Source organism: Salvelinus namaycush, chromosome 32, assembly GCF_016432855.1.
Source record: "Salvelinus namaycush isolate Seneca chromosome 32, SaNama_1.0, whole genome shotgun sequence".
In the NCBI taxonomy this organism is placed as follows: domain Eukaryota; kingdom Metazoa; phylum Chordata; class Actinopteri; order Salmoniformes; family Salmonidae; genus Salvelinus; species Salvelinus namaycush.
In genome coordinates, this window is record NC_052338.1 from 21,486,487 (window position 1) to 21,558,575 (window position 72,089).

Here is a 72,089-nt window from a genome sequence, read left to right on the forward strand (position 1 = left end):
TGGTTGTTTGGTGCATATTTTCAGATCCATCCATGAACTTCCAGCTGTCACAGCTATGAGAGATGAGGAAGTATACGACAAATGGCGTCTTAAACAAGTTCTGACGCAGTTCAGAAAGCCCCCAAAGCCTGAATGTCTTGCAGGCCTAAGTGAGATCCAGCTTATTGTGTTATTATAATTTTTTCCCTTTGAATTCCATTGTGGTTGTATGTTTTCTGTTGCCACACCATGTAATGTTTTCCTAAAAAATGTGTTGCATAAATGATTGGCCTAGACTTCATTTATCATTTGAGATGCACGGACAAAAAATCCTTCTTCCCTGCGATGAAAAAAGTATGTTATCTTCAATAAGCAAACTCTTTTCCTGGGGGACTTTCAGACTTCATCAGTGGCGCCTTATTGTTGAACTTCCATTCTCTTGGTTTTGAAGATAAAATAAAGGCTGTCTGATGCTGTGTGATGTGGTTTCGTCCAAGAGAAAAACAATCCTTTATTTTTTAAGTAAATCCCATATTCCCAAATGAGTTGATAATTACAAACAGGATTGACGGGATCTGTGGCTTGTGCAGGGCTGAACAATATGGTCGCTTTGTTGGAGGACATGTTTTATGAGCTTGAAAGGGGAAAATAATTAGAAATCCTTATGACAGTTCTTGAGAGAAAGGGAGAGAAAGGAAGAGAAAAAAAGACAACTCGCAGCTTGACTTTTGACACTGAAGTGCTTTTGACACTGGGCTTGTGTGTGTGTATGCGTGCACGCACATGAGTGAGTGTGTGTGGGGGGGGGGGGGGGGGGGGGGGGGGTAGTGAAGGAAAAACATTACTTCACCCACTACTTCAGTCATTCCATTGTGTACAGTACCTGTGCGTGTGTTTGCATTTGTGCGCATAGCGACTCTCCTCACAAGAAGTTCACAGACTAATCCATTGTTGGCTACACTCACCATTTTCTTTAGACACTCTGTCATTGTAAATGAATTTGGTTCAGACTGGGTGCATAAAAACAATGCTTTTTCAGTCTGTCAATACCTCAGGAATAATGCCATTTTAATAAGACTAACAAAATTATATTCTAGCCTTGTACTTTCCTTTCTGCTGGGGCAGCAATAAACTAAGAATGCCTGTTTTTCATTGCATAGATTTTATGTAGGATGAACTTAACACTGTTGGGAGGTGTGGGAAGAGTTGGAAAAGTTCAAGGCGCAGTTTGTGCACTTGGGGCCAATTCCGATTTAGGAATTTACGCCTTTCCTACACTCGCCTTTCCTACGCACTTCTCAGTATTTGGTATTCAGACTTACCTTATTCGGTTGGTCAGCAGTTGTGGCTACCTTGCAGGCTCTGAATAAGTTTCATTCAACTGCTGAAAACCCTCCCACTTGCTGGCCAGCAGATTTTCTCATGGAGTTTTCATTCAATAGGGTTTCCAGTACATTTATCTTAAGCCATCCATTTAAATACGGTGTGCCTTTAATTACAATTTTGTATAATTAAAGGTCGAGAGAACAGGTTCAGAAAATAGGGATCAATGAAAGAAGGCCATCTATGCATCTTCATCTCAGTTTCAGCACCAAAATTACTCTGATAGTGTAGATTATTTTGGCACATTTTAGGGTTAGGAAAGTACAGTATGTATGAATCATAAATATATTGATTAAAAAAATACTGTGGTATGATTCATCCTGAAAGTTGTCATATTCAAGTTCAATCCATGAAATATTGGATGGTGGAAAAAAGTGTACAACAGGGGTTGAACAATAATCCTATAAATCTACCCTAATCCTCACTAATCATGGAACTGTATGACAACAGTCCAGTCATGTGAACCTCGCACCAGGCTCCAGGTTTAACCTGGTACACGTGGTCTGAGTGTGGTGTCAGGAAAATAACCTCACACTCAACATCAACAAAACAAAGGAGATGATCGTGGACTTCAGGAAACAGCAGAGGGAGCACCCCCCTAATCCACATCGACGGGACAGTAGTGGAGAAGTTTGAAAGTTTTAAGTTCCTCGGCGTACACATCACGGACAAACTGAAATGGTCCACCCACACAGACAGTGTGGTGAAGAAGGCGCAACAGCGCCTCTGCAACCTCAGGAGGCTGAAGACATTTGTCTTGTCACCTAAAACACTCACAAACGTTTACAGATGCACAATCGAGAGCATCCTGTCGGCCTGTATTACCGCCTGGTACGGCAACTGCTCCGCCCACAACCGTAAGGCTCTCCAGAGGGTAGTGAGGTCTGCACAACGCATCACCGGGGGCAAACTACCTGCCTTCCAGGACACCTACAGCACCCGATGTCACAGGAAGGCCATAAAGATCATCAAGGACAACAACCACCCGAGCCACTGCCTGTTCACCCCGCTATTATCCAGAAGGCGAGGTCAGTACAGGTGCATCAAAGCTGGGACCGAGAGACTGAAAAACAGCTTCTATCTCAAGGCCATCAGACTGTTAAAACAGCCATCACTAACATTGAGTGGCTGCTGCCAACATACTGACTCAAATCTCCAGCCACTTAATAATTAAAAATTGGATGTAATAAATGTATCACTAGTCACTTTTAACAATGCCGCTTTATATAATGTTTACATACCCTAATTACTCATCTCATATGTATATACTGTACTCTATACCATCTACTGCCTCTTGCCTATGCCGTTCGGCCATCACTCATCCATATATTTATATGTACATATTCTTATTCATTCCTTTACACTTGTGTGTATAAGGTAGTTGTTGTGAAATTGTTAGATTACTTGTTAGATATTACTGCATGGTCGGAACTAGAAGCACACGCATTTCGCTACACTCGCATTAACATCTGCTAACCGTGTGTCTGTGACCAATAAAATTGGATTTGATTTGATAATGATTCAAATGGGCTACATGTCCCAAATTATTGCACAACGTCAGCGTAATATGATCCACTAATGCTAGCGACCCTCAGGAACAACTTACACGGACGTGATAGAGGAAAGAAAGGTAAACGAAATGGAATGATTCAAAAGGTAAGCTACAAATTGAAGAAAGCTAACACTAAAGTGACAGTTATAAATGTATGTGGGTATTAGTGATGGTTGCTCCTGATAGTGGCTGATATTTAACATGATACAAACTGTAAAATAAAACAAAGAAAAACCTTGGCATAGGCTATAATTAAAACATTCTAAAGCACATGCGTCAACTCAGCAGGCTCAGCCCTAAAGAAGTCTATATCTTGGGTGTCCAAATGTCATCCACGCAAATTATGAGGGCACACAATTAAAATTTGGAAGAACGGCACAGCTATTTATAGCATATTTCACTATGGAAAAGGGGCCGCAATACGTTTGATGTTGATATGATTTTCAGTTTGCTTCTATACGGCTGGTTTCACATTCATCTCCAGAGATCACAAGGAAAAATCTTCTAAAACAATTTCTATGTGTATTTCCAATCCCCTTCTCCAAACGGGTTACTCATTTACCTAGCTCTTATCAATAGCTCATAAACCATTTAGAAATGACAGTGCATGGAGAACGCTGTTATTTCTATCGGAAAAAATAAAGTAGATGCTTTTTCCACTTGGAAAAGGCAGGTTTGCTCGACCTTATTCATGGTTTCCTTGGGCGTAAAGTTGATGGAATTATGAAGGAATGAAGTCAAGGTCAGAATACGGCGTATCTGTAGACACACCTCCGCCACAGCCTTTATTTCTTAGATCTCCACCCTGAATGAATAGCGGGTGAATTGCATGCTATTCTCGTGCTTATGTTCAAGGTCAGAATTCCGAAAGAGAGAAAAGTTCATAAAAAGGGAATTATGTTCCATTTACTCACGCTCAACTCGGGTCGGAATCGGGGTCTTGAGGAATAGTGTAGTATACATTGGAAGCTGAAATGGCAATGTAAATAACTTGTTCAGATTTCGAGTTATTTGTATTTGAACAAGTTTCTCCCTTAGTCTTGACTATCATCATGGTTCCTCTCTGTTCATATTTATGAGCAGAGTACCAAAATAAACGTTTTAACATGGACATGATGCCTTATTAAATGTGTGACGTGACTCCATAATGGCTAAATTTAAAATACTGTTTAACAAGATGGGAAAGCAGTGCATTAATATTAATGGCTTATTATCATTGTATGCACGGATGGTAGTAGAATAGATCAAAAGCTCACTATCAGAATATGTTTGTAATTTATTTATTTTTCTATTATTTTTGAGTTGCAGCCCACAGGTGAATATGATATTACATGAATTTGTATATTGTACCTGTAACCACCCTCCCATGATTTCTTTCTCTCAAAATAAATACAAATTTGGTATGTTTGTACTCCTATGAGAGGTCAAAACTGTCTCAAACATTTTCCTTGGTACTACAAATGAGCAAAGCACGTCAAAAGGAGAAAATGGGGAGACTTAAAAAACTGTAGGCCTTCAAGCTAGAACTCCAACATATTTTCGTGTGACATTTAAAAGACAACAGCCAAATTTTGCGCATGGACATTACACTTTAAGGGGCCTGGGATGGGAGGGTGCCCTTTAATTGTCATTATGTGTTTTAGCCAATTTGTGGGAGGTATGAAGATGACCCTAGCTCACTGGAGAACCATTTGCTCCCAATCTGATGGGAGACGCTGCAGGTAAAATGAGGTCAGCGCTGGAAATGAAAAAAAAAAATATATATATATATATATATACTCTGTCCAAATGTCAGAGTATAGCATCTCTAGAAGGCCAAAGGCCCAATGTGAAGGTGTAGTTTAAATAATGCATCCACTGTATAGGGGTGAACATGTTGTGTATGTGTTGTGTTGCACCCATTGATATCCAGTGAGGGAAAGGTTGTCATGGTAACCTTTACCATTCACTGATATTCTTCACTGTAATCTATGGTTTTCATTTTCTTCGGTTTACATTTTTTCCCCTGAAAATCTCTTGCTAGACATTATGGTCAGGCAGGCATTTCAGATAGTTTGAGGTTTACTGAATTGTTGGATGGACATTTCCGAAGTCTCCAAGAAAGTTGTTGTTCTTGTTATTTTGACTCACCATTTCCCAAAGCCACTGGAACGAGATGAATAACTTCATCATTTCACAACCACACAGCCTATGCTGTATCGCAGGGCTATTCAACTATATTCTTACCCGGGCCAGATGTAAAAAGGTTAATTGCATTTTCCACATGCTATTATTCTTAGGAAGAACTGTATATAAAAAGCAACACACACACCAATAAAGTACTTTTCTTCAAGTGAAATGTTGCTAAAAGTAATAAGGAAAGAAGTGGAGGGCGAAGTTCAGCCAATTTTTTATCATCATTGAAAATACGCAATGCTCGCTCACCATTTTTAAAAACCTTCTTAAAAGTAAGTTGGTCATTTTTAAATCATCATAAAACTTAGCATCTCAACAAATAACACAAAGATATGTCAAATCAGGTAATGCCAAATTCCAGTCTGAAGGATGTATGCTTTGAATTAATTTCCCTCAGTCATTAGGTGAATTTTTGGTCACACTCCCTTCTAACAAGTATTTGTGAGAATCAGATAGGGGGAAAAATGCAGTAGCCTAGTGGTTAGAGTGTTGGGCCGGTAATCGACAGGTTGCTGGATCAAATCCCCGAACTGAAAAGGTAAAAATCTGTCGTTCTGCCCCTGAACAAAGCAGTACACCCACAATTCCTTGGTAGGCTGTCACTGTAAATAAGAATATTTTCTTAACTTACTTGCCTAGTTAAATACAGGTTAAAAAAAAAGTTACAAATAAATTTTGTAGCTTAAACCATTCAAAAGCTAGAGCCAAATGTATATGAAGAAAAGACTATTATTACATTTTGGAGAATTCCTAATACTGAACACTATTAACTTTTCTCTGTTTCATCATTCTACCGTGTTAATTCAGGTATGTAATGTGCAAAAGTGCAATACGACTCACAAAATATTGAGATAACATGGTTAACTACATAGTCCATGAGTTTGCTGATGTTTGAAGGCAATTGAAGGGAGTATGAGTTTTAACCGAGTGAAAAACGTTTTGGTATATTCCCCATTATATGTCATGGATTTTTGCTAGGTTGCTAATGATTCATATGTAAGAAAAGGGAATAAGATGGTGTCTGAATTTTGTGTACTTTTTCAACAATGTTTTTAGCACCAATTTGGTTTATTTTCTATAAACAAATGTTAGGTTTGATTCAGGTAATATATGTAAATAATGCAATGTGATGATAGAATGTGTTGAAAATGTTTGTATTTGTTAGAAAATAGCATTTAACAGTTCCCTAGCTTTATGCTAACCGCTAGCTCTAGGCTATTAGGTTTAAGCTATTGTTAGCTCACATGTTGATGGTTTAGAATGTACTGGTTGTAGCACTGTTTAGCACAGGCCTCCAGTCATTTGTAGCTTTATGGAAATTGACACTGCTAGTACAATGAGCTCTTTATAATGTAATTCACCTTTTTATGCACAATTTGATGGTTTTACATGCCAAATCTTTTTTTGTTGCTAAATGCTAAATACTACTGATTGAATAGCCTCAGGTTATATGCACTATTCATTTTAATATTAGTGAAAGGTAATAGGTGAATGTGTATTAATGTAGATGTATGGAGATGTATGGAGATAGCTTTTTAAACTTGAGTCCTTTATTTTTTATATTCAATATGGAATATGAAAATACTTAATACTACCATGCAGTTGTAATGTATAATTGATTTTGGCAACAAAATAAAACTCTTGGAGAATGCCAAACATGCTGACCACACCACTCGCATCGCATGCGCAAAATAAATGCATGTTATTCAATCATTGGACCCACACTGCTCGCGTGCGCCACCTAGCGTCGGCGTGGCCAGGCGCTAAAATAGAAGATGCTTCTATTTGTGACGCTCAAAGCGCTACAAGTCTGGACTTTCCCATCTCCTCATTGGTTTTTAAGAGCATACACCCACGTGGGTGATTGAAAGATTAACTGAGGTCCTCACTCCAGTTGGTTGTAGAAATACACCGTAAAGTTGGTTGCCAACCTTCATATAAAGTCCAAAGAAGAAAATGAAGCCTGAAGGAAGGAGGAGAGATGATGAGAAACGAATTCGGTTTACCGTTTTATCTGTGAATAAATTGTTGGAGTAGTGGACCTTGTGCATTTCAGGTAAAATAACAACCCAATGTTTATATCCCAGGACAAATTAGCTAGCAACAGCACGTGTGCACGTGTATGCACACGCGCGTCCGGTTTGGTCAGCATGTAATACTGAACACTACTAACGTTTCTCCATCACATCATTCACCCTGTTAATTCAGGTCTATTATCTGCTGGCCACGTCTCAGTCCGAGACGTGTAACACATCCTACTATTACAACTTTCAGGAGTAAGTTGAAAGCCGGACTGAGTTCCCATAGGGGGCGCGCCCCACAGTTTGGGAGCCACTGCTATAGACAACAACCATAGTGCTTGACATTTTTGGCAGATCTTTTAGTAAGGATTTTGGCAGATCTTTTAGTAAGGTTCAGAATGTATCAAAGGGCCAGTGTAAATGAATAAATAGACCGGATCTGGCCTGCCAGTTGACTGTCCCTGCTGTATCCTATAGTGATGCTGTTGGCCTTACAAGCCTCCTGAAGCACAGTCAGGTGGAAGTCTGAAGGAATGAGCTGGCATTTTGAGTGACTATCACATATCTCACTCTACGGCAGTGTCATAAATGAGAATGGGCTTCTCTGCCAAGGCCTATTGCTTCTGATTCATGAAAAATGCAATACTTGATCTCATGATGACTATCACTGAACACATATTGAATTTGTGTTTGGATTCAATTTATAGTTTTCTACCAGATGTGAATATCCTAACTCGTTTTGAGAATGGATGACAGTAATGAATGCTTGGTACAAGGTCACACTATCAACACATGCCATCAATCATAAAAACTGGTGACTCAGTTGACTGCTCAATGACAGAGCTGCCAACTCTCAAGCATTGGCCGTGAGACACACGCATTTGACCCTCTTCTCACATTCTCACGGCACATGCCTTATATCTCATGCATTGAAATCTACTGCTTTTATTTTTCTAATTAGTCCATTAGCGCGTTAAATTTTCAACTGTGCTCCAAGTCGTTTTGAAATCAGAGCATCTGCACGTGCAATTTAACATCACGAGAAGAAGCTCTATCCTTGTCCTGTCTGAACAGCGGCACATTGAAACATATGATTGGTCTAGTAATGTGAGGGATCAATGGGATTGGATGCATGTTTAAAGAAACGCCCCTCAAGATTAGAGTGCAGCAGAATGGAGAGAGAGAACGTTCTCCGCTGAGTTGATAAAACTGTAAAAAGAGCAGCATGGTAGCACTGTTTTATGTAAAATGCTGTCAACAAAATTAGGTTGCTGTTACACCTGTCCATGCACCTATTGCAGAATGCAGCCTTTAAAAAAAAAATATTTAACCTTTATTTAACTAGGCAACCTCCAGCCTTTTGACAGCATGTACTAAAGACAATTTAATCCACACTTGCATTAGTCCCCTCGTTTGGTGATTGGCTGTGACAACAAAAAATACAAGTTTTGACATTTTAGTATTGTGCACATGCTAGACAGAGATGGTAGGGTGACATACAACTCATAAATACATAATATGTTTTCTATGTAGAGTCAGATGATGGCAAGGATATTCAACTATCAAGCATAAACCACCTGAATATTGATATTTAATAGATTTTTATTGAAGGTTGGGTGATTTTGAGAAATTAATTGTTATCACAAGAACATTTTCAAACACCCAGCACTTGTAGATCAGGGGTGGCCAACCTTCCTGGAGAACAAGCAGGATTTTCTTCCAGCCCTATTATAAAGAGATATTTCACCCAAATTGCAAAAGGTTTGTGTCCTTACCTTGAAATCAGGACAAGGAGATTTTTGTTACCTTCTGCCATCAACCATCAATATTACAAAATGTCCTGTGCAGAGTCTTGGTGTAGCTGTAACACTCCCCGGCACATGTTGCATACAGGTTTCCACCTGAGAACAGGGATCAATCCCACCTTCCTACTGTTTCTAGCACTTGTCTGTCTCCCTCCCTCCTTTAATTACTTTCTGAATTAAGTGTCAAACCACCTAAAAATATCTTTAAAAATATTAGCATACTTAACATTTAATCCCCTCCAAATCTCAAAGTACCAAATGTCAAATTTCGAGTGTTTATTTAATGTTCAAAGCATCCTGAATACACCTGGCCTGTGTATTTATTTATTTGTATTTTCCACCATGGTCATAGGCCTCTGCCAGGTCAAAATATGTAGAATTGCAGGAAATTAGCTTTAAAACAGTACACTTTTCCCAGTACCCCTTCTAGGGATTGTGCCAGGTTGGTAATGAAATTCACATAGCAAATCTCACTCCAAGCTTTTTTCAAAAGTTGCCAGCCCTGCAATTATATCATGGCAGAGAGATCTAAGGCATGACTCTCGCTCTCTCTCTCTCTCTCTCTCTCTCTCTCTCTCTCTCTCTCTCTCTCTCTCTCTCTCATTCTCTATCCCTTTCTTTCTCCCTACCACTCCTACCTCTTTGGCCTTTTTCATTCTAATTCACCACCAGGCCTGTTTCGGGGTAACGCCGCCTGTCACACAGCGTCACGATCAGGCAGGAAGCTGATTGATGCTCCCTGCGGTCCGCCATGACACAACTAATCTGTGCCTGAGACTCTGTAAGGATCCCCCTGAGAATTACTCTGGACCACCACCACTGTCTACCCCTCACCAACCTGGTCTGCTCCACTGCAGCAGGAGCCACTGTCAGGTAGTATACTGTATGTCATGGCCTAAATGAAGGCCCCATGGCTTCTGGTACTGCTCTCTTGTCTATAGAGTACTGTATATGAGCTGATGAAGCCATAATTGCTGGGCAACATTTTACAGACTTGTTTCCACCCTGGGCCGTGAATACATTCCCTCTGACAGTGTTTACTCTTTGTAAGTAAACAACACGGCTGTTGGTCTCCTCGTTTGCATAATGTTCATTTATCAGGAGTCTCTATGCGCTCTATGCGGTGGCAGTACCACTCAAAACCCCTGTGTCAAACAACATGACGCAATTATTCAGCTCAAGCCTCCATGGCTCCCGCTCGCTGACATGTTAGCATTTGTCTCCAAAATGCCAGGCCACGGATGTGACAACGGTGGACAGGCCGCTGTCGGCCACCGCCTGATGCCTTCCCCGGGTCTGACAGCGGTGATGTGCATGTGTCGCACCCAGCAGTCCCCACCTCGCCCTCGCCGAATCCCGCAGCGAGAGGCCGCATGTGAACTAGCCTTTGACAAATTGAAAGCCTACACCGACCAACCACCAACCTTCAGGTGGCAGATTTATTTTATTAAAGATATATGCTGGACTCAATTTGGTAAATGCCTTTCTGATGAGAGAGAGTGTCCGTGAGAGCAGTGATGGCCTGTGACAAGGAAGATGAGGGTTAATGTCAGTTAGGCTGTAGTGGCCTGCTGTGCACCAACCAAGGACCTTCTGTGAGAGTGGAACAGGACAAACTGCTGGGACAGCTGTGGGACACCTCCCAAACCTGTCGTACCTTTAGTATAAAATACTATTTTGTGCAGATTCACTGACAGCTAACAAATGACAAAATACTCTGTAATTAAAAGGGCAACACACTCCATAATCTACAGACTCCTCACTCTCCTTAATTAAAAGGGCAACACACTCCATAATCTACAGACTCCTCACACTCCTTAATTAAAAGGGCAACACACTCCATAATCTACAGACTCCTCACACTCCTTAATTAAAAGGGCAACACACTCCATAATTAAAAGGGCAACACACTCCATAATCGCTTTTGCTAGCCGTTATCTTAATTTGCTTTGGAGGATGTGTTGAAAATACTATGTAGGAGGAAGTTATATTCCCTATCCTTATTTTGAAAATGAATGCTAAAATGTACAACATAACAATTTAACATGAAAAGCAAGAGTTATTCATGCATCAGTCAAATTGCTAACCAACGTATCTGTAATGTTGTTTATTGTGAAAGGTAATAACAGCCTTATTACTAGGTAATAGTGCATTTATAAACAACATAAACCTACCTCAAACCCATCCAGTCAATACTTCCTCTGCCTACTGTGACTTTAACACACTTGCAACAGACAAGGATTCAGAGAATTGACGACACAAACATCCCATTTCGTCTGAAACTCATTTTAGAAATGTCTCCATTTGGTATTACAGCATTCTTCCTCGAGTTCCATTTAAACAGTTTCAGAAGTTACTTATTTCTAAAAGTCTCTCTCTTTCGACAGTTTTTTTGTTGTTACTTTCCACCTGGTGATTCGTTGTAGTGCTGGCTACACTGGCTGATGCTGAAGGTAGAGTAATGGTACTATAGAGAATCTCGCCAAGCAGGACTGTATTGCAGCCATAAACCTGCAGGGAAACGCACTTTTGTTATTGTTGTTATTGACATGTCAAAAGGGTGGAGAGGGTATAATACAATACATTCAGAACAACATGAGAAAAATAATGTGATGCTGAAGAAAACAACTTGGGCTTTTGTGGTTTTTAAACAGACACCCAATTTTTTACTAACAAAAAGAGATTGGTGGTATGATTGCTGTTCTGCTATTGATGTCATCAATGACACACAACAACCCAAACACAATCTTTTGAAGTGATCTTTCTTTCAAATAAAAAGCATGTGACCAGAGTGAATTGGGATCAGACAAACACACAGACACAGTCCTCCCTTCTCCCCAGGGAATATAAACACATGTACTGTATGGGCTGGTCTGACTCAGAGCATAGTTGGCCAAGCAGCATCTTTTTACCTCTGACTGTGCTGGGGATTGGCTACAGCCCTTCATTGGGGAGTTGATACAGCCCTTCACCTGGAGAGACCAGGATCATGATCCCCTGACTGCACTGGAGAGTGGGTACAACCTTTCACCTGGAGAGACCAGGATCATGATCCCCTGACTGCACTGGAGAGTGGGTACAACCTTTCACCTGGAGAGACCAGGATCATGATCCCCTGACTGCACTGGAGAGTGGGTACAACCTTTCACCTGGAGAGACCAGGATCATGATCCCCTGACTGCACTGGAGAGTGGGTACAACCTTTCACCTGGAGAGACCAGGATCATGATCCCCTGACTGCACTGGAGAGTGGGTACAACCTTTCACCTGGAGAGACCAGGATCATATTTAGTAAGACACAGCAGCAAAACTCTTTGCAAGAGAAAAATGTGTGTTCTTATTGGGAAAGTTTAGGTAGTACCCCTTATTTCAGGGAAGGGCAAAACCCTTAACCCTGACCCTAACCTAAACCCAATTCTAACCCTATTTCACTCTGTTTTATCCTTACTTAACAGGATCCATGGAGACATTGGCCAGTCAACAGGCCAGTTTGCAGAATATGGTCCTTGAGGCCTGACAGAATGGTGGTCTAAATTTGTGACATAATGGCAGTCTGAAGTCCTGACATAATGGTGGTCTAAATTTGTGACATAATGGCAGTCTGAAGTCCTGACATAATGGTGGTCTAACTTTGTGACATAATGGTGGTCTGAAGTCCTGACATAATGGTGGTCTAAATTTGTGACATAATGGCAGTCTAAAGTCCTGACATAATGGTGGTCTGAAGTCCTGACATAATGGTGGTCTAAATTTGTGACATAATGGCGGTCTGAAGTCCTGACAAAATGGCGGTCTGAATTTGTGACATAATGGTGGTCTGAAGTCCTGACATAATGGTGGTCTAAATTTGTGACATAATGGTGGTCTGAAGTCCTGACATAATGGTGGTCTAAATTTGTGACATAATGGTGATCTGAAGTCCTGACAAAATGGCAGTCTGAAGTCCTGACATAATGGTGGTCTAAATTTGTGACATAATGGCGGTCTAAATTTGTGACATAATGGTGGTCTGAAGTCCTGACATAATGGCAGTCTGAAGTCCTGACAAAATGGCAGTCTGAATTTGTGACATAATGGTGGTCTGAAGTCCTGACATAGTGGTGGTCTAAATTTGTGACATATTGGCGGTCTGAAGTCCTGACATAATGGTGGTCTAAATTTGTGACATATTGGCGGTCTGAAGTCCTGACATAATGGTGGTCTAAATTTGTGACATAATGGCGGTCTGAAGTCCTGACATAGTGGTGGTCTAAATTTGTGACATATTGGCGGTCTGAAGTCCTGACATAATGGTGGTCTAAATTTGTGACATAATGGTGGTCTGAAGTCCTGACATAATGGTGGTCTAAATTTGTGACATAATGGCGGTCTGAAGTCCTGACAAAATGTCGGTCTGAATTTGTGACATAATGGTGGTCTGAAGTCCTGACATAATGGTGGTCTGAAGTCCTGACATAATGGCGGTCTGAAGTCTTGACAAAATAGCAGTCTAAAGTCCTGATCCTAATGGTGGTCTGAAGTCCTGACATAATGGCGGTCTAAATGTGTGACATAATGGCGGTCGGAAGTCCTAACATAATGGTGGTCTGAAGTCCTGACATAATGGTGGTCTAAATTTGTGACATAATGGCGGTCTGAAGTCCTGACATAATGGCGGTCTGAAGTCCTGACATAATGGTGGTCTTCCCTTCAGGGGGAACAGGATACTGAGGCTCATACTGTATCTCTCTCTACCTGACACAACACTTCCTGTCTGCAGGAGCTCCAAGACAATTGCTTTGTTTTCCACTGCTGGAGAGGACAGAGACAGAGTATGGAGTCCACTAGAGAGGAGAGAGAAAGAGATAGAGAGTGGGGGGGCGGTGAAATCCACCGTGTCAAGAAATTTGGGGAGTCATTTGGGGATACAAGTTGCAGCTTTTGCTCCATTTAAAACAAAGCAATGTTTAAAAGGAAAAGACTTGACTCTGACTTTAATACTCTAAATGACCTGAGCATCACTAGAAGGTTCAATATAGAATTTGATCCAGCTGCTTTAAACAGCCAGATTTCCTACAGATCGATACGGGGATGATGATGGCTTTTGGCTCTTTCCTGCTTGTTTCGTTTCCAGTGATTAGTGGACTTAGAGTTTGCAGAGTGTGTTTAATAGTTTAACTTTTTCTGACTTACTTTATATAATTGTCTTAATGTCTTTCCCCCAGACAGAATGTTATTATTGGAAAAAGTCAGTGTAAAGTGCCTCACAATGTCTGTCCCCGAGGTCCCGCATGGCTGTATTGTTTTCCTTGATTTATTTGGCTTATGTGAAAAATGATGGGTTTTCCTGCATTCATTCAATTATTTGTCCAAAACGTAAAATTCATGCTCTTAACACAGATTATAAAGGAGGACAATTTATAGCATCAGACTCACAGGGAAATATGGGCTTAAATACAGACTCCACTGTGATGGAAAGAAATAATAATACTTTTTGGACACAATTGTCCCCCAAAACCCATAAAAAAGCACTATTATTTCCATCATTTAACATTGATGAATGGCACCACAATCGAGTCAATTTGAAAGTGAGCGGCCATTTCTAGCTAGCCATATTTCACAGAAATAATTGTCCCTTTTTCAATATACTTTTTTGTCATTGGTACCCCTCTCTGTGCCATATCCCTTTTCTTGTAATAACCTTCCAAGAGTGGGTTTTGATTAATTAAGGGTGCGCAGAAATATCAACGGCGATTGTGTTAGGTAAGCTCGTGCTCTAAATGGGAGGAGTTCTGGAATGGAACCCCAGTGTACTCTGATAAATATAATTGGCAGATTCTGATTATTTTATTTACCAGTGATTCTCAAAGAGCACATAAACCGCTACCACAGTGTCAAAAATAATGAATTGTTGGCTTTGATAAGGGGGATATCAGAGCTCAGAGCTCAACAACACAGAGCAAACATGGAGAGACGAGCAGCGGGAGTTTTGAATACTTATCATTGTCTGGATGGTCCAAAGTAGATGAATTATCGCTTTTATTTGGCACCCTGTGCCCACATTGGATCTGGCTAACTGAGTGCAGAGAATATTGGCGAGACAAAATAAATATTACGTATGTAAATATGCTTTGTTTTGTTTCTGTTGTGTTTTTTTCCTCTCCTGGCTTCCCTCAAATAGTTTCATTTATAACACAAGACTTAATTGGGCATCAAAGTGTAGCCTGCTTGAAGCCTATCGACGTTCTCTTAGCTCAACGAACCACTTCATAAAACAACAAAACCTTTCTTTGATTGTAAGTGCAGAACAGATCCACTGAGGCATTAGAGCCCTCATTATCTTTTTTTTTTATTTTTATTTTTTTATTTTTTTAATTTTATCCCATTTTCTCCCCAATTTTCGTGGTATCCAATCGCTAGTAATTACTACCTTGTCTCATCGCTACAACTCCCGTACGGGCTCGGGAGAGACGAAGGTCGAAAGCCATGCGTCCTCCGAAGCACAACCCAACCAGCCGTACTGCTTCTTAACACAGCGCGCCTCCAACCCGGAAGCCAGCCGCACCAATGTGTCGGAGGAAACACCGTGTACCTGGCCCCCTTGGTTGGCGCGCACTGCGCCCGGCCCGCCACAGGAGTCGCTGGAGCGCGATGAGACAAGGATATCCCTACCGGCCAAACCCTCCCTAACCCGGACGACGCTATGCCAATTGTGCGTCGCCCCACGGACCTCCCGGTCGCGGCCGGCTGCGACAGAGCCTGGGCGCGAACCCAGAGACTCTGGTGGCGCAGTTAGCACTGCGATGCAGTGCCCTAGACCACTGCGCCACCCGGGAGGCCCCAGAGCCCTCATTATCATCTTCTGAAACCAGACTATTCATGTAAATTACATCTGTATCATTGTCAAATCTTCATCAGATACTTTGCCATGTGAAAACTTTTGCATTCTTCTGGTTTCTTAAGGGCTCAATCCTGCAGGTCTGTGGACTGGAAACAAGTGAGCTGAGGTTTTTAGAAAGTATTTTTCATTCGGATTGAGACTTTCTCTGAATGCCTGTTTGTAAAGTTTTCTTATTTACGCAGCAGAGAACATCAATGATCCATTTTCTCGGGAAGCGGGAATTGGCATCTTAGAAACTGTCCAAGTCTGCTGCTTCTGCATTGACTGAAATGTCACTCCAAAGAAGCAGTGTTTATTTAATGGGCTCCCGAGTGGCGCAGTGGTCTAAGACACTGCATCTCAGTGCAAGTGGTATCACTGCAGTACCTGGGTTGAATCCAGGCTGTGATTGGGAGTCCCAGAGGGTGGTGCACAATTGGACCAGGGTTGTCTAGGTTTGGCTGGGGTAGGCCGTCAATGTAAGTAAGAATTTGTTTGTAAATTATTTGGCTAGTTAAATAAAGGTAAAATTTAAAAAACTGATTTCTCACTATTGTATTTAATTAGAACCATACACTCTCTAAACATAGCTGAGAGTCTTTGAAAGCAGTTGATGTCGGTCCAAATCCAGTTAAAGGAGAGGAGTATGAGGATAATGCATAATAAGAAAAAGTCAATTGCTCACAAAAGTGTCTGTGTCTCTAAAAGTGTTATCCCTGCCATTCAAGTCAGGTAGCAGTGTATTACTGTATAGCCATTATCAGCAATGCATTCATCCATTCTTACTCACTTGGATTATCCAAGTCAGTTCATAGACGTGAACTGATTCACTATGTCTTTACATTACACACAGACGGGGCTTTCAGTTCTTTACACCCCTGTGAATACCAACCTGCTAAAGTCATTAAAGCCTGGGAGATTAAACCGTTCCAGGTCTCAACAATCTGACGATTTAATAGTGATCTATAAAAATGGTGTTTGGAGCTCATGGGGAGAGGGGCTAAGACAGCCCGGCGTGCCCGAGGAGACTCAGTGGCTCTGGGGTTGAGAGAAGGCGTCTGGAGAGCCATTGTTGGGCTAGAGCCAGGAGACCAGTATAGTATACCACTGGCTAGGCAGACTAACTGTGTGTGTCTGTCTTTGTGGGGCTCCCGAGTGGTGCAGCGGTCTAAGGCACTGCATCTCAGTGCTAAAGGTGTCACTACAGACTATGGTTTGATTCCAGGCTGTATCACAACTGGCCCGTGATTGGTAGTCCCATAGGGCAGCGCACAATTGTCCCAGCGTAATCTGGGTTTGGCCGGGGTAGGCCGTCATTGTAAATAAGAATTTGTTCTTAACTGACTTGCCTAGTTAAATAAAAAATAGGCTGTTTTTCTTCTTTGGCTCTCTTTCTCTTCAATGTTTTTTCTTTCTTACTTTCTTTCTTTCTTTCTCTCTCTCTCTCTGTGTCTCTCTCTCTTTCCCTAATCAAGTGAAGGATTGAAGCAGACACCTAACACTGTGTTAGAAAGAAGTAATAAATATACAGAGTGACTGACAGGTAGTAGTATAGATAGGGGTGGTTTCATTAAATGTAGTCACACACACACACAAACATGCACACACGCACACACACACACAATTAAAAGTTGCAGAGAGAAGGAGCTGTAAAAAACTATCACTCTTACTCAAGCGGATAATATCTCTTAAATGGCGACTGCGCTTCCTGCTTTGGAGGGTTTTGATGAAATGTTAGTGGCCATGACTGAAGCCAAACAAGAGTTGTGTTGGGGGTGTGGTTTGATGTGGGTGTGTTATGTTCGCATGTCATACCCTGGCAGGTAGTGTTGTTTGTCACTCCTGAGTCACCGTAGCAACAACATAGGCATCTAAAATATCTAAATCTAAAATAAACCAAGAAATCTGTAACTAATTTAGACGCTTTTGCAGAAGAGGTCTTATTCGAGCTAAGGTGTTTCGTGCAGTATTTCTAAAGTAAAAGAATGTGCATGAAAAACTAGTGCACTATCGAGTCGGGAAAGTTTGGCTGCATACTCAGGACTGATTTCTGAGAACAATAAGATTTACAGCTTCATCATCTGCAAGCTGTCAAACGATCGTAAATAAAGCACAAGCTACACGCTGTTAATCAGTGCCCAAAATGACTTGCTAACTGGCTATGTTCCGACTCTGTGTTTTGTCAATGAAGCTAGCAAGTAGGCCTAGTAGCTAGCAGGCACATTGAGCAGCCAGATGCTGACGAATGCCTGGGTTATGGAAAATGTACCATTTGCAGTTGCGATACAAGTGCGCTCTGATCGTCTCAATTACAAGTTTTGCCAAAAAAGTGGCAGACTCAAGTGATTTACATTATCAAACACATCAGCAAGTGACAGCAGACTCCATGCTGAAAAGGTAGAGGCCCCTGAAGCTGGCAAGCAATTTAAGACATTCAGCTAATTAATTAATGGTTAACACGATGAGACAAGTGAAATGTAACACTAATGTTTCCACACTGAAGGGTGGTGAGAGTCCCCCTCCATGTCTGCAGAGCTGCCCGTTCATAATTAGTGTCCAATTTTGGCACCTTTGTTTAATATTGTTTAATAATCCAATATGGCGTAGCTGTCAGACGTATTTGTCCTTTGTCTTGTCATGTCCCATGTACATATCTTTTTATATATTTTTCTTTGCTTATCTATTTTAGATTTTTCTAAACCTCAACTTGAAAATACTCTCCTGCAACCCGCCTCACGCAATGTGGTGTGGATCTGTTTTTTCTAAAGTATTTTTATTTACCTTACCGGAATCCCCCAACAGAAGCTAGCCAGCTCACTAGCTACTAGCTACTAGTCAGCTAACCACTGCTAGCGGTCATCAGCTAACATTTAGCTCGGAAAGCTCTCGCCAGTTTGTACAATGCGACTCATACCAGAGCATACCGGACCTATTTTCTCTCCATATCCACGGAATCCTACCGCAAGCTCTGAACCTTTTCACCGGATCATAGCAGCTAGCTAGCTGCAATCCGAGTGACTACTCCTGGCTAACATCTGTCCCGAAGAAAGCACCAATTAGCCTGGAGCTAGCCCATGCTAGGCCCATTCTCCCGGCTAGCTGAAGAGGCCCATCAGCCACTCCTGGGCTACAATACCCGGACCCCTTCTACTACAATACCCGGAATCCTTCATGACTGGACTACCGACGTAACCTGCTCGAGGGGGTACTCAACTGGCCCCTACACCGTGACGTCCCCTGAATGCCCATCTGCTAGCCTGCTAGCAGCGGCCCGATAGCTGCTAGCCACGGCCAATTTCTTGGGCCTCTATACCTATTTTGCCAATTAGACTTGGACCCCTCTGCTACTCGGAACCCTACTAATCCATCACGACTGGTCTATCGACGTCACGGCACGCGGAGGCTAAAACAGACTTTCCTCCATCGCGACGTCCTTCTAAGGCCCTTCTGCTAGCATGCTATCCCCAGCCTGCTAGCTGTCTGAATCGCCGTGTCTCCAGCCAGCCCAACCACTCACTGGACCCCTATGATCACTCAGCTACGCATGCCTCTCCCTAATATCATTATCCCTTGTCCATTACTGTCCTGGTGATTATTGTCTTATTTCACTGTAGAGCCTCTAGCCTTGCTCAATATGCCTTAACCAACCATTTAGTTCCACCTCCCACAAATACGGTGACATCACCTGGTTTAAACGTCTCTAGAGACAATACCTCTCTCATCATTACTCAATGCCTAGGTTTACCTCCAATGTACTCACATCCTACCATACCTTTGTCTGTACATTATGCCTTGAACTTATTCTATCGCGCCCAAAAACCTGCTCCTTTTACTCTCTGTTCCGAACGTACTAGACGACCAGTTCTGTTAGCCTTTAGCCATACCCTTATCCTACTCCTCCTCTGTTCCTCTGGTGATGTAGAGGTTAATCCAGGCCCTGCAGTGCCTGGTTCCACTCCTACTCCCCAGGTGCTCTCATTTGTTGACTTCTGTAACCGTAAAAACCTTGGTTTCATGTATGTTAACATTAGATGCCTCCTCCCTAAGTTTGTTTTATTCACTGCTTTAGCACACTCTGCCAACCCGGATGTCCTAGCCGTGTCTCAATCCTGGTTTAGGAAGACCACCAAAACCCCTGGAAATTCCATCCCTAACTACAACATCTTCCGACAAGATAGAACTGCCAAAGGGGCGGTATTGCAATCTACTGCTGAGATAGCCTGCAGAGTTCTGTCTTACTATCCAGGTCTGTACCCAAACAATTCGAGCTTCTACTTTTAAAAATCCACCTTTCCAGAAACAAGTCTCTCACCGTTGCCGCTTGCTATAGACAAACCTCTGCCCCCAGCTGTGCCCTGGACACCATATGTGAATTGATTTCCCCCCATCAATCTTCAGAGCTCGTGCTGTTAGGTGACCTAAACTGGGACATGCTTAACACCCCGGCCATCCTACAATCTAAGATTGATGCCCTCAATCTCACACAATTTATCTATGAACCCACCAGGTACAACCCCAAATCCGTAAACACGGGTACCCTCATAGATATCATCCTAACCAACCTGCCCTCCAAATACACCTCTGCTGTTTTCAACCAAGATCTCAATGATCACTGCCTCATTGCCTGCATCCGTAATGGGTCTGCGGTCAAATGACCACCCTCATCACTGTCAAACGCTCCCTAAAACACTTCAGCGAGCAGGCCTTTCTAATCGACCTGGCCCGGGTATCCTGGAAGGATATTGACCTCATCCCATCAGTAGAGGATGCCTGGTTATTCTTTAAAAGTGCCTTCCTCACCATCTTAAATAAGCATGCCCCATTCAAAAAATGTAGAACCAGGAAAAGATATAGCCCTTGGTTCTCTCCAGACCTGACTGCCCTTGACCAGCACAAAAACATATTGTGGCGTTCTGCATTAGCATCGAATAGCCCCCATGATATGCAACTTTTCAGGGAAGTTAGAAACCAATATACACAGTCAGTTAGGAAAGCAAAGGCTAGCTTTTTCAAGCAGAAATTTTCATCCTGTAGCACAAACTCAAAAATGTTCTGGGACACTGTAAAGTCCATAGAAAATAAGCTGCCCACTGCACTGAGGCTAGGAAACACTGTCACCACCGATAAATCCACTATAATTGAGGATTTGAATAAACATTTTTCTACGGCTGGCCATGCTTTCCACCTGGCTACCCCTTCCCCGAACAACAGCTCTGCACCCCCCACAGCGACTCGCCCAAGCCTCCCCCATTTCTCCTTCACCCAAATCCAGATAGCTGATATTCTGAAAGAACTGCAAAATCTGGACCCCTGCAAATCAGCCGGGAGAGACAATCTGGACCCTCTCTTTCTAAAATTATCAGCCAAAATTGTTGCAAACCCTATTACTAGACTGTTCAACCTCTCTTTCGTACCGTCTGAGATTCCCAAAGATTGGAAAGCTGCCGCGGTCATCTCCCTCTTCAAAGGGGGAGACACTCTAGACCAGGGGTGTCAAAGTCAAATGGACGGAGGGCCAAATAAAAAATTTAGCTACAAGCCGAGGGCCGGACTGTTCGAATGTTCATTGAAAAATTTTTAAATGACGCATATAGTCTAGTGAACCTAATTGAACCTACTGAAAACCTAACAAATATATTCCAATATGATCAGATAAATAAAGCAATATTTTCTTATGGCTCTGTCAGTAATCTTTAATTTTCAACAGACACAAAAGACAAATTTCCTTTATATAAAAATCCCCATAACATGAACATTAAATGAAAGAAACCGGTATTCAAGGCACCATCAGTAGCCTATATTTTCTATTTTAGCAAAAGTGGGCTAAATTTACTTCAAAGAAAAAAACAATAATAGCAATTTTCTATCATCCACTCAACTGAAATATTTTTAAAATATAATTGGATTGAAATACAATAAAATAAAGTGCAAAAATCTATTAATCAAAAACAACACTTTGTTTAAGGAGAAGTAACATGCAGTGAAAACAAATATTAAACTTTAACTTTTAAACTTGAACTGAGTAAAAACTCTAAATATGTGATTGCACAGTAATGTTCACTTGTTTGAGGTTGAGGGTGATACTTGGTGGTGTCCCATCTTTTCCACAAGTTCATCAATGTTCGGGGTAAGGCTCTGAGCTGAGGAAATCCTCAGAATTGAGTGGAGGTGTTCAGCAGTAAGTCGACTTCTGTGTGATGTTTTGTTCAGGTTCATCAAAGAAAACAGTTGTTCACACAGGTATGTGCTGCCAAACATAGACAACGTTTGAGCAGCCTGGATGCGCAGCTGGGGCATTGTGTCGGGGAGGAAACGGGCGAACTCCGCAGCACCCACTGCCGCATATTTTGCCCTCAGTGCATCATTGCATTGGAGGTCAATCAACTCCATTTGGAGGTTTGGTGGTGAGCTTTCCACGTCAACAGCAAATGGGTTACCGAGCAGTTCCAACCTGCTTTTTTGTGCTTCAAAGTCAGCAAATCGGCGTCGAAAGTCAGCGGCAAGCATACCTATTTTATCAGCCAACTGTGCGCTCGGGAACGCACTGGTAGAGAGCTTCTCTTTCATGGTCTGGCAGCTGGGAAAGTGGCTCAAATTTTCTTTCCGCATCTGCGTCTCCCACAGAGTCAGTTTGGTTTTAAATGCCTTCACTGTACTGTACATATCAGAGATGACATGATCCCGACCCTGCAGCTGCAAGTTCATTGCATTCAGATGACTCGTAATGTCACACAGAAAAGCCATTTCACACAGAAACATTTCGTCTCGGAGTTGTGTTGTGTCTTTCCCTTTGCTGTCCAAGAACAGACAAATCTCCTCACGAAGCTCGAAACATCTTTGAAGCACCTTTCCCTGGCTTAGCCATCGCACCTCTGTGTGATAAGGCAAATCACCATGCTCCGTTTCTAACTCCGTCAGAAATGCCTTGAACTGGCGGTGATTCAAACCTTTGGCTCTGATAAAGTTAACTGTGCGCGTGATGATGCTCATTACATGCTCCATTTTCAAGGCTTTACCGCACAACGCTTCCTGGTGTATGATACAATGATAAGCTGTCAGCTCACCTGTCGCGTTTTCCTCTTGCATCTTTTCCCGTATCTTCGCCACCAGTCCGCTCCTGTGTCCACACATCGCAGGTGCTCCGTCGGTTGTCAAACCCACGAGTTTTTCCCAAGGCAGCTCCATCTCATTTACACATCTTGACACCTCTTCATACAAATCATGCCCCGTAGTTGTGCCATGCATAGGACGTAAAGCCAAAAACTCCTCTGTCACGCTTAGGCTGGAGTCCACTCCGCGGATGAAAATTGACAACTGGGCAATGTCAGAAATGTCGGTGCTCTCATCCACAGCCAAGGAATATGCAATGAAATCTTTTCCCTTTTTCACAAGCTGCTCTTTTAGATTGATGGACAACTGGTCTACTCTCTCGGCAATGGTGTTTCTGCTCAGACTCACATTTAAAAAGAGTTGCCTTTTTTCTGGGCAAACTTCGTCACAAACTTTAATCATGCAGTTTTTGATGAAATCCCCCTCCGTAAATGGCCGGGCTGATTTAGCGATCTCTTCTGCCAAAATAAAACTGGCCTTGACAGCAGCCTGGCCTTGTGATTTGGCTTTTTTGAACAGAGCCTGTCGAGATTCCTCTGCCTTTTGTAGCCTTTGTTCCATGTCCATATTCTTGTTTTTGTCCGCGTGTTTCGTTTCATAATGTCGTCTCAGATTATACTCTTTCAGTACCGCCACACTTTCTCCACACAGAAGACACACAGGTTTTCCAGCTACCTCCGTGAACATATACTCCGACTCCCACCTTGTTTGAAACCCCCGGTTCTCAGTGTCCACCTTCCGTTTTGCCATTTTTGATGGGTATCTGAAAGTTAATTTTACTGTGATGCTGACGACTGCTGTGCCAATAAATATTGAAATGAAGCAGCCTACTGCTCGGTGCGTCACCGTTGCATTGTGGGAAATGTAGTATTGGTGCGTGTAAAAGATCTGCGGGCTGCCGGCTTGCTGCGGTCTGCGGGCCGGTTCTAATAATAAATCAAGATCATCCCAGGGGCCGTAAAAAACCTTCTCGCGGGCCGGATGTGGCCCGCGGGCCTTGACTCTGACATATGTGCTCTAGACCCAAACTGCTATAGAGCTATATCTATCCTACCCTGCCTTTCTAAGGTCTTCGAAAGCCAAGTTAATAACAAACAGATCACCGACCATTTCGAATCCCACCGTACCTTCTACGCTATGCAATCTAGTTTCAGATCTGGTCATGGGTGCACCTCAGCCACGCTCAATGTCCTAAACGATATCACAACCGCCATCGATAAGAGACATTACTGTACAGGCGTATTCATCGACCTGGCCAAGGCTTTCGACTCTGTCAATCAGTCTATCACAGTGCCATCCGTTTTGTCACCAAAGCCCCATATACTACCCAACACTGCGACCTGTATGCTCTCGTTGGCTGGCCCTCGCTTCATACTCGCCGCCAAACCCACTGGCTTCAGGTCATCTATAAGTCTCTGCTAGGTATCTCAGCTCACTGGTCACCATAGCAGCACCCACCCGTAGCACGCGCTCTAGCAGGTATATCTCACTGGCCACCCCCAAAGCCAGTTCTTCCTTTGGCCTCCTTTCCTTCCAGTTCTCTGCTGCCAATGACTGGAACGATCTGCAAAAATCACTGAAGCTGGAGACTCATATCTCCCTCACTAGCTTTAAGCACCAGCTGTCAGAGCAGCTCACAGATCACTGCACCTGTACATATCCCATCTGTAAACAGCCCATCCAACTACCTCATCCCCATACTGTAATTATTTATTTATCTTGCTCCTTTGCACACCAGTATCTCTACTTGCACATTCATCTTCTGCACATCTACCATTCCAGTGTTAAATTGCTATATTGTAATTACTTCGCCATCATGGCCTATTTATTGCCTTACCTCCCTTATCCTATCTCATTTGCACACACTGTATATATACTTTTTCTACTGTATTATTGACTGTATCTTTGTTTATTCCATGTGTAACTCTGTGTTGTTGTATGTGTCAAACTTCTTTGCTTTATCTTGGCCAGGTCACAGTTGTAAATGAGAACTTGTTCTCAACTAGCCTACCTGGTTAAATAAAGGTGAAAATATATATTTTAATAATAAATATTACTGTCTCTTTCCCATACTTGACAGACAGACTGGGAGGAGGCCTCCTTCTTTGTCACTCAAAACACTGCACAGTACTCAATGTACTGTGCTTGATAATAGCCTAAAACAAAAGGTTTTATGTGTAGCTAACTTACCCATCATGGGTGGCAAAAGTGATCCACTCTTTATAAAATACCACAATTCAACAATCCATTAAGTCTAGGACCCTTTTTCTTTAGGGTCTTACAGTCCATTAATGTGCGATTCAATCTTTATGAACATTTGAAATAGAAAAACCCAGTACTGAAAGTGAATAGATCATTATTATCACGGTCAATAATAACATCAATTATACTTTTGTCTTGCTGCTCATTCAATCTCATGCTGACACTATAATATATGTGAACTCCTGGAAATATGGCATTCATTTCCTTTTTATACAATATCCTTTATTTCAGAGGGAAGCCCCAACTGCTCTGTTGATTTGTCTGTTTTCTGAGGAAAAATTGAGACCCTGTCAGACATTTACCATGGGATCAATTTCGCCTGGCGCTGTAGGTACATAACTCACTGGATAATGGCTACAGAGGAGACGTGAGGCATTATAGACCTCCTCCCCTTTCCTCTCTCTCTCTCTCTCTCTCTCTCTCTCTCTCTCTCTCTCTCTCTCTCTCTCTCTCTCTCTCTCTCTCATTCCTTTCTTTCTCCCCTCGCGCACCGGACCTCATTAGGCTATCACTAGGATGAATTAGCTGGATTGCTGCACAAGTGAATAATCGCGGTCTAAAATACGTCATCCTGGTGTTTATCATTAATTGAGGAGGGATTGATCGCTGTGAGGCGTGGTGGAAGAAGGAAGCAAAGCCTGGTTTGTCTGGAAGTTGGCAGGCTCACCGCTCGATTGATGCGAGAGTCTGCCTGAGTGTTGAGTAGGAACACCTCACTGACCCACCTCACACACCCTCCCGAAGAAGTCCGCAGGAAGGAGTGCCTGCTGAGAATTTATTAACACCCTCATCTAGTGCGATCGACACTGTTGCTTCACTCCCCACCTGCACACAAAGTAGGACGTGAACTCTGAAGATAATCACACATTTATACCTCACAGAACTCCTTCAGACAAGTTGTTGTTGACACCCACCAGTATTGACCAGCATCTTGGTTCTCCTCATCAATCATTAGTATAAGTGCTTGACCAAGGCTCCGTCAGTGTGTTGGTTACACTTACTGTAAGACAACACAACACAGAACAACACGAGTAAACATCCTTACTTGGGTTCGTAAGCTATACTGTATGCTATGATTACAACACAGTGCTAACCCAGACTCAGCTCTGGTCTACAGACTCCTTACCAGCCTGAATAAGTCAATATCAACTAGCCGCTGGTTAAATGAAACCCAACTCTTATCCCCGAAGTCTGCCTGGAAAATATTAGCGACCTCTCTATGGCCCACCTGTCAGCCAGTTGCTCTCTTTAATTTTTTTTCGTTCTACACCAGCATAACATGCCAAGACACATTTATCACCGTCTTAATCTGCATGGAATAGGGCACTTTTTATGACATAGTTAGGGTTACCATGGTGAGAGAGGGAGAGCAGTGCAGGGCTGGATGGTTGGACTGTCAGCTTCAATTAAGCCAGTAGCTCTTCAGTTGCCTGCCATGAACACACAAACCCAGACCAGTGGCGGTTAGTGCCGTTCAAGATTAGGGAGGATGAATACTTTGTTATGAGCATGGTCTTATTTCTATTACAGCATATTGGATGACTGTCATTTATATTCCATTCACCCAGTTCAATGTAACATCGTTCGGTTTAAGCTACTACATGACTCTCGAATTTGCCCCATACCCATCATGAGGTTGTTTGTATTTGTATTTATTATGGATCCCCATTAGCTGTTGCCAATGCAGCAGCTACTCTTCGTGGAGTCCAGCAAAACTAAGGCAGTTAAACAATTTTACAAGCATTACAATAAATTCAAGAGATTGAATGAGCTACAACCGATTTCACAACACATTAAGTGTGTGAACTCAGGCCACTACTCTACTACCACATATCTATACAAAATCCGTGTGTACGTGTTTGTATGTTATCATGTGTGTGTATGCATGTGCCTGTGCCTGTATGTGTCTTTTCACAGTCCCCGCTGTTCCATAAGGTGTATTTTTATATATTTTTTAATCTGATTTTACAGCTTGCATCTGTTACTTGATGTGAAATAGAGTTCCATGTAGTCATGGCTCTATGTAGTACTGTGCTCCTCCCATTGTCTGTTCTGGATATGGGAACTGTGAAGAGACTAGTGGCATGTCTTGTGGGGTATGCATGGGTGTCTGAGCTGTGTGCCAGTGGTTCAAACAGACAGCTCGGTGCTTTCAACATGTCAATATCTCTCACAAGTACAAGTAGTGATGAAGTCAATCTCTCCTCCACTTTGAGCCAGCAAAGATTGACATGCATACTTAATGTTAGCTCTCAGTGTACTTCCAAGGGCCAGCCATGCTGCCCTGTTGTGAACCAATTGCAAATTACTGAAGTCCCTCTTTGTGGCACCTGACCACACGACTGAACAGTAGTCCAGGTGCCACAAAACTATGGCCTGTTGGACCTGCCTTGTTGATAGTGCTGTTAAGAAGACAGAGCAGTACTTCATTATGGATAGACTTCTCCTCATCTTAGCTACTGATGTATCAATATGTGATTATTTTCCAGATACTGGGCGTATGTCACACGTCACCACTTCACAAGAGCGGCATTTGAACGTAAACTTTTGGCCAGATATGCCTTCTGGAACATGTGAACTTTCATGTGACTTACTAACAAACTTGTATGTCATCTGTTAATACAAATGAAATTGTTAAATTACGAGCCAAGTTGGTTTAGCCACGGAAAAAGTTAGCAACCTTCCCGCTAGCCATGATTGGCTGAGAAAATGAATGGTCTGGACATGCCGAGAGATTCAGATTGGTCTGCCATGTATTTTTTTTAAACAGTGGTTAGAGCGTTGGGCCAGTAACTGAAAGGTTGCTGGATCAAATCCCCGAGCTGACAAGGTAAAAATCTGCGTTCTGCCCCATAAACCACTGTTCCCCGGTAGGCCGTCATTGTAAATAAGAATTTGTTCTTAACTGACCTGCCTAGTTAAACAAAGGTAAAAAAAAGTGTTGCTCTCCACTTCCTGGAGGACTGAGTTGTGGAATTAAAGTATGATAGCTAAGGAGACAGAGAAAATTATGGCGTTTGATTGCAAATATACAGATGGAGTCAAAAAGAGAACACCTGTCTCCGGATTACATCTTCAAACTAAGGGCAATCATGGCAACCGTGACAGGGAGGTAGAAGTGTCCATCCATGTACACGGGTAAGAGAGTATAGATAGCTACATTTTCAGATATGACACGTTTCTAGTTTAGTCAGAAAGTCCTTTTCATTTGAAGTAAAAGTGTACTGTTAGCTAGCAAGCTAATGTTAGCTGGCTGGCTAGCTAACTAATGTTATGTGTATGATCTGTGTAGTAATATTATTCGTATATCAGAGCCATTTGCATTTTTAGTTATCCTCTTAAGGATCGTACCCTTTTTTTCAATTTTCACCTAAAATGACATACCCAAATCTAACTGCCTGTAGCTAGCTCAGGACTTGAAGCAAGGATATGCATATTCGTGATAACATTTGAAAGGAAACACTTTGAAGTTTGTGGAAATATAACACATTCGATCTGGTAAAAGATCATACGAACAAAAAAACATGGATTTATTTTTGTTTTTTTGTTCCATCATCTTTGAAATGCAAAAGAAAGTCGATACTTTCAGGTAGGCCACCAGATGGCAGCAATGTGTGTGCAAAGTTTCAGACTGATCCAGTGAAGAATTACATTACTGCACAATATTTTGTATCAAGTCTGCAAGGAATTTGCCCAATTGTGCCGAATTGGTCAATTCAAATCAAATCAAATCACAATGTATTAGTCACATGTGCCTAATACAACAGGTGTAGACCTTACAGTGAAATGCTTACTTACAAGCCCCAACCAACCGAAAAATAAATAAAAGTAACAAGAGCAGCAGTAAAATTACAATAGCGAGACTATATATAGTGCGGGGGCACCGGTTAGTCGAGGTAATTGAGGTAATATGTACATGTACAGTTGAAGTCGGAAGTTTACACACACCTTATCCAAATACATTTAAACTCAGTTTTTCACAATTCCTGACATTTAAATCCTAGTAAAAATTCCCTGTTTTAGGTCAGTTAGGATCACCACTTTATTTTAAGAATGTGAAATGTCAGAATAATAGTAGAGAGAACAATTTATTTAAGCTTTTATTTCTTTCATCACATTCCCAGTGGGTCAGAAGTTTACATAGTAATTGAGTGTATTGGGTAGTATTGACTTTAAATTGTTTAACTTGGGTCAAACGTTTCAGGTAGCCTTCCACAAGCTTCCCACAATAAGTCGGGTGAATTTTGGCCCAATCCTCCTGACAGAGCTGGTGTAACTGAGTCAGATTTGTAGGCCTCCTTGTTCGCACACGCTTTTTCAGTTCTGCCCACACATTTTCTATAGGATTGAGATCAGGGCATCGTGATGGCAACTCCGATACCTTGACTTTGTTGTCCTTAAGCCATTTTGCCACAACTTTGGAAGTATGCTTGGGGTCATTGTCCATTTGGAAGACCCATTTGCCACCAAGCTTTAACTACCTGACTGATGTCTTGAGATGTTGCTTGAATATAGCCACATAATTTTCCTCACTCATGATGCCATCTATTTTGTGAAGTGCATCAGTCCCTCCTGCAGCAAAGCACCCCCACAACATGATGCTGCCACCCCCGTGCTTCATGGTTGGGATGGTGTTCTTCGGCTTGCAAGCCTCCCCCTTTTTCCTCCAAACATAACAATGGTCATTATGGCCAAACAGTTCTATTTTTGTTTCCTCAGACCAGAGGACATTTCTCGAAAAAAGTATGATCTTTGTCCCCATGTGCAGTTGCAAACCGTAGTCCGGCTTTTTTATGGTGGTTTTGGAGCAGTGGCTTTTTCCTTGCTGAGCTGACTTTCAGGTTATGTCGATATTGGACTCGTTTTGCTGTGGAAATAGATACTTTTGTACCTGTTTCCTCCAGCATCTTCACAAGGTCCTTTGCTGTTGTTCTGGGATTGATTTGCACTTTTTGCACCAAAGTACGTTAATCTCTAGGAGACAGAACATGTCACAGTATGACGGCTGTGTGGTCCCATGGTGTTTATACTTGCATACTATTGTTTGCACAGATGAACGTGGTACCATCAGGCGTTTGGAAATTGCTCCCAAGGATGAACCAGACTTGTGGAGGTCTACAGCTTTTTTCTAAGGTCTTGGCTGATTTCTTTTGATTTTCCCATGATGTCAAGCAAAGAGGCACTGAGTTTGAAGGTAGGCCTTGAAATACATCCACAGGTACACCTCCAATTGACTCAAATGATGTCAATTAGCCTATCAGAAGCTTCTAAAGCCATGACATGCTTCTAAAGCCAGCCACGTTTAAAGGCACAGTCAACTTAGTGTATGTAAACTTCTGACCCACTGGAATTGTGATACAGTGAATTATAAGTGAAATAATCTGTCTGTAAACAATTGTTGGAAAAATTACTTGTGTCATGCACAAAGTAGATGTCCTAACCGACTTTGCCAAAACTATAATTTGTTAACAAGAAATTTGTGGATCGGTTGAAAAAGGAGTTTTAATGACTCCAAACTAAGTGTCTGTAATCTTCCGATTTCAACTGTAGGTAGAGTTATTAAAGTGATGATATCAACAGAGAGTAGCAGCGGTGTAAAAAGGGGGGGGGTAATGCAAATAGTCTGGGTAGCCATTTGATTAGATGTTCAGGAGTCTTATGGCTTGGGTGTAGAAGCTGTTTAGAAGCCTCTTGGACCTAGAATTGGTGCTACAGTACCGCTTGCCGTGTGGAAGCGGAGAGAACAGTCTATGACTAGGGTGGCTGGAGTCTTTGACAATTTTTAGGGCCTTTCTCTTACACCGCCTGGTATAGAGGTCCTGGATGGCAGGAAGCTTTGCCCCAGTGATGTACTTGCCCGCACACACTACCCCTGTAGTGCCTTGCGGTCGGAGGCAGAGCAGTTGCCATATCAGTCAGGTTGCTCTCGATGATGCAACTATACAACTGTATTCTCCTGAAGAGGAATAGGTTTTGTCGTGCCTCTTCACGACTGTCTTGGTGTGTTTGGACTATGTTAGTTTGTTGGTGATGTGGACACCAAGGAACTTGAAGCTCTCAACCTCCTCCACTACAGCCCCGTCGATGAGAATGGGGGCGTGCTCGGTCCTCTTTTTCCTGTAGTCCACAATCATCTCCTTTGTCTTGATCACTTGAGGGAGAGGTTGTTGTCCTGGCACCACACAGCCAGGTCTCTGACCTCCTCCCTATATTCTGTCTTGTTGTTGTCGGGGATCAGGCCTGCCACTGTTGTGTCATCGGCAAACTTAATGATGGTGTTGGAGGCGTGCCTGGCCATGCAGTCATGAGTGAACAGGGAGTACAGGAGGGGACTGAGCAGGCACACCTGAGGGGGCCCTGTGTTGAGGATCAGTGTGGCGGATCTGTTGTTACCTACCCTTACCACCTGGGGGAGCGGCCCGCCAGGAAGTCCAGGATCCAGTTGCAGAGGGAGGTGTTTAGTCCCAGGGTCCTTAGTTTATTGATGAGCTTTGAGGGCACTATGGTGTTGAACACTGAGCTGTGAATAGTGAATATGAATAGCATTCTCACATAGGTGTTCCTTTTGTCCAGGTGGGAAAGGGCAATGTGGAGCGCAATAGAGATTGCGTCATCTGTGGATCTGTTAGGATGGTATTCAAATTGGAGTGGGTTTAGGGTTTCTGGGATAATGGTGTTGATGTGAGCCATGACCAGCTTTTCAAAGCACTTCATGGCTACAAATGTGAGTGCTACGGGTCGGTAATCATTTAGGCAGGTTACCTTAGTGTTCTTGGGCACAGGGACTATGGTGGTCTGCTTGAAACATGTTGGTATTACAGACTCGGACAGGGAGAGGTTGAAAATGTCAGTGAAGACACAATTGATACATTATCAAGTACATAACTGTAGAGAAGATACAAAATGCTACGGTAATAAAAAATTTAAGTTTACACATTCCCAGGAATGTCATACTTGATGGATAATTAGCTTATACACTAACTTTCACACATCTAGATGGCCGGGCGGGGTGGGTGTGGAGCCAGAGACAGCAGTGGGTTCAAACTGTGGACCTCAGTTCCCACACTTGAATATAAAATGTATTTTATCAAACAAAACTATGTTACATTTTATCTCTGGGACCCTCAGGATGACAAATCAGAGCAAGATTACTGAATGTACACTACCGTTCAAAAGTTTGGGGTCACTTAGAAATGTCCTTTAAAATAACATAAAATTGATTGTAAATACAGTGTAGACATTGTTAATGTTCTAAATGACTACTGTAGCTGGAAATGGCAGATTTTTTATGGAATATCTACGTAGGCATATAGAAGCCCATTATCAGCAACCATCACTCCTGTGTTCCCATGGCACGTTGCGTTAGCTAATTGAAGTTTATAATTTTAAAAGGCTCATTGATCATTAGAAAACCCTTTTGCACTTATGTTAGCACAGCTGAAAACTGTTGTCCTGATTAAAGAAGCAATAAAACTGGCCTTCTTTAGACTAGTTGAGTATCTGGAGCATCAGCATTTGTGGGTTTGATTACAGGCTCAAAATGGCCAGAAACAAAGAACTTTCTTCTGAAACTCATCAGTCTATTCTTGTTCTGAGAAATGAAAGCTATTCCATTTGAGAAATTACCAAGAAGCTGAAGATCTCGTACAACTCTGTACTACTCCCTTCACAGAACAGCTCAAACTGGCTCTAACCAGAATAGAAATAGGCGTGGGAGGCCCCGGTGCACAACTGAGCAAGAGGACAAGTACATTAGAGTGTCTAGTTTGAAAAACAGACGCCTCACAAGTCGTTAGTAAAGATTGATTCTACCTGGATTATGTAGGAGAGGCTTCCATTTAAAGAGCACCCTCTGGGTTCTTTTAGACAGGTAACTCTTTGTCCACAATATAGCAGGGGGTGTAAAGCCATAACACATAGATTTTTCCAGCAGCAGACAATGATCGATAATGTCAAAAGCTGCACTGAAGTCTAACATGCTGACCAGACCGGACACGTCGCGTGCGCGAGCGTCGCAAAATAAATTTAGAAATACATGTTATTCAATTATTGCACCAACGCTGCTCTCGCGCGTCAACGAGCGTCTGCGATGCCAAGGGCTAAAAATGAAGTCGTTCCTATTTCTGACGCAGATCGCGCTGAAAGTCATCTCCTCATTGGTTTATAGAAGCAGGTACCCACGTGCCATCTCCTCATTGGTTATACCCAAGTGGGTGATTGAAAGACGAACTTTGTTGCCGGTTGTCGTGGTAATACAATGAAAGTTTAGATGCGATCACCATATAAGTTCAAAGATGAAAAAGCCTGGAAGGAGGAGAGATGACTAGAAACAATTCGGTTGGCCGTTTTATGTGTGGATTAATTGTCGGAGTAGAGGTCCTTGTGCATTTCAGGTAAAATAACAACTCAATGTTATATCCCAGGACAAATTAGCTAGCAACAGCAAGCTAGCTAAATAGGACAAATTAACGTTAGCTAGCAAGTGCAAGCTAGCTAGCTAAATTGCCATACATGTTTAATGCTTTTCGACCTGTCCCCAAATTAATGTCATTGGTTCAGAGTTTGTTTTGATATTTTAACCTGCGTGTCGTGATCGCGTTTGGTGTGGGGGGGCAAATTACATTTATGCACGATAGCGCACGATGGCGCACTCGTGCAGCCGGTTTGGGTTCCGTGTAACAAAACATCCCCCACAGTATTTTTATTATCAATTTCTCTCAGCCAATCATCAGCCATTTGTGTAAGGCTGTGCTTGTTAAATGTCCTTCCCTATAAGCATGCTGAAAGTCTGTTGTTCATTTGTTTACTGTAAAATAGGATTGTATCTGGTCAAACACAATTTTTACTAAGTTTAAAAAAGTTTACTAAGGGTTGGTAACAGGCTGATTAGTCGGCTAATTAAGCCAGTAAAGGGGGCGTAATAACTTTTGCTTTCCTCCAGGCCTGAGGGCACACACTTTCGAGTAGGCTTAAATAGAATTTATGGCAAATAGGAGTGGTAATATCGTCCGCTATTATCCTCAGTAATTTTGGGTCCAAGTTGTCAGACCCCGGTCGCTTGTCATTGTTGATGGACAACAATAATTTTACAACCTTGTCTAAAAGATGTACGTTTATAACGTAGGTTGCCAGGCCGAGAGACAAATTGAAGTAATCAAGGTGACAGACAGTGACACATTAAGTACCTCTTTGGACACTCTTGCCTGCATATAGCTGATCTAGGGTGTAATAATTAGTGGAACGTTTCTATTGGACAAATTCGTGTATGTCCATTCCCATTTAATTCCGTTTGCTTCCATTTAAGAAATGCTTTGCAACAGAATCGGTGGAATGAATACTCCACTGATCACCCGCACACATAGTTCACTTTCATAGCAGCCAGATACAGCATCATCACTTTGCATACAGCATCACACACATACATACACACACACACACCACTGCACCCCCCACAGCTTTATTGTTAGCCCTGCGAATCATGGAACTCCCCTACTTCTTGCGTTAGAGTGGAACTCGCCAAAATTCTATCAGTGAATCTGTCACTCCAATGGTAAGCGCAGGAATCGACCGTAGATGACCACAGGGAGTCATGGTCTCGTTAACCACAAAATCAACAGGGCCACTGGAAAATGGTACAGTACTGTAGATGCCATTTAAACCTAAAGGATACATTACTATAAGAGAACATTGGGTGTGCGAAGGTGTTTATGTTACACAGTAACATACAAATTAACCAAATAATACAAAAAATGCACAGATACATTTTCATTTGTGAATGAATTGAAAAATTCCCAACAGAGCTTTTTCCCATGGCCTTTTTTAGAACATATAAATCAACTATAGGGCTACACACCTTCTGTTCCATCGTTCTAATCATGTTTCTCCTCATTACATGACTGCACACCGCCAGCCATATACTGTAAGTAGCACTCGTTGATTTGGGATGCCTGCTTTGATATGTATGTACTGTACATGCTGCTCCTCATGCCTGTCACTGCAATCTCCATGTCTGTAAATGTAATCTCCATGTCTATAACTATAATCCCCATGTCTGTCACTGCAATCACCATGTATTTCAATACAACCCCCATGTCTGTCACTGCAATCCCCATGTCTGTCACTGCAATCTCCATGTCTGTCAATGCAATCACCATGTCTGTCATCCTTGAGAAGTTTCTACAACTTGATTGGAATCCACCTGTGGTAAATTCAATTGATTGGACAAGATTTGGAAAGGCACACACCTGTCTATATAAGGTCCCACAGTTGACAGTGCATGTTAGAGCAAAAACCAAGCCATTAGGTCGAAGGAATTATCCGTAGACCTCTGAGACAGGATTGTGTTGCGGCAGAGATCTGGGGAAGAGCATCATGCTGTGGGGATGTTTTTCAGCTGCAGGGACTGGGAGACTAGTCAGGATCGAAGGAAAGATGAACAGAACAAAGTACAGAGAGATCCTTGATGAAAACCTGCTCTAGAGCGCTCAGGACTTCAGACTGGGGCGAAGGTTCACCTTCCAACAGGACAATGACCCTAAGCACACAACTAAGACAATGCAGGAGTGGCTTCGGGGAAAGTCTCTGAATTTGAACCCGATCAATCATCTCTGCAGAGACCTGAAAATATAGGTTTGCCAAGCTTGTAGCGTCATACCCAAGAAGACTCAAGGCTTTAATCACTGCTAAAGTTGCTTCAACAAAGTACTGAGTAAAGAGTCTGAATACTTCTGTTAATGTGATATTTATAAATTCGCAAAGATTTCTAAAAAACTGTTTTTGCTTTGTCATTTTGGGGTATTTATTGTGTGTAGATTGATGAGCGGAAAAAACGATTTATTCCATTTTATAATAAGGCTGTAACGTAAAAACAATTGAAAAAATTCAAGGGGTCTGAATACATTCCGAATGCACTGTGTTTGCGGTATGACAACATCATGTTCGACAGATCTGGCCATCCCTTTACATATGAACTTTGTTTCTCGCTCTTTTTCTCTCTCTATCACTCTCACCCGCTCTCTCTCTGATGTGTGGAATGAAGCATCCCACAAGGGCATCCAACCCCCCCATTCTCTCTCTCTCTCTCTCTCTCTCTCTCTCTCTCTCTCTCTCTCTCTTTCTCTCTCTCTCTCTCTCTCTCACCCTCACTCTCTGAACCATGCAGTGCTTTCAATTAGGATAGGTTGAATGTTTCATTATGGTCGACGCATTATGTGTGACATTGTTGGGTGGAAATACGAATTGGAGCATTAAACCAAACACAATCTATTGACAATATGTAAAGAGGAGAGATGAAAACCCATTTGTTATGGACCAAAGATGTTATAAAATGCTAGAATAAATCCCTACGATCGACATTGTGCACAAACCTGTGCAAGATCACAACAATAAAACATTATTACCCATGGGTGGTCTGCACTCAATTAAATATTCTGGCTTGAGTTAGTTATGAATGGTAAATAACTATTGGCTGAGGGAAAAGCACTATCTGAATTTTCTATCTCAACTCTCAGCAGTGCACTGACCAGGATGGTGTGTGTTTTATGTTTCCTCACATGCTTTTACATGACTCTAGCTAATGGATGGTCTAGATGGTACTGGAGATAACATGTTTTTGCTCGGTTGTGTTTGATTGGGAGATTAGAGAGAATCTTGATAATGAATTGTAAACAAGTCCCTCAGAAAGGACAGTATCTCTACTGTGTATATGACTACTTGACACACAAATACAAATAGTTGTGTCAGTCACTGTCTTTCCTATCTACCTTTAAATTATGTGAATAATGTTGCAGTTAGCTAGCTAAGGGAGATTTAAAAGGTCATTAGATGTGGCCTAGCACACACCCCGAAAAAACCTAAATCAGTAATTGCTTTATTAGTTTGCAGGAGGATTCAATTCCACCTACAGTATATAAATACTTTGGACTTTGTGATTTGGAGGCTCCGGGCAGAGGCCAGTCTGCCCCAGGCAGTGGCCAGTCCCCCCAGGCAGCGGCCATTCCCCCCACGCAGAGGCCAGTCCCCCCCAGGCAGAGGCCAGTCCCCCCCAGGCAGAGGCCAGTCTGCCCCAGGCAGAGTCCAGTCCCCCGCAGGCAGAGGCCAGTCCCCCGCAGGCAGAGTCCAGTCCCCCGCAGGCAGAGGCCAGTCCCCCGCAGGCAGAGACCAGTCTGCCCTAGGCAGAGTCCAGTCTGCCCTAGGCAGAGTCCAGTCCCCCGCAGGCAGAGTCCAGTCTGCCCTAGGCAGAGTCCAGTCTGCCCTAGTCAGAGGACAGTCCCCCGCAGGCAGAGGCCAGTCCCCCGCAGGCAGAGGCCAGTCCCCCGCAGGCAGAGGCCAGTCCCCCGCAGGCAGAGGCCAGTCCCCCCCAGGCAGAGACCAGTCCCCCGCAGGCAGAGACCAGTCCCCCGCAGGCAGAGACCAGTCCCCCGCAGGCAGAGGCCAGTCCACCCCAGGCAGAGACCAGTCCCCCCCAGGCAGAGGCCAGTCCCCCGCAGGCAGAGGCCAGTCCCCCGCAGGCAGAGACCAGTCCCCCCAGGCAGAGTCCAGTCTGCCCTAGGCAGAGTCCAGTCCCCCCCAGGTAGAGACCAGTCCCCCCCAGGCAGAAGCCAGTCCCCCCCAGGCAGAGGCCAGTCCGCCCCAGGCAGAGACCAGTCCGCCCCAGGCAGAGTCCAGTCTGCCCTAGGCAGAGTCCAGTCTGCCCTAGGCAGAGTCCAGTCTGCCCTAGGCAGAGGCCAGTCCCCCCCAGGCAGAGGCCAGTCCCCCGCAGGCAGAGACCAGTCCGCCCCAGGCAGAGGCCAGTCCGCCCCAGGCAGAAGCCAGCTCCCCACATCCTATTTTAGATGAATGTGCGAAGGTAACCGACTTTTTGAAGTTATTTGTTTGACAATCAGATTAGAACATCATAAATGGTTGTGTTCATGGGACATTTAAAGGTAATATATTTTTACAGCTAAATTAAAGCAGAGCAGAGGGGGGCCTCAAGCGGAGAAATAATAATACAAAAATATTACTAGTATTATTATTTTTTATTATTCCTAGCTCACAAGGCCCCGTCTGCCTAATGGTAAGTCCGCCACTGGGCCTACACTGCAGACTACAACACCTTTATATGGTAGCAGGGACAACTGAGACAAATCGATTGAGACACTTAGGTGTAATCTTGGCTTTACCATGACATATGGTTATGAGACATTCAGTCAGACTCTCCCAACCCTCCACCCCTTCCCTTTCATCACATATAGCTCTCGGACCAGACTTAGGAAGATGGAAAAAAAAATATCCTGGACGGAGGAAGAAAAATAACAACACAAAGAGCTGATTGTATGGGTCATTCAGTTAACTAGTCTAGTTTTCTCCAGAAACGTACTACGGCTCTCTGCTCCTAGTTAAGGTGAGGTAATGTTTATGTATCATTATGCCACGCCACTTACAAAAATGAAATGAATACAATAGACATATTCACACACAATTTCTCTCAGAAAATGAAAGAGGGAGGGGAGGGGGAAAAAGTCTTCAAATAAACGAAACAAATCCTATATTTCTCAGTCTAATAGGCATAATTATATTGGTGATATGGTAATGCTGCACTGTTCTCCCCCCAGTCTGGTGCAGTAGAGGAACAAAGAGGTGGTTGTCAGACGTTTTCCAAATCAGATGTTAATGATATTTCAGGACTTTGTTGAGTCTGGACAGAGAGGCTGGAGCACCTAGAGGGGAAATGACTTCCATGCCTAACCTATTTCAGCCTGTCTGTCTGCGCTGCTGCGATACAGTGGAGAGACGGGGTGGGCCCGGGCCTGCATGGGAACGGGGAAGGCTGGGGGGTTTTGGCAGCACAGCTCGCCTTTTTTACAATTTGAGTAAAGTGTGAAATAAGGCTTTCAAGGCGACTATTGACACATTTTTTCCAGGCATCGCAAAATTCTGAAGATTTTGGTTCACTAATGTTTAATTTGTTATTTTTTTATTTTACCCAATTAGGAAAAAAGCTTCAAACAAGTAAAGTACATACACTATGTAGTTTAGTCAAATAGCTATTACTGTGTTATTTTTTTTCCAGCGTTCATTTTCATTTGGCACAACGTCATTAAGGACTCAGAAAGTGCCAGATGGATTTTCCACAGTACTTCCCTTGATGGGGCATAGCAATACAGATCAAGCCAAAGGGCCAAATCCAGGGTGAATTTACGTACCACAAAGAGAACTATTGTTTCAGAAAGAGACACATTTCCCCCTTAAAGAAGAAGAAAATGCAAGCTGAAATACATCAGGAATGTGATGGTTTCATATGTTACCTATGGTATCTAGGCAACAGTTTTCTTTTTAACACTTTCCACAGTTATTTTTTGTCCTACTGTAGTACAGGCCTAAGTGACCGAAAATGCGTAATTTCTCTCGCAGCACACTCTCAAGATTGAATCCAAGAAAAAAAAATGTTATGTCTTACATGTGTACCATAATTAGGGGGAATTAACAGGAATGAAACAGACATAGAAGGGTGGATACAAACTGTCTGTTTAAACTGGTCCACCTGCTACACATGGTTTTATTCTCAAGCACAAATGATTTTTCTGTGGCCCTCTTTATCAGTTTGATTGATCTGGGTGATGCTTTTAGTTGAAATAAAAGTGTCGTGATACAAATAGCAAAGCACAACAATATCATCTCAGGCAAACAATCAAACCAATCAATTGTTTTTAAGCCATTGATGCCAAGTAATCTGTGAGTGTGTATAGTTCCAAACAGGCGTTGCATATTAACAGTTGTTCCCTAGCCTTGGGTGCCAGTCTGTTTCTGCTACCATGGCAACCTCTTATGGAATTGTCATGTGAAACATGGCTTGACAATGACAATGGAGTAGGCAAAAGCACAAACAGATCTGGGACCATGCTAGTTCTTCTCATGCCTTGAACATCGTTTATCTGCCAACCAGCTGAAAGACCAGTGAGGTTGTTAGCTCAGTCATAATGACCTTGTGGAAACTTTAGGAAACTTTATAATTTTAAGGATTTTTCCTTTTGAAAATGGCGTCTACCAGATATTTGCAAAAGGGACTAGAGTTAAAGAATATCCCTCTTCCAAGGCACGTTTTCTTACCCTACAACTCCACAAAAGTCCATTGAAGGATTTTGCGGGAAGAGTCTGTGGGAAGTGACTGAGTAGAGAGTGGGTATTTCATCAAAAACAGTGACTCACTTCTAAATACATTGAGGAAGGTAAGAAAGACACATCTCCAAAAAGCTGTGTGGGTTTTAGTAGCATGACCATCCACAGATTATAATCATTTTCATTACATTTAAAAGTGATTCATATTGACTTAGATTCATATTTACACAAGTGTTTGCAGTAAGTTTACCAACACTGCCGTATAGCAACATACTGTATGTAGAAACGACAACAGTATGACATATATGGTCCTTGAATTTACATACTTACCTCAGGGGAGTCCCAGGAGCATAGAGTACATTAAGTTAGCTTAGCTTTTTTATGGAGTGTGTTTACATCTATGATTAGGACTTAGTCAGGCCCTAGTCAAAAGTAGTGCACTATAGATGGAATAGGGTGACAGTTGGTACACAGTTTAAATAGTAGAGGCTGTTATTAATCCCTTACTAAGGCATGGAAGAGCAGCATCACAACAAAGACTCAGACAGGCAGTCAGGGAGAGAGAGAGAGAGAGAGAGAGAGAGAGAGAGAGAGAGAGAGAGAGAGAGAGAGAGAGAGAGAGAGAGAGAGAGAGAGAGAGAAAGAGAGAGAGAGAAAGCACGCGCGAGAGAGAGAGAGAGAGAGAGAGAGAGAGAGAGAGAGAGAGAGAGAGAGAGAGAGAGAGAGAGAGAGAGAGAGAGAGAAACCGGGTGACTGACGTTTAGTGTGGAGGAGTGCTGGTTAAAGGCCTTATTTGTATCAGTGATCCCGATTCACAGAACGGCATTGTGGCACATACTCTCGTTTCCCCCTGCTCCAGCCACCTGGAGGCTCTTACAGTAGCAGTGTGGGAGCCTGTTCATCTGGTCTGTGATGTCACTAGGAAGTCATATCAGATCGCCATCTTGTTAAATCCACAGGACAGAAGCAGGATAGAAGGACAATGCTGAAACAAGCTGAGCCTGTACCACTTCAGAGAGAAAACACTAATTATTATCTGTCCTTAGTCTTAACGGCCAACAGCAGGGATAAGATATTCCCTATGCTTGTGTTTAAATGCTCTTAGTGGGTGACTGTAGCTTACTAGAGACCTTCCCAATGAGTGATTGTGGCCACTCAGTGATGCCTCATAATATAATGTATCATACCTTCATCAAATAACCTCTGACCCTGGCTATAGGGGTGGGAGGCTTTCTAATCTCTTATGGACAGACTACGTAACATAAAGATTTTAGTTCTTGGTTTACAGAGATAAGAGGCTTTCTACATCTCTCATTCAGCCTTTCCTGATTTTTTTTATTTTCTTTCAAGTATTTCCATGGTCCACTGAAGGATATAACATTTATTATTTTATTCAAACGTGGTGATTTTTTGTTGTTGATCACATTAACAAATTCCCTCCATTGTCAGCAAGTAGAGTTTAGTTTGAAGTAGGGAGATCTTTTACAAATATGTTAAGAGGTATTTTATTGAAGTTTGTTGATATGGTTCTGTGTGCCACTTCTCCTGTGGCTTTTAACATTATGCAGAACTAACAACTGTAACATTCAATTATTTACAATGCTGGGCACACTATGCGTTCATGATCTGTTTGAGGTGATGTAATAACATTTGATAATTGAAAAACTATCTGATTAGTTGATAGCCATTGAAGTGTGTCACTTTTACTGTAAGTACTTTGAAAGAATGTGTTTTTTCCCCCTCTTTTGAAATAAAGACGCAAGGACTTTCCATAACAATACAGTATCATTTTATTTCCATTGTGAGAAGTGAACTTAGTGAACTTATGTAGAGAAGTGAACTTATGTAGACACAGCTCACTGGCTACATTCTATGTTCTGTTCATTACTCAAACATTGCAGCTTACTACCGGTATACCGTATTTTTATTACATGATGCTCTGTTGCTCTCAATTGCTCTCCCAATTCTAATCTCTGCCTCATATTTGAATGACTGATTGATTTATTTTATTTACCAGTTAAAATGGTTTAATATACACACAGTAGTAAATGCATTTTAAAAACTTGACAGGGATAACACTAAAAAGATAATTACTTATTTTCATTGTGATTCCTTAAAGTGAATGGTGAAAAACATTACACAGGTCTACTTCACCTGAGGAGTTTCAGAATTCATATACCACTTCTGATATGACTCACTATCAGCCTTCTGTACTCTGCAAGGAGGCTTACTCCCCTTCTTCTTCCCTTTCTGCTTTTACTTTGTAAATGGATCTTTCATGTGGTGTATAGTCAAACACTCGGTGGAAACTGAAATGCGTTACACCATATGTTACTGCTGCAATACATTACTTCACTGTCTGCCTTCAAAAGAAGTGCAACAGATTGATCCTCCTCTCTATGCTTGGGCTGAATTGCAACAGAAGCAGGATTTCTGGAAGAAATTAATAGGATCTGAAAGCATATTAATCTACTACATGATGATTATTTTCTGTTACCATCAAAAATGCTGCTATGGTAATACAAGAGCCTTTGATTCATCTATGGTTTTGAACACACAAAAAAATCCTAGTTCTTTTGAGTGTTTGTGTCTCTGATGTAGTCCTAGCACCTTGAACAGTATCCCTGTTGTCTTTATTCCCACTACCTACTCTGAATACGATAGATATAGTAGATTGTTGTGGTTTAAAAGGACATTTCACATGATGGAAAATACCTGAAGCTGAAACAGTTTTGGGATCTGTTAATAATTGATGTGCTCTTAGGAAAGGCAGCACTTCCAGGATTCTATGCATGACCATGCATTCTCAGATACAGAGGATGCCAGTGTGTGTGTGTGTGTGTGTGTGTGTGTGTGTGTGTGTGTGTGTGTGTGTGTGTGTGTGTGTGTGTGTGTGTGTGTGTGTGTGTGTGTGTGTGTGTGTGTGTGTGTACAGATAATTTAAATGTGCTTTAGAGCTGCTCTGAACTGACTTGTCAGAGACAGATGAGTTGGATACCCACAGGTTGTGGGGCTCTTCTGCCTTCCCATCTGGTATATCTTAAAGCCATTGTAACTCTGCTACTTTTACAGGCCTATTCATTTTGTGTGAGAAAAATCATGTGTAACACCTTATGACTGTAAAAGTCTCCAAGATGTTTGACTGCTATACTTTCATAAGTGAATGACTGCTATGTGGAATAGCCTAGCATTGCAGGTCTCTCAAACCGTTAGAAGTCATTTGAATTTCACATCATCATTCTCAATGCAGTTGAACCATATGTTGGCACTGCTCATGTTGTCTTCCACGTTCTTCCAAAACAGTCTTCCATAGTAAACAGTTTTTCATCCGAATAACATTTTGAGTTATTCTATCACAGGGACAACGATGTGAGAGATGACATGAGTTTACATAATATGTGATCATGCAAATTATCTCATTGGAATATGTAAAAATAGTACCATTTAACCATTGATGTTATATTGCATGCCATAAAAGTTGACATATTAGTTACATGTCACTTGTGGTGACATTCTGGAGCACATGCTGGTGTGTGTGTGTGTGTGTGTGTGTGTGTGTGTGTGTGTGTGTGTGTGTGTGTGTGTGTGTGTGTGTGTGTGTGTGTGTGTGTGTGTGTGTGTGTGTGTGTGTGTGTGTGTGTGTGTGTGTGTGTGTGCTGTATCAGTGGGGCATTCCTCCAGCCCTAGATTTATACAGTGTTTACATTGAAGCAGATGGTTCAGTGTGTTCTGCTGATGTTGCCTGCTGTTTACCAGGGGCCCAGGGGTGGAGCTCTGTATAATAGATTCTTCTTCAACAGAACAATAGGCAGTAAAATCTGAATAAATCTCCCCCCCCCCCCCCCCCCCCCCACACACACACACAAAAAATAAGTTCATCTTCATAAATGTATCAGCTTTAGCCCTGGGTTATTCAACAGTTTTTATTTTCTGAATGATATTACAGCTGTCTAGTCTGTCTACTCTGGATCTAGTGGACATTCTCAACAGCTGGCATTGGACAGCACAGATCTGTGAAAAGGTGATGAGCAGTTAGAATGAAGAGATGAACAAGAGGTGAACAATAGTGAAAACATTCTCACAAATTACATTGACCACGATTTAGGGCAGAGGGTTGACATGTTCAGGCATCTGGCTCCAGAATATGATTTTCTCTTCTTTTTGATTAGAAAACTCGAATCAGCCGCCATCCAGTCCTGCTCGATTTATTCCAGAAATGTGGCTCTCGCTTTTATGTCTTTACACGCACAACTGGGCTCTCTCCAGGCCGCGTCTCTGACGTGGCATATCTGTCTGTGCATCCCCCATGAGTAACATATGTGTCCTATTTGTGAGGCCGTACAGTAACATGCCATCTGTGTCTAGGCTTGTAATTGTATGATTAATATTGGAAGTAACATCAGACACTCTGGCTGAGGGATTTAGGCAGTGCTATCAGCATGGATCCCTCTCTCACTTTGATGCACAGCTCTGCAAATTGAATCCAAATGAACCAATAATGTGTTTTTGAAAATCGCTCTTATCTTCTCATATGCATGCGGTTATTGTCTAAAAAACATTGAGGGGTCATATGAGGTTGCTTTTTCGTCTTTCCATGATTCTGTCGAGGTAAACAATAATGTTGCTTCTTTGTCAGACATCTTCGCTCACTTTTCCAAAGATAACAAGGCGTGCCAGTCGTGTACGACACATATTTAAGTCCATCAAAACATTTAAGAAGGAAAGTGTAGCCTGTCGGGATATCAATTTATGGTCCTGGTGTCACGATCGTCGAAGGGAGAGAGATTGGACCAAGGCGCAGCGCGTGAAAAATACATCTTCTTTTTATTATAAGAAGGAAAAACGAAACAAAACAACAAACAGACGACCGTGAAGCTATAAATACAGATAGTGCTGACACAAACACTACACCTAGACACAGACAATTACCCACAAAAACCTAGTGCCTATGGCTGCCTTAAATATGGCTCCCAATCAGAGACAATTAATGACATCTGTCTCTGATTGAGAACCCTTCAGGCAACCATAGACACAGCTAGACTTCTATACTAAACATAAACCCAACTACTCTAATAAACCCCCTAACCTTACAACCACCCTAGACACTACAAAAACACATACATTCACCATGTCACACCCTGACCTAACTAAAATAATAAATGAAAACAAAGATAACTAAGGCCAGGGTGTGACACCTGGAGTAATGTAGAACTATATGTTTAAATGATGACTGTCTACGGTAGGCGTCCAAGCAGTAAGTAGCCATCATAAAAGTCCAAGAAAGGTGCTATAGGATATGACATATTCAAAAAGTGACTCAACCTCAGATGGATTGGACAATAACAAAAGGACATGGATAATAAAAAAAACTGAGTCACACTAAATATCAATTTAATGACGTGCAAGCAAACAAGCCGAAACCCCTGTGTTATAGTTTATGGTAAACCTCTTGATGTAAATCTCTGTGTTTAATTGCTTTTGAACAATTAAAATGAGCATCAGCATCTGACGGGACCATTAGCGAGACTGAGCACTGTGCAATCACCAATGTAATTACTGCTCTTACACATGGCTATTTACGAGGGGATTGAACAAAGACCGGACGCAAAACTTTATGATTGAGATACTTGTTACTAGTTGCACATAGAATGTCTTTAAAAGTAAAAGTGTTACAAAACCATCAAACATCACATAAAAAAATACAGATATGAAACTGTCACATAATATTAAGTTGTTGTTTATCTTATCCCCTAATGTGCCTGAATTAAAAGTTCAATAATGAATGTAGGCGGACTAAATCGCTCTTAGCCATTAAAGGCCCAGTGCAGCCAAACTTATGTTTTTCCTGTGTTTTATATCATATTGTACAACAACTAATGAGACTAGCACTGTAAAAGTGTGAAAAAGTCGGATAATTGTAATTTCCTGATTGTTGCTGGTTGAAAATACAATCTACACAGGAACTTCTAATTTGCAGATTTGCACGGACGGGAGTTTCGATTTTCGATGGTGATATCACCATGAGGTTAATTGGTTAATAGAGCAATAACAAAGAGAGTTCCAAGCTTCTCTTCCAATAACAGCTAGTTCTCAGTTTTCCCCTCCCCACTCAGACCACTCCCAGACAGTCCTAGCAAAATTCTTGCTTGAGAAATAGTTTTTTGCTAAAAATGTATTTCTGGCCGTTTTAATGGAAATCTTAATTGTTGGCGAGAAATTATTTGATATCGATATAAAAACGGTGGCATTGGCCTTTAATGAATTCATAATAAGTACTCAGTACTTAGAGCTTCTACAGGGTAATATATTGTATTAGAGAAATGCAGATTATCAACAACCGGAGAGGTGTGGTGTCGTCCAAACTTGAATGAAAGTCCCTATTATCAGTCTTAATTTCTCAAATGGGGCTAAAAGAAACACACACACACTCAGCTTTACACACACACACACACACACACACACACACACACACACACACACACACACACACACACACACACACACACACACACACACACACACACACACACACACACACACACACACACACACACACACACACTCAGCTTTACACACACACACACAATCAGCCTTACACCCACACACACACACACACACACACACACACACACACACACACACACACACACACACACACACACACACACACACACACACACACACACACACACACTCAGCTTTACACACACACACACACACACACACACACACACACACACACACACACACACACACACACACACACACACACACACACACACACACATACACACACACACACACTCAGCTTTACACACACACACACACTCAGTTTTACACCCACACACACACACACGCATGCACACACACACGCACAGACACAGACACAGACACACACACACACACAAGCACACACACAAGCACACACATACAAATAAACACACAATATCACACAGTCCGCCATTTCCGGCACCATTTGACATTCTCCCACTATGGGGTGCTATTACTGTAGTGGTAATTATCTAGAGGTTAAAGCTTTTTAAGTGATTCATTTGTTTAGTGTTATAGAGTACGCCGAGAAATGATCACACAGCGATTCTTTATTGCGTGCTGTTATGTTATAACATTAACCCACAGTGTGAACCAGGGCATAGCTGGGGCCATTCATGGTGTTCTTTGATTGAATGCCCTATGTACAGTAGTACTACAGTGTTATTACCAGCACAAGCTCTAATGGATTACGTGTCGTCAACCCATTTTGCCCTGTATGTATGAGTAACCTTATCTTTCGAGAACATTGTCACTGACTCTTTCCAAAACTCCTGTGAAAGAGCAGGACTGCATCCCAATGACACGCTATTCCCTATATAGTGCACTTATTTGACCAAAAGTAGTGCACTACATATATAATAGGGTACCATTTGGGACACAGACCAGGGCTGCCTGCTGGTGCCACTCAGCATTCCCCATGCAAACATGATGTTCCTCTGGAATTCATCCTCTTTGTTCACTCCAGTAGTTTTTTACTTTGAAAGTGGGGTAAGGAGGGGGGACTTGATTGTTGGGCACATGTTTGCCAGCCCTATCGCGTTTCTAAGAAACCTCAGAGAACATCTAAACCATGTTCTGTTCTGTCCCCCTTTTTCCCACCCTGCATTGTGTCCTCAGGGCTCAGGGTGCATAGCATCTTCTCTGGGGAAGAAGATCACAAATGCACCATATTCCCTATATAGTGTAATAATGTTGACCAGGGCCCATAGGCCCATGTAGTGCTGCCTAGACGTCACAGGAGGATTTTCTTTGGGGGGGGAATAGTTTTTTACTTTTTTGTATGTTTACAGTGTTTAAGTGAATTAGTTGTAGGGAGGCATCAATATTCTCCTATGTCGCCCATGATCCTAGAAATTGAACACACATGCAGAGACACAGACAAGCACACACACGCACCGGTTCACACACGCAAAAAACGTATTATATAACTGACCTTGTGGGGACACACAATTCAGTCCCCTTACCTAACCAGGCTGTATCACAACTGACTGTGATTGGGAGTCCCATAGCGCCACGAACAATTGGCCCAGTTGGGTTTGGCTGGTGTCGGCCGTCATTGTATATAAGAATTTGTTCTTAACTGACTTGCCTAGTTAAAAAAAGGTTCAATTTTAAAAATTCAACCTTACCCTAACCCTAACCTTAACCCTAACCTTAACCAAAAACCTCACCTTAACCTGAAACCTAACCCTAGCTCCTTACCCTAACCCAAAAACGAACCCTAGCTCTAAACCTAAACCTAATTCTAACCCTAACACTAATTCTAACCTTAACCCTGAACCCCCTTGAAATAGCATTTGACCTTGTGGGGACTAACAGTTCATAAAATTGATGTTAATTTACTATTCTTGTGGGGACTTCTGGTCCCCACAATTATAGTTAAACACGTCCACTTCAGACTACAGCCCTTGGCAGCTGGGAGAGCTCTGAATTATTAACCTGCAAAACGCCTTGTTAACTTACAAATCATGTCTGGCTGAGAGAGAATGTCAGGACTTATGCTGACTACTTGGGAGGTATCTGACACTCAGAAAATATGTGATGTACTAGATTACTACAGTCTATGAGGTAATGATCATGTGATGTGTGGTAAGGCACGTCTTAACGTGTTATAAAAAATAAACAATGTTGCTTGTGCTATATGCTGCCCAATGCAGAGGAAATGAGGGCTAAGTTTACAAGTTTATCTCAAGGTATTCTTCATGATTATGAAATATAGATTGTCCAACAAATGTATTCATTTTCTGCCAGAACTGTGTGGAGAATATCTAGCAGGAAAATAATCCTGCAGCAACAGGAAATGTGAATTATTATGTGGATTATAATTCATGCACATTTCTGTAGGGGTTGATACATTTTCTGTAAGGGAAATTACAAACTTCAGAAATCTTTTTAACCCATGAATGCACTACAAGTTGTACATTTCCTGCATTGCAATAAAATTATTCTGCAACAGGGTGATCAAATTAAGATCCTACATCTGTAGTACCCAATGTCTCTAAACTTAATGCGATAACAACTGGCTGATCGACTTTTATTATCAATTACGCCAAAAGAAAATAATTGTTCTCCTTTATTTTGCTCCAGGAATATAATGATGAAAGTCAAGCAGTAATTCCTTCATGTTTTATTGTAATGAATTTCATAGCTCAGGACAATCAGTGGTGCATTACATTGGGTATCAACAAACACTGTTCCTAAATTGAATAATAGTGTACATTTCAAAGCTAACTTTGAAGATGATGCCTTCTCTTGAACATATTTGTTTTTGTGACTGGGCATTCGATCACATGATGTTCTTTATTAATTCCAGACCTAACACGGACCGGCCGCGGGAATCAATGGTGAAACAGAAAATCTGCATTCGGAGATTGGTAACAAACATCTGGGTCTCTGTGACGGGTCTGATAAAAAATACTTTGGAGTCACATTCCATGTTCAATGATTATGCCCTGATGCTTTGATTCCCATTTCATATACACTATATATACAACAGTATGTGGACACCCCTTCAAATTAGTGGATTCAGCTATTTCAGTCACACCCGTTGACATGTGTATACATCAAGCACATAGCAATGCAATCTCCATAAACAAACATTGTCAGTAAAATGGCATGTACTGAAGAGCTCAGTGACTTTCAATGTGGCACCGTCATTGGATGCCACCTTTCCAACAAGTCAGCTCGTCAAATATCTGCCCTGCTAGTGCTGCCCCAGTCAACTTTAAGTGCTGTTATTGTAAAGTGGAAACATGTAGGAGCAACAACGTCTAAGCCGTGAAGTGGTAGGCCAATCAAGCTTACAGAACGGGACCGCCGAGTGCTGAAGCGCGTAGCGCATACATTTTTTGGTCCTCTTGCAACACTCACTACCGAGTTCCAAACTACCTCTGGAAGCCAAGTCAGTACAATAACTGTTTGTCGGAAGCTTCATGAAATGTGTTTCCATGGCCGAGCAGCCGCACACAAGCCTAAGATCACCATGCGCAATGCCAAGCTTCGGCTGGAGTGGTGTATAACTCGTTGCCATTGGACTCTGAAGCAGTGGAAACCCGTTCTCTGGAGTGACGAATCTGGGTCTGCCAGGAGAACACTAACTGCCCCAATGTATAATGCCAACTATAAAGTTTGGTGGAAGAGGAATGATGGTCTGGGGCTGTTATTCACAGTTTGAGCTAGGCCCCTTAGTTCCAGGGAAGGGAAATGTTAATGCTACAGCATACAATTATTTTCTAGACGATTCTGTGCTTCCAACTTTGTGGCAACAGTTTGGGGAAGGCCCTTTCCTGTTTCAGCAAGACAATGCCCCCGTGCACAAAGTGTGGTCCATACAGAAATTATTTGAAGAGATTGATGTGGAAGAACTTGACTGGCCTGCACAGAGCCCTGACCTCAACCCCATTGAACACCTTTGGGATGAATTGGAACGCCTGACCTCACAAATGCTCTTGTTGCTTAATGGAAGCAAGTCCCCGCAGCAATGTTGCAACATCTAGTGGAAAGTCTTCACAGAAGAGTGGAGGCTGTTATAGCAGCAAAGGCGGGACCAACTCCGTATTAATGCCCATGAGCTTGGAATGAGATGTTCGATGAGCAGGTGTTTGCATACTTTTGATCATTTAGTTTATTTCCTTGAGAAAAAACACTTCATACATAGGGGTGCAACCATTTCATTGGAGACTGTGTAGGATCTTTCTGCGGAGGAGGGAAATCTTCCTTCTCATCGTTACGTGCTGATTGGTTGATTGAGGTTGTGTACCAATGGAAAGAGACATCTGACAAACAGCCCAAACATTGCAATTAGCGGATGTCTTCTCTTGTTGCCTATGCTGTTGCCGATATGGGGGGAATAGGATACCGTGTGCTAATGAAAAGCCTAATCATGGCCCATGTGCGTGACGAACTGCTAAATAGAAGCTGTCAGTCTTTATGCATTCATTTTCCACAACATACATATCAATTATCCCATTATCTGTGGATGAGAGCATAGTACGTGGGCCAGAAGAGATGGTTTGTGTATTGTAACAGTAATCACAAGGTTGTGATCAATAAAATAGGATCTGTGGATGCAGCCTGTTAGGCAGATGCCAGCGGCAGATTTTGGAAAGGGAGGAGGTAATACTGAGTAGGAATGGTGAATATATGGTGAGTATATGGTGAATATATAAATTGGTATACACTGAGGTGTACAAAATATTAAGAACAGCTGCTCTTTCCATAACACAGACTGACCAGGTGAATCCAGGTGAAAGCTATGATCCCTTATTGATGTCACTTGTTAAATCCACTTCAATCAGAAATGCGCACTAGTCCATAATATAGTCCAAAGATGAAGGGGAGAAGACAGGTTAAAGAAGGATTTTTAAGCCTTGAGACAAATGAGACATGGTTTGTGTATGTTCGCCATTCAAACGGTGAATGGGCAAGACAAAATATTTAAGTGCCTTTGAACTGGGTATGGTAGTAGGTGCCAGGCGCACCGGTCTGAATGTATCAAGAACTGCAATTCTGCTGAGTTTTTCATACTCAATAGTTTCATGTGTGTCAAGAATGGTCCACCACCCAAAGGACTTCCAGCTAACTTGACACAACAGCGGGAAGCATTGGAGTCAACATTGGCCAGCATCCCTGTGCAATGCCTTGTAGAGTCCATACCCTGACGAATTGAGGCTGTTCTGAGGGCAAAAGGGGGGCCACTCAATATTAGGAAGGTGTTCCTAATGTTTTGTACACTCAGTGTATTTTGTAAATATATTATGGACTAATGCGTATAGGGTTAGGATATTATGTAAATATCTAATAAATACATGGTGAATATAAGGTGAAGGGAATTGCAATATCACACACTGACTTACACTCCCCAAATATTATTTTTAAACAGAGAGGATTTGAGTTTAATTATTGTTTAGAATATTTTACATGTCTGCAAACAACCAGCATGTCACGAGCTCTTTGCTTGAAATAGTACTTTTTCCAAAGTATCTTACGTTTCCACTCACACCAACAGGTTACACATTCTTCATGGTGTTGTCTCTCATTGCGTTCAACGTCAGTTTTTTCGCTATGTGCCCAGACAAAAACAAAACTACTGTTTGTTTAAGTTTGGTGTATCCCTTCAGCTGCTAGCAATGACAATGAGAAGAAAGACACAAATGTAAAGCATATCTAGAGTTCATACTGGCAGATAAAAACTAACAAACAATGGATGAACCCCTGCTGCATTGGAATACATTACATTCTATGGTCCACAACTTCCTGCTTATAAATAGACACCTCTATTTTGTGATAGGAGCTATAGTACACATGAGTGGCAATATGCCCCCGACCCGACCAAAGAGTAGGTGGATAGAGAAGTCCTGGTAGTCCTGGTATGTGTTCACACTGGAGGCAGTCTCAGTCACATCTCAATGCACACACCCCTGGTTCTGACAACTCTGCAACTTGCTTTGTTGTGTTGACAGTCTACTGGGTGACCTTGAGAAGCTACTGAAAGAGGAAAGAGTCACCACTGTCTGATACATCCAGATCCTCTGTAGATGGATGGAAGAAGTCTCTATGAGATACAAACCATCATTGTTAAATAAAAGGGTAACACATTGTAAATACCATTACTTGGTAACAGAGTATAAGAGCAATGAATGTAAAGTTTACTTGAAACTCAGCCCCTTGATGTTAACACTGTGAATGCTGAGTACAGCTTTATGTTAAGACCTCTAACAATGTCCTTTTACATCTAGTCTCACTTTTTCTTCTGTTAACGCAAACGCATAAATAGTAGCAGTGCAGTCTCCTCTCCAGGGGGCCACTGTGTGTATTGTTATGCACCAGCTCACTTTACTAGGCCTTTTAGTAGACGTGTTGTCATGCTCTCACAGGGGGAGGTGGGGGCCGGGGTGCAGCAGGGCTGTCGGCACTGTGCGGCGACTGACTGTTAATACGGAAGAGTGAATGACTCTATGAATGACTCTCCCTTCCTCTCCTCTTTCCTCTCCTCTTTCCTCTCCTCTTTCCTCTCCTCTCGTCTCCTTTCCTACTCTGATTAAAGAGCCTTCTGTCCCCGCTTGTTCATTTCTCTGTTTTAACTTGTGTCACCGCACTACAGGACTCCTATTCCTCTACCTGGTGGGATTCCACTTGACACAGAGTTCATTTGAGGAAAGGAGACTCTAGCGCCTCTGTCCTGAGGGAAGTTTCTCAATCTCGCCCTCCTCGCTTGCTAGTTACCAATGACGCATTGATGGTAATAATGTTGGGTTAGTTCTCTCTCTTGCTTGACCTCCTCGTTAAGAGCTTCCCATGATGCACTTATGGTAATAATGATAGACACTCTAGCGCCCCTGTCATCTTGCTCTTCTCACTAGCACTAGAGGCAACCAATGATGCATTTATGGAAGGGTACCCAAGCTTCTTCTTCCTTACTTCATCCTCAGGGGCACTATGTGCATAAAGCCAAGATTACAATTGTATCACCATCTGCTGTGGAGTGAAGAAGTATTCTGCCTCTCATTGGTCCCTTTCAAACATGTTGAAGGGTAGACTTGGCCAGCCGCTTTGGGGACAAATATATATATATTTTTTTGCTGTTTCTATGGCTACAGTCGGTTTGCTCAATGTGCACCTGAGAGTTTCCTTCATTTCCTTCACCCCAACAGTCCGAAGTCATCTGTCCTCCCTCTCCTCCCTGATGTTAGATCAGAAATACGTAAGCAGCGGTCCCCAGGGCCACAAACACAGGATTGCTTTAATTTTGAAAAAATATGAAAAAATAATTTATATTTCTTTTTGTACAATGGCCAAGCTCATCAATCATTCTCTCAGTGATTTCAGAGGCATATGAAGTCAATTTAGCATCAGAGCTACAAAGGCAGGCAGTCAGAGCAACTACCCTACCGTCTTCAGACTCTCTCTCAGGCATGGAGAGCCTAAGCTGCCTGATGCACTATACAGCGTAAAATAACAACCAATTTATTCAATTTGATTTTTTTGTAAAGATTTTCCATATAGGTTTTTTTCCCCAGAAGGAAATCAAGTCTGCGCTGAAAAAGGCAGAAATCCACTTAAGCCAGGGAGCAGTGGATGGCTATTGTTGAAGTGAAAGAAAACAGATGACAGAGTGTCTAGATGATATTTGTCAGCAGGACACTACAAAGCACAAATCCACAAATGAACACAGAGCCAGCTCTACACTGATGGAATAAAAAGAGTGTTCGATGCCTTACAGAGAATGCATTTCAACTAGGGTTGCAAAACTCTGGCATATTTCCCAAAATTCCCATGTTTTCCGGATATCCTGGTTGGAGGATCCTGGATTTCCTGCTTATTCCCTTCTTATTACGGGAATCTTACAACCGGGATTTCTAGAAAACCTGGGAAGTCTGGGAAAGTTACCAGAATTTAGCCCCAAAAAATAGCTGATAGCTGATTTCTCTCTTCTACCGCACGGCAAGCAGTACCGATGCACCAAGTCTGGAACCAACGAGACCCTGAACAGCTTCTACAGCAAAACAAAAAGACTGCTATATAGTTAGTTGAAGAGTTAGCCTATCTGCATGACCCATTTTGCACTAACTTTTTTGGCTCATCACATATGCTGCTACTACTGTTTATTATCTAGCACTTTATTCCTATATATATGTGCATATCTACCTCAGTTACCTTGTACCGCTGCACATCGACTAGGTACTGGTACGATGTGTTTATAGCCAAGTTATTGTTACTCATTGTGTATTTATTATAACTTTTATTATTACGTGTTTTACTTTTCTATTATTTCTCTATTTTCTTTCTCTCTGCATTGTTGGGAAGGGCCACATAAGTAAGGATTCACTGTTAGTCTACACCTGTTGCTTACAAAGCATATGACAAATAACATTTTATTTTACTTTGATATGTTGTTGTTTCTTGTAGCTACCTTGAATGCACTAACTGTAAGTTGTTTTGGATAAGATTGTCTGCTAAATGGCTAAAATGTACATACACTGAGTGTACAAAACATTAAGGACACCTGCTCTTTCCATTACATAGAATGACCAGGTGAATCCAGGTGAAAGCTATGACCCCTTATTGATGTCACTTGTTAAATTCACTTCAATCAGTGTAGATGAAGGGGAGGAGTCAGGTTAAAGAAGGATTTTTAAGCCTTCAGACAATTGAGACATGGATTGTGTTTGTGTGCCATTCAGAAGGTGAATGGATAAGATAAAATATTTAAGAACTGTCAAGAACTGCAACGCTGCTGTGTTTTTCACGCTCAACAGTTCCTGTGTGTATCAAGGATAGTCCACCACCCAAAGGACATCCAGCCAATTTGAAACAACTGTGGGAAGCATTGGAGTCAACATGGGCCAGCATTCCTGTGGAACGCTTTGAGGCTAAGAGGGCCAGGCTGGTGGTGTTAGTCAGGAGAGGGACTGGGCAGTGCACGTTCCATTGGTGTACAATCACACATCCTTTGCTAAAGACTCTCACTCACAATAGAAAGGCCAATACTCTAGTACTCTATGCCCAAAGTACTATATAATAACAATGCTGTTACTATAGTAATTACATCATACTGTAAGAGCAACTCAAATTATTACCGAAGCTATTACCTTATCTCTAAGTTTGCACCATTTTTCGGGGGGAGGGGGAACGGTTGGTCACATCTCGTAACGGACATTTCGAAAAATGGTGGAAACTAACCAAACACTCACAGACACAAACTTTGTTGGACACAGATGCTACACTTTCAAAGTGAAAAGTATGACCCAGTCATGTCTGTGGTTGGTATTCTTAGAAAAGCTTAGAATGTTCTGATGTCTCCCAGCATGTCCTTGTCCTTTTCCTGGCCCCGGCATCCACATTGATTTTCCTGCTGAAATGTTCATCAAAAGGCCTCATGCGAGCACCACTACCCTCAACCAATCAGCCATTGGTGATGGTTCTGATTGGACATGGAGCGTAGTTTGACCATTGGACCTTGGCGGCACCAGACGGTGGCGGCAAAGGGCAGGGGGGAGGGGGGGCGTTTCAGACAACGTTTTCAATCCGGTGAGAGAAGCAACCTGAGGACATGGAGAATAAAAAGCAAAGGCAGGTTAATTCACAGAGTTGGCAGTACGGAGGTTACAATTTGAAAGTTAAACCCTATGTAGCCGACAGCCCCGCTGTCTGATAAACAGTGATTTCTCCCGTGCAGGTTTCCTTGGAGATGAACTGACGCAACACACAGTTCAAGCGGAACGCCACGGTGTCCAGCGGCTGCCGGAGATCAAAGTCTGGGCTCTGCAACTGGGGCCTTTTGTTCTCCTGAAGCCATGTTAAATGCACTATCACAGGAAGAGAGGGAGAGCAGGAAAAGAGCATAAGAGAAAGCTTTTAAAAGAAATGAACGGGAGGGACTATACCCTCATCTTCTCTTCTCCCCTCTTTCCCCCCTCTCTTTCTTTCGCTCTTTCCCCCCTCTCTTTCTCCCCTCTTTCCCCCCTTCTCTTTCTCTCGCTCTTTCCCACCCACTCTCTCTCTTTCCCTCTCCTGCTCTCTCTCTCTCTGCTGAAACCATTCCCCAGTTCTATGTTTCATTTTGTATGGATGAAAGGGAGCACGAAGCACCAGGAGGGTGTTCTCCTCTCTGAAGCTTCTCTCTCTCAACGTAGTCGGATTGTACCTCATATAGGCTTATAGTATATATGATTTATTAGTAAGCGAGGATGCAGGTGGACTCATTCTGCTCTGCGGTGACTGCGGTCTGTTTATGCATTATTTTTATATATTGAAGCAAATTACATACAGTACCATCTCATTTACGTTAAGAAACTTGCAAAACTCTGAAAGGAAGGAGAGATATCTCTGGCTGTCTATGACTTGCCAATGGATTACAAATCAATAAACCATGACTGTAGTGAGAACAGTAAAGGCTGTACATGTACATACGAGGTATTGCGGGAAATTGTAGAGTACATAAAAGGCATTTATACCCAGTGATATACTGTATGTTGACAACACACACATTAGACTTCAAAGTACAGTGTCAACATAAGTGGGCAAAATCATGTGAGGCCAATTTACTCCTCTCTCTGTTTTCTCTCTCCTCTCCCTGTTTTCTCTCTGTCTTTTTCCTTCTCTCTGTCGCTTGTCTCCTGCTTGGCATGGCCTGCCATAGAGGCCTGACATGCCGATGAGGATTTGTAAACAGTGTGACAGGACGAGCGTGAGCTCTCGTCTTGTCAGCCTCACCATGTGGCTCACACTCAGATCGTTTAATGTACTGGGACCTGACAGAGTCGACAGGCAAAGGTTAGAAAGCTCATTATTTGCTAAAGATCAAGCTTTTAGCATGCGTGCAGGAAAAGCATTGCTGTTAAGTAATGAGAAAATGGAATCCATTTAGAGTGGGGATAAAGCTTTGCTCCATCTGTCAGGAGCGAGGCGAGTGATAGAATGAGAATAATTTGTTTAAACACATTGAAGTGGGTCTTGTTGGTGTGTGTGTGTGTGTGTGTGTGTGTGTGTGTGTGTGTGTGTGTGTGTGTGTGTGTGTGTGTGTGTGTGTGTGTGTGTGTGTGTGTGTGTGTGTGTGTGTGTGTGTGTGCGTGCGTGCGTGCGTGTGCGCGTGTGTGTGTGTGTGCGAGAGATATTAGGTAAATTAGCAAGGGAAGAGAGTTGAACTGTCACACCCGCTGTCAAATCTGAGTGCTGAAATCATTAGCAAGCAGTGGCGATGGGTCCTGAATTATAAAGTGTTAACTGTCCATCTAAGTGTGTCCCAAATGACAGCCTAATCCCTATAGCAGTGTTTCCCAACTCCAGTCCCCCAACAGACTAACTCCAGTCCTCCAGTACCCTCAACAGACCAACTCCAGTCCTCCAGTACCCCCAACAGACCAACTCCAGTCCTCCAGTATCCCCAACAGACCATCTTCAGTCCTCCAGTACCCTCAACAGACCAACTCCAGTCCTCCAGTATCCCCAACAGACCATCTCCAGTCCTCCAGTACCCTCAACAGACCAACTCCAGTCCTCCAGTACCCTCAACAGACCAACTCCAGTCCTCCTGTACCCTCAACAGACCAACTCCAGTCCTCCAGTACCCCCAACAGACCAACTCCAGTCCTCCAGTATCCCCAACAGACCATCTCCAGTCCTCCAGCACCCCCAACAGACCAACACCAGTCCTCCAGTATCCCCAACAAACCAACTCCAGTCCTCCAGCACCCCCAACAGACCAACACCAGTCCTCCAGTATCCCCAACAAACCAACACCAGTCCTCCAGTACCCCCAACAGACCAACTCCTGTCCTCCAGTATCCCCAACAGACCAACTCCTGTCCTCCAGTATCCCCAACAGACCATCTCCAGATTGGACAATTAGGGGGGACAAAGTTGAGGATTTGGGCTGGCTTTCTAAACGTAGCCATGATGACACAGGGAAAATATACGTGGTGATTTTGGAGCTATGACAAAGCTGTTTCTGGTGAAAAAAAGACCACTGTTGTACCTGTTTCGTACAGATGGATATGAATATGAAAAGCACTGTATTCATTATTGACATCTAACTATTAATGAATTAATATGCATGCCAGAACTGTGATATTAAAAGCTGTCCTTCCCTCGTCAAATAGCAGTAATATTGCAAAGACTGTTTTGGCAGAAGGCAATGTTTGGCAGTAAGGCAGTGCAATGTTTTTACAGAACTCAATGTTATGCACCGGTTAAGTGATACCAAAAGAGATTTGTTCGAGTCATTCATAATATCCACATTTCAAACTGTTACAGAATGATCAGACACCTTCAAGAGGGACTATTGAGATGGACTAGGATATTTCAGGAGATATTTCAGGAGATTAAGTCATTAAGTCCAGTCTGAGATTGAAGATGATTATTTTAGACACAGTTCTCAGTGGGATATCCTGGGCACTTCATTACTCTGTATATGTAAGTCTGTTCCAAGCTTTGTAAAACAAAATACCTGTCATGTTCTGACCATAGTTCTTTTGTATTTTCTTTGTTTTAGTGTGGTCAGGGCGTGAGTTGGGTGGGTAATCTATGTTTTCTATTTCTGTGTTGGTTTTCTGTGTTTGGCCTGATATGATTCTCAATCAGAGGCAGCTGTCAATCGTTGTCCCTGATTGGGAACCATATTTAGGTAGCCTTTTTTCTGTTGGGTTTTGTGGGTGGTTGTCTTCAGTCTTTGTGTGTCTGCACCAGATAGAACTGTTTCGGTTTTCACTTTTGTTGTTTTGTATTTGAAGTGTTCTGTTTGTTGATTATTATTCAATTAAGATGAACACTAACCACGCTGCGCTTTGGTCCTCTCCTTCCACCAACGAAAGCCGTTACAGAACCACCCACCAAAAAAGGACCAAGCAGCGTGGTAACAGGCAGCAGCAGCAGGAGCAGCGCTATAAGGAGGAATGGACATGGGAGGACATTCTGGACGGCAAGGGTTGCTACACATGGGAGGAGATCCTGGCTGGAAGGGATCGCCTTCCATGGGAACAGGTGGAGGCAGCTAGGAGAGCAGAGGCAGACGGAGAGAGGAACCAGCGGTATGTGGGAACACGGCTGGCAAGGAAGCCCGAGAGGCAGCCCCAAAAATGTCTTGGGGAGGGGGCAGATGGGGAGTGGTGCTAAGCCAGGTAGGAGACCTGAGCCAACTCCCCGTGCTTACCGTGGAGAGAGAGGGACCGGGCAGGCACCGTGTTATGCCGTGAGGCGCACGGTGTCCCCGGTGCGTGTGCATAGCCCGGTGCGGTACATTGCAGCGCCTCGTATCGGCCGGGCTAGAGTGGGCATCGAGCCAGGTGCCATGAAGCCGGCTCAGCGCATCTGGTCTCCAGTGCGTCTCCTCGGGCCAGTGTACATGGCACCAGCCTTACGCATGGTGTCCCCGGTTCGCCAGCACAGCCCAGTGCGGGCTATTCCACCTCGCCGCACTGGCCTGGCTACGGGGAGCATTCAACCAGGTAAGGTTGGGATGGCTCGGTGCTCGAGACCTCCTGTGCGCCTTCACGGTCGGGTCTATCCGGTGCCACCTCCACGCACCAGCCCTCCGGTGCCGGCACCACGTACCAGGGCTCCAGTTCCAGCACCCCGCACTCGCCCTGAGGTGCGTGTCCCCAACCCAGTACCACCAGTGCCAACACCACGCACCAGGCTTCCTGTGTGTCTTCAGAGCCCTGTACGCCCTGTTCCTCCTCCCCGCACTCGCCCTGAGGTGCGTGTCCTCAGCCCGGTACCACCAGTGCCGGTACCACGCACCAGGTCTACAGTGTGCCTCGGCAGGCCTGAGCCGTCCGTCTGTAAAGCACCGCCTGAGCCGTCCGTCTGTCCAGCGCCGCCTGAGCTGCCCGTCTGTCCAGCGCCGCCTGAGCTGCCCGTCTGTCCAGCACCATCTGAGCCGCCCGTCTGTCCTGAGCCGCTAGAGCCGTCCGTCAGTCAGGAGCCGCCAGAGCCGCCTGCCAGTCAGGAGCCGCCAGAGCCGCCCGCCAGTCAGGAGCCGCCAGAGCCGCCTGCCAGTCAGGAGCCGCCAGAGCCGCCCGCCAGTCAGGGGCCGCCAGAGCCGCCCGCCAGTCAGGAGCCGCCAGAGCCGCCCGCCAGTCAGGAGCCGCCAGACCCGCCCGCCAGTCAGGAGCCGCCAGAGCCGCCCGCCAGTCAATAGCCGCCAGAGCCGCCCGCCAGTCCGGAGTCGCCCTTCGGTCCGGAGCTGCCCCTCAGTCCGGAGCTACCCCTCAGTCCGGAGCTGGCCCTCAGTCCGGAGCTACCCCTCAGTCCTGAGCTGCCCCTCAGTCCCGAGCTGCCCCTCAGTCCGGAGCTGCCCCTCAGTCCAGAGGCGCCCCTCAGTCCAGTGGGGCCATTTAGTAGGGTTGCCAATCCTAGGTCGGCGGCAAGGGTCGCCGTTCCTAGGAGGCCACGGAAGCGGGTAATGACAATGGTGGAGTGGGGTTCACGTCCAGCGCCAGAGCCTCCACCGCGGACAGATGCCCATCCAGACCCTCCCCTATAGGTTCAGGTTTTGCGGCCGGAGTCCGCACCTTGGGGGGGGGGGGGGGGGGTACTGTCACATTCTGACCATAGTTCTTTTGTATTTTCTTTGTTTTAGTGTGGTCAGGGCGTGAGTTGGGTGGGTAATCTATGTTTTCTATTTCTGTGTTGGTTTTCTGTGTTTGGCCTGATATGGTTCTCAATCAGAGGCAGCTGTCAATCGTTGTCCCTGATTGGGAGCCATATTTAGGTAGCTTGTTTTCTGTTGGGTTTTGTGGGTGGTTGTCTTCAGTCTTTGTGTGTCTGCACCAGATAGAACTGTTTCGGTTTTCACTTTTGTTGTTTTGTATTTGAAGTGTTCTGTTTGTTGATTATTATTAAATTAAGATGAACACTAATCACGCTGCGCTTTGGTCCTCTCCTTCCACCGACGAAAGCCGTTACAATACCACGAAACACCACACATTTACCAGATTAGTATTCCATCGCCCCAGCTGTGGGCTTTTGGAGTTAAACCAAAGACTATCATCAGAACAATTCTGATTGAATGTGATAAAGAGAGTTGGGACAGTGGGTAAGACTGAACAATGGTAGTTAGGAGATATAGGAAGATTTGTTTTTATCAGGTCAAGCCAAAGTAGGTACAAGACAATCAAACAGAAGTTTAGTTCTACCCTGTAGCATCGTGTTTCTCTATTAAAAACTTTAATTACTGCAGTGGGCTAAATCAGTGTCGCACAGAGTGTTTGTTGGTAGTCGTAAACAAATCTACTTTGAAACAAAAGTATACACCTCACACACATGGTTATGGGATCAACAAAAAGAAGACACCTGTACATGTCAGATATAGAGTTGAAATGCATTCCATTTTGAGTTTGCATCCCAATATTACTCTTTATATACAGTACATCACAGAAGACTGAAATATAACAAAACTGTTTGACATAGAAACACCGGATTTTCCCGAACATTTTATTTTTTATGTTTATTAATTAGGAGAAATATGAATACCATTCCACCCATGAGACCACTAGGTAATTTGACTGCAGGAAAGGGATACACAATCTAACCCTAGAAATGTAAGTGCAGGAAAACATTCTTCCTCCATACAAACCCAGTAATTTTTGGAAAATACAGATCTTGCCATACAAAAGCTGTTAACTATTTTCTATTCACCTCACATATTTCTGACATGTATCTGTTCATATTTCTATACTTCTCCACTATACAGGCGATATAATTGTACCGGTGTGATACCGAAAGGCGGTATGATATGAATGTCTATGAATGTTCTATTCTGTCTGCTCTCTACAGGCATGTGGACCTAATCAGTTGTTAGAGGAGTGAAATATTGAATGTGTCCCAAATGGCACCCTATTCCCTACATAGTGCACTACTTTAAACACTTTGCTCCACTATGGGCCCTGGTCAAAAGTAGTGCACTATGTAGGGAATAGGGTGCCATTTGGGACTCTGTTATGGCTGTGAGGAGATAGTAAAGCTGAATTGCCTCTCTGTACTAGGGTCCCCTGATGTGTATATCATGATTAATGAGTGTGTTAATGGCTACAGAAGTGATAGAAATGTAAGGCAGAGGTTTATTGGAAAACACTTTGGTATTCGTCATGGTATCTCAATGCAGACACGGGAGGCAGATGCTTCGAGTCTCTGATATTTATTATAATCCAAGGGGCAGGCAAGAAAATGGTCGTGGACAGGCAAAATATCATAAACAAGGTCAGAGTCCAAGAGGTACAGAGTGGCAGGCAGGCTCGAGGTCAGGGCAGGCAGTATGGTCAGGCAGGCAGGTTCAGAGTCAAGGTAGGCAAGGGTCAAAACCGGGAGGACTAGCAAAAGAGAGATAAGAAAAAGCAGGAGCACGGAAAAACACCCTGGTTGACTTGACAAGACAAGACGAACTGGCAACAGACAAACAGGGAACACCGGAATAAATACCCAGGGACTAATGGGGAAAACGAGTGACACCTGGAGGTAGATGGAGATAATCACAAAGACAGGTGAAACAGATCAGGGCGTGACAGTACCCCCCCCCCCCCCCCCCCCCCCCTCTAGGGGCGCCATCTGGCGTCCTACCTGGGCTCATGCCTGGCTGACCGGGGTGCCGGCTGTGAAAGTCGGTGATGAGGGCCGGGTCCAGGATGTCTTTAGCGGAACCCCAGCACCTCTCCCAGTCAACCAGGTACGGGAAACCCCTGCTCCGTGGTCGAACCCTCAAGAGGCGTCTCACCGTTTACGCTGGCTGACCGTCGACGACACGTGGGGGAAGGATGGGCCTAGAAACAGAAGACAAAGGACTGAGACAAGGGCTTAATCTTGGACACATGAAAAGTAGAGTGAACACAGAGGGTACGGGGTAACAGCAGGCGAACAGCAGTGGGACTAAGGACTCTAGAAATGGGGAAAGGACTAATGAAACGGGGAAAAGTTTGCAGGATTCCACCCGGAGGGGCAGGTCCCGTGTGGACAACCATACCCTCTGATCGACCCGATAGCGGGGAACCAGAGTCCGGTGGTGGTCCGCTTGTCAACGATATCTGGAGGTGATCTTGAGAAGAGCCGCCCGAGCTCTTTTCCAGGTACGCGGACAGTGGTGGACAAACATCTGGGCTGAGGATATGTTGACCTCAACTGCTTGCTCTGGGAATAGCGGAGGCTGATACCTAATGGAGCATTCGAAGGTGAAGAGTCCAGTAGCCGAGCAGGGTAGAGTGTTCCTAGCATATTCCATCCAGACCAGTTGCTGGCTCCAGGTGGTGGGGTACTAGCAACGAGATATCGAAGTGTCGTCTCCATGTCTTGATTGGCTCGTTCCGACTGGCCGTTGGATTGAGGATGAACCCTGGAGAACAGACTGGCCGACGACCCGATAAGGATGTAGAACGCCTTCCAGAATCGGGACGAAAACTGAGGACCCCGATCCGAGACTATGTCGACCGGGAGTCCATGGATTCGGAAGACGTGCTGCACCATGAGCTGGGCCGTCTCCTTGGCTGAAGGTAACTTGGGAAGAGGGATGAAATGGGCGGCTTTGGAAAACCTATACATCACCGTCAGAATGGTGTTGTTACCATCTGACGGGGGAAGCCCAGTGACAAAATCCAGGGAAATATGGGACCAGGGGCGATGAGGGACAGGGAGTGGCTGAAGGAGGACAGACGGAGCTTGCCGCGGAGTCTTGCTTTGAGCGCACACCATGCATGCGGCGACGAAGGCCGAGACATCAGAGCCATGGTGGGCCACCAGAAGCGTTTTTGGAGGAAAGCCAGGGTACAACGAGCCCCAGGATGACCGGTAAGCCTGGAGGAGTGAGCCCATTCCAGGACCTGAGGCCAGGCCGAATCAGGAACGTACATACAGACGGGAGAGAGCATCCGGCTTCACGATTTTGGATCCTGGGCGGTAGGAGATGGTGAAATTGAACCTTGTAAATAACAGGGCTCAACGAGCTTGCCTTGGGTTGAGGCGCATAGCAGTGCGGAGGTATTCTAAATTCTTATGGTCCGTCCATACCAAAAATGGATGTTCCGCCCCTTCCAGCCAGTGCCTCCACTCCTTCAGCGCCATCTTAACCGTTAGGAGTTCCCGGTTCCCAATGTCATAGTTCCTATCCGCAGGGTTGAGACAAAGGGACATGTAGGCACAGGAATGAAGCTTTTGGTCCTGGACGGATTGCGTAAAGGACGACCCCTACTCTGACGTCGGAAGCGTCAACCTCAACAACAAACTGACGAGTCGGGTTAGGATGGGAGCAGTAGGGAATTGCTGCTTTAGATCCCCAAAAGCCTTGACCGCTGCTGGAGACCATGTGAACGGTACCCTGGGAGAGGTGAGTGCAGAGAGGGGGGCCGCCAGGCTGTAGCCTCGAATGAAACGGCGGTAGAAATTAGCATGACTGTGTTTCTCTGTAGGAATTATTCTAATGACACATCAACCAGACCAGAGAGTGACCTGGTGGTCTCAATCAGACAGGTAGATTAGACACTCTTTTTTGTTTTTTCTTCTCTTCTCCCCTTTCCTCTCCTCTCCTCCTCAAGCAAAACTGAAGCCTGAAAAAAACTATCCGTCCCAACTCTGGTTGTGTTCGTTTCTGAATACAGAGTGACTGCAACGGGGGAAGAGGGCGGACTATGGGGCCATGGACCAGGAACCCACAGCGAGGCCTGAGATGTGACTTCAGGTTTTGAAAATGAAATATCTCAACTGAGAGAGAGGGCTTAGAATACTGAGATACCTGGAGACCTCAGATCAGATTAAGAGTGTGTTTGCCTGTGTGTTTGCCTGTGTGTATGTCTGTGTTTATGCCTGTGTGTATGTCTGTGTGTATGTCTGTGTGTATTTCTGTGTGTCTGAGAGTGTGCGTGCGTGCATGTTTGTGTGTGCGTGCATGTTTGTGTCTGACATGGCATGTATGTATGTCGGTGTGCGTGTGTACGTCTGTGTGTTAGACTCCCATAGTGCGTCATAACAGGATTGAGACTCCACAACAATCAGATCTCCAGGGTATGACAACCAGTGCTTATATGTAACCTCATAACCCCACAGGTCCAGTCTGTAAAAGGAATAGACGATATGAAAACACATATGAAACATCAGGTAGTAGAGGAAACAAGAAACAAGAGTAATCACCCCTGAACCACAAAGCAACAGCATGAATCATCCCCTACTACATGTACCAGTACTTAATGAAACCACCCCTATCTCTACGACCTACCTGTCAGTCACTCTGTATATATGTTACTTCTTTCTAACAGTTTATTTTAGGTGTCTGCTTCAATCCTTCACTTGATTAGAGAGAGAGAGAGAGAGAGAGAGAGAGAGAGAGAGAGAGAGAGAGAGAGAGAGAGAGAGAGAGAGAGAGAGAGAGAGATAGAGAATTGAAGAGGAGTCAGTCCTTGGACAGGTCTGTATATATGGTTAATGAGGAGCCAGGGAAAGGATGTGAAGGGATATGGGCTTACCGTACAGTGAGTCTCTAGTCTCTGGTATGAATGGAGGATCAGGATCCGATCAGAGCCACTCCATAAGACAGACAGACACAGGCCACAGCAGACTTCGATATCACGCTCATCACCAGGAAGGATCAGAGCGCAGGGAATAATAGCAATCAGTCTGGGCCCAGAGGAGAGAGATGACAGAGAGTATAAGTAATGAGTCCCAGGCTCTGACCACACAGCACCTCTACCTGTGACCACTCTGGAACCACATCAATAGCTTATGTGTGGCGGTGCCCCATTTGACTATTTAATGTAGCCCGCGAAGAGGCGAATGACTCTGGTATGCAGACTGTGAAGGGAAGGAAGCACGGGGAGAGAGAAGAGGATGACTCTGGTATGCAGACTGTGAAGGAAAGGAAGCACAGGGAGAGAGAGGGGGAGAGATGGAGGGGGAAGACCGAGGGACAGACAGACAAATAGGAGAGAGAGAGGCAGACAGAGAGGGAGAGCGGGAGAGAGGAGACTAAAATCTGAACTCTGAATACAGGATCTGGCAGCCTATTTAGTTAGGCTTGGAACAGGTTCAGGTGCAAAAATAGGTAATACATTTATTTAACTGTGTAAGTGATAAGACTGGATCAACAGTTTATTTATATAGATTAGGAAAAATGATGGAAATGGTTGACAGAAAATACTTAACTTGGTTGCAAAAAAGTTAACTAACTTATAATAATAATTTGATTACAGTATAAAGTGCCTCTAACAAATACAGGGAAAACCCCCTATAAACTCGCTCATCTGAGTGGGCTAACTGGCAGTGTTCTGAGTTTTGAGGGAACATTTTGTTAGAGTTCTGCCAGTTAGCACACTTACTGGAGTCAAATGATTGTAGTATTAACCAAGTAAGTTTATTATTTTGCAACCAAGTTAAGTATTTTCTGGTGTTCGTACTTTTATTCAACAAAACGCAATGTTTGAAGGGACTAGTGATAGTAGAGTTAGACAGTATTTAAATACGTGTAGCAAAACAGTTAGTAGCCTACTGTTTGTGTTGAGAATGGAGGGACATGTCGGACAGCGTCACACGACCATTACAGGCCCTGCTTCTTGGGCTTTTATCATCTATTTTACAACAATTTAGGCCCAAGGGACCCTTCAGTCTTTGCATCAGACACCTACTGTACTATCGATTTTAACTGTAGATGTTCAGCATGGCCTTGCTTAAGTTAACTTACTGAACATTATTCTCCAATGTAAGGAACTAACCCAATACATTTTATCCAGCAAACATTTTCAAGATCGTAGTCAGTTATTTGCTCAATGGATATACTGTAGTCGATACAGTCTGTGAGTGCATGTGAGAAAAGGGAATCTATTTTACAAGACTATCTGGTAGTCAAGTCTGCACTCCCAGTAGACACCCAGACAGCTCTCATAAATCTCAACAGTCAAGGATTTATATGAAGTAAAGTTTTATTCCGCCAACATTCTGAAACGTACAGGATCAGTGATACGGCTACGTTTTATGAATAATACATTTTAGTATTAGTTAATCACAAAATATACATGTGACTCACCAAATATTCATCATCCTTTTGGATTATAAACACAGCATATCAGTTCTGAGTCAGTGCTTAAAGTCATGGTTTAGGTATTGCAAAGGATTATTGCCAATCAAACTAGTTAAATATGACTTAAAAGCCATGTTTCATTTTAAAATCCCTGAAACAAGGAGTAGTGCATATATGTATGAATTATCCGGCATTGTAAATTGGAGATATAATTGATGATATACTTCTGGACTGCACACGCACCATTAACCTCTACTTAACACCCATCCCGGATCCGGGAGAATTCCTCATCAGTAAAAGCTGACTAGCATAGCCTAGCATAGCGCCACAAGTAAATAATAGCATATAAATATCATGAAATCACAAGTCCAATACAGCAAATGAAAGATAAACATCTTGTGAATCCAGCCATCATTTCCGATTTTTTTAATGTTTTACAGCGAAAACACAATATGTATTTCTATTAGCTAACCACAATAGCCAAAGACTCAACCGCATATTTTCACAATTTTTCTACCGCATAGGTAGCTATCACAAAACCGACCAAATAGAGATATAATTAGTCACTAACCAAGAAACAACTTCATCAGATGACAGTCTTATAACATGTTATACAATAAATGTATGTTTTGTTCGAAAATGTGCATATTTGAGGTATAAATCATAGTTTTACATTGCAGCTACCATCAAAAATATCACCAAAGCAGCCAGAATAACTACAGAGAGCAACGTGAAATACCTAAATACTCATCATAAAACATTTAAGAAAAATACATGGTGTACAGCAAATGAAAGATAAACATCTTGTGAATCCAGCCAATATTTCCAATTTTTTAAGTGTTTTACAGCGAAAACACAATATAGCATTATATTAGCTTACCACAATAGCCATACACACAACCGCATTTATTCACCCCATAGATTGCTTTCGCAAAAACCAGCAAAAGATATAAAATTAATCACTAACCTTGACCAACTTCATTAGATGACAGTCTTATAACATCAGGTTATACAATACACTTATGTTTTGTTCGAAAATGTGCATATTTAGAGCTGCAAACCGTGTTTATACATTGTGAATATGTAGCATCGATTCACCAGAATGTCCGGAGCTAGTTTGGACACTCACCTAATCTGACCAAAGAACTCATCATAAACTTTACATAAAAATACTTGTTGTATGGGAAATGAAAGATACACTGGTTCTTAACCTGTTTGGGCTGCAAGGGGCAGTATTGAGTAGCCTGATAAAATGTGCCCATTTCAAACGGCCTCGTACTCAATTCTTGCTCGTACAATATGCATATTATTATTACTATTGGATAGAAAACACTCTCTAGTTTCTAAAACCGTTTGAATTATTTCTCTGAGTGAAACAGAACTCATTCTGCAGCACTTTTCCTGACCAGGAAGTGGAACGTCTGAAATCGATGCTCTGTTCTTCTTCATGCCTATAAATGGGCACAAGACCTATTAGTATACATACACGTCATACACCTTCCTCTGGTTGTCAAGAGGCTGTGAGAGAAGAAATGAGGTGATTATCTCGATCTGAGTTGGAACACATCATCTTGGAATCTCGTGTCCACCATTTTCGGTACTCTGAATAGCGCGAGCTGGACAGTGTGATTGCCTTTTGTTTAGCTTCCGTTATAGGCGACTACAATCTCCGGCTTTGATTTTATTTGATACATGTCACCATATCATTGTAAAGTATGTTTTTTCAATATGGTTTCATCAGATTATTGACATTTTTTCGGGAGTTTTGAGTGTCGAGTTTTGAGTGTCGTGGCACCCGGCTAGCGCGCTTGCTAAATGAAGAGGGAAAGTGTCCGTTCTGAATCCAAACAACGACTGTTCTGGACAAAGGACACCTTGTCCAACATTCTGATGAAAGATCAGCAAAAGTAAGACCCATTTTATGATGTTATTTCATATATCTGCCGTAGTCGCCGGCGCCCAAGTGTTTCTGGCTATTGTGCTAAGCTAATATAACGCTACATTTTGTTTTCGCTGTAAAACACTTGATAAATCGGAAATATTGTCTGGAATCACAAGATGCCTGTCTTTCAATTGCTGTACACTATGTATTTTTCAGAAATGTTTTATGATGAGTATTTAGTTATTTGGCGTTGGTGTCTGTAATTTTTCTGTCTGCTTTCGGTGCAATTTCTGACTGTAGCTGCAATGTAAACTATGATTTATACCTGAAATATGCACATTTTTCTAACAAAACATATGCTATACAATAAATATGTTATCAGACTGTCATCTGATGAATTTGTTTCTTGGTTAGTGGCTATTTATATCTTTATTTGGTCGAATTTGTGATAGCTACTGATGGAGTAAATAACTGGTGGAGTAATGAAAAATGGTGTCTTTTGCTAACGTGGTTAGCTAATAGATTTACATATTGTGTCTTCCCTGTAAAACATTTTAAAAATCGGACATGTTGGCTTGATTCACAAGATGTGTACCTTTCATCTGGTGTCTTGGACTTGTTAATGTGTGAAAGTTAAATATTTAAAAAAAAATATCTTTTGAATTTCGCGCCCTGCACTTTGAGCTGGCTGTTGTCATAAGTGTACCGACGTCGGGCTGCAGCCATAAGAAGTTAATGCAACTGCCGTGTTAGATTTTTAAAAATAACTTTCCCATAACAAACAGCTTGCGTTATTGCAAGACAGCCCCCGCCAAAACGGCAGAGAATAGGAATAACATTTTCCACAGAAATACGAAATAACATCATAAATTGTTCTTACTTTTGTTGAGCTTCCATCAGAATCTTGTACAAGGAGTCCTAGGTCGAGGATAAATCGTTGTTTGGTTTTAGAATGTCCTTTTCTCCTGTCGAATTCGTGCCACAATGCTAGCCAATGTTGATGACGTTCCCAGTTTCTCTCGACGCAAAGAACGGAAAACTCCAAAAGTCCCATTAAACGTTGAATAAACTAATGAAACTCGGTTGAAAAAACCTACTTTATGATGTTTTTCTAATATGTATAAAATAAAAACAGAGACGGAGATATTAGCCGTGTATACCGAACGCTTTTCAGAAGCCAATGTCGAGCTCCACCTCGCGCCTTGGTAGACAAAGGAAATTCCCGACCTCCCACTCCAAAGGCTCTTGTTCGACCTCAGATCAAGCTAGACACCCCATTCCACCTTCCACTGCCTGTTGACATCTAGTGGAAGGCGTATGAAGTGCATGCATATCGATAAATATTAGGCAATTGAATAGGCAGGCCCTGGAACAGAACATCGTTTTCAGATTTTTCACTTCCTGTATGGAAGTTTGCTGCAAAATGAGTTCTGTTTTACTCACAGATATAATTCAAACAGTTTTAGAAACTTGAGAGTGTTGTCTATCCAATAGTAATAATAATATGCATATTGTACGATCTAGAATAGAGTACGAGGCAGTTTAATTTGGGCACGATTTCTTCCAAAGTGAAAACAGCGCCCCCCTATTGACAATATGAAATAGAATGTTGTTCAGGTTTGACGTAGATTCAGGTGAATACTTTTGGAACGCTGAGCCATTGACTGCCTGGCTGCACCAGATGGCAGTGTGCGAGTAGATTTCTTTTGAAAATGAAGCACTAGACTACAGCCATATCGTTTTGAACCTAGAAGGAGACCTATAGACGGGAATAGGTAGGGAGTCGGACTAGGTTGGCTAAAGTAATGTCTTGTTGGTCAGAAAAGTATGGTAAGTTTCAGAGTGAGTGTCTTTAATAACTGCCCAGTTGGTTAGCTAGCTAACTAAGTGTAAAACGCAAATAATGAACTAACTGCAATTGTCATAAACCATTATTATCTAGCTAGCTACAGTAGCTAAATATCTGTCAGATGTAAAGTAAGCAGGATCGTTGCATGTCAGAAACAATGCATGTTGGCTAGCTAGATCATGTTAGCTACACTGATCAAAAATATAAACGCAACATGCAACAATTATTTAAGGATTTTAAGGATTTCCAAGATGGCCTAGCAATCGGACATCTGTTTTGTCTTGTCCCGTCCCGTGTATATATAATTTTCTTTGTATATATTTCGTATATATTTTTTATATTTTTAATCTCAATTTCCATCTACGGACTGAAAACATACTCTCCTGCAACCCGCCTCACCCAATGTTGTACGGATCTGCTATTTTTTATACTTTAGAACCAGAACCCCCATCAGCAGCTAGCCAGCTAACTAGCTAATAGTAGTCAGTTAGCCACTGCTAGCGGTCATCACTGTTAATTCGGACATCAGCCAGCCTCAGCCCGGTCAATTCCTGCCAGTCTGCACAGCGCGATAT

General features: G+C 43.0%; 1 protein-coding gene across 1 annotated transcript; it reads left to right on the forward strand.

Annotated features, from left to right (window-relative positions):
- The first annotated feature begins 10,142 nt into the window (after window positions 1-10,142).
- LOC120027056 (basic salivary proline-rich protein 1-like) lies at window positions 10,143-37,696 on the forward strand. Its single transcript, XM_038971901.1, has 2 exons — window positions 10,143-10,345; window positions 37,084-37,696. The coding sequence occupies exons 1-2, from the start codon at window positions 10,143-10,145 to the stop codon at window positions 37,694-37,696; spliced, it is 816 nt and encodes a 271-aa protein (XP_038827829.1).
- The last annotated feature ends 34,393 nt before the right edge of the window (window positions 37,697-72,089 follow it).

Bases quoted from the DNA above. Each gene is read 5' to 3' on its own strand.
- LOC120027056 (XM_038971901.1), top strand. From the start codon at position 10,143: ATGCCAGGCCACGGATGTGACAACGGTGGACAGGCCGCTGTCGGCCAC. The intron at 10,346-37,083 runs GTGGCAGATTTA...TGTGATTTGGAG, and splicing joins GACCAACCACCAACCTTCAG to GCTCCGGGCAGAGGCCAGTC.